General features: G+C 33.9%; 1 long non-coding RNA gene and 1 pseudogene across 1 annotated transcript; both read left to right on the top strand.

The window, feature by feature from the left end:
- Positions 1-38,224: 38,224 nt before the first annotated feature.
- Positions 38,225-45,457, top strand: LOC127863569 (EF-hand domain-containing protein 1-like; annotated as a pseudogene).
- Positions 45,458-45,729: 272 nt separating this feature from the next.
- On the top strand, positions 45,730-49,078 carry LOC127863567 (uncharacterized). Its single transcript, XR_008041094.1, has 3 exons — positions 45,730-46,007; positions 46,330-46,437; positions 48,479-49,078. It is a non-coding gene; the product is annotated as an uncharacterized LOC127863567 (long non-coding RNA).
- Positions 49,079-72,089: the final 23,011 nt, after the last annotated feature.

Here is a 72,089-nt window from a genome sequence, read left to right as displayed (position 1 = left end):
TTTGAATCAAGAAATCAAGAGACAATAAGTGCCGAATCATTCGTGTTATCGATTTTGTAAGAAACTGTGTATACAGCAGTTGAGTTGACATCCAAAAAACATGATGGAAAGTCTGTGACTTAACAAACCTGTCAAAAGTATAAAAAGGCATGTCATTGGTTAGAAATTGTCGACATTTTTTAAAGTTTATATCATGGACAGTTTAAAGGATTAAAGATATTAGGAAACATCAGTTTATTAAAATTTATGATGATAGTTTACAGTTCTATTGAATCAATACAAGTGTGCAGCGTCAACGGAAGTAAATCAGCAATTATTTTAAAGTATGCATTTTTATTACTCATTTCACTCTATATGAAGAATGAAATCACCCTATTTTTCAAAATCAATGGTTGAAAACCCTTTTTCCCAAATAATTATCTGGGGCACTGAGTTCTCGAGGACTTTTCTCAATTTCAATGTAAATTATTTTTCACCGAGGCCAATTAGCTTGTTCAAAGCTAACAACAGGTAAAATGTGAGTTGTGTCTGAATTACAGGTTGTTTAATTTTTCATAATTGAAATGTTTACAATTTACTATTTATTGAATAACTTGGCAGTGGATAATTAAGTTCTGGGATGTTATTTTCAGCTCTGAACTGTGAAAAAATTGCATAATAATAACATTGGTGGCACTATAATGAGTTACATTTCATCTGTCCTTCCATTTAAATGTCCCTAAAGCAGACTTCCCAAACTTTGCAGAAAGAGTTTAGGCATTGTTTTACACACTCATTTTAACCATGGCATGCTATTGTACAACATGTCTTGACGGAAATAATTTCGATAAAAAATATTTGCAGGAAATAATTTTTCCATTGCGAATCGTTTGTATCTTTTTATCTTTATTCTGAAATGCCCCTCTTAAGAATAATGTCATGTATAGCTGGTTTAGAATTAAGGATGATGATATGTCCTAACAGCATTTTGTCATGTCATTTACTGTACTTCTTAACCTACATGTATTTGAATATTCAGTCCCCATATAACTACACCCATATGTTGTGGACATTTTCATACAAGAATACAAACAGGAATATGTATTGGAGTTTGCTGTATAAATTGACAGTCAATCGGAGGGTAACAGGTTTATTTTTAACCAGATGTGAGGAACTAAACGCAATTTGCAGGGAAAAAAATATATCCCTTAATACCACTTAAGTATATTTGCATCAAAGGAGCTCTGGTGTCGTGAGGTTGAAGAAACTAGTGTTGAATCTAAAACATTAAGCATCATGAACTCAAAAGTGAGAAGCCAAGTCAGACACCGCTAAATGTAAAAAAATCTGTCAAATGTTTGGTCTGACAGGCTAGGAAATTCTGTCAGACTGAAGGATAATTTTTGAATTCTACTTATTAGCATACCTGATAATAGCATATTTATGTTATTAGCATATAGAATGTCAAAGCACAGATTAATTCTTATATTTTAATGTATTTTTCTTCTATTAATAGCATAATTTTTAACCCCAATATTCAGAATTCACTTAAAGTCTTTATAGCATATAGAACATTCTCAGAATGCCAAGAAAATATGCTTTAAATCTGCTAAAAAATGCTCAAATGCAAATGCAAATACCTTAGAATACAATTCCATTTGATAAATAGTTATCTTAAACATCAATCATATACAATGTTGCATTTACATTTCACTTTGACGATCAATTATTAACAGATTTGACTTATTGTATGCCCCCAGTTGCTATATTTATGCTAAAATGTGTGTTCCTGTTAATAGCATATTCCTGTTATTAGCATAATTTTTGCTGACATGGTATGCTAAGAACAGGAATCCACTGTAGCAACATATTAATCAGGTATTATGGTTTGAATCCGTGAACTATTATTTTTAATGGTGAAAGAAAATCTCCATTGCGCGTTTTCAAAAATTCCTAATCAAGCTTGGTAAAAGTACACACAGAATAGCAAATTTATTACAGCGCCAAGTTCCGGGTAAAAATGATTGATATTTTTTATATTCCGTAAAGACAAATGCCGCATCATATCCTATGGGTGATTTAAAAAATAATGAAGCCTAAATAAAACACGCATTTATTTTCATACCATTAAGCATGTTTGAGTTCTTTTTCTATCTTACAGAAGTGTTTCCATGTGATTAACTTAAATGTGTAAATTCTTCTCAATAACTTGCTTCATTAACAAAATATATTGAACAATATCCTTAAAATTGCCCCAAGTGTACTGGTTTTGCGTGACATTTTTTGTAAAAGGCAATTTTCAATTTTATACTTCAATAAAACTTTCAGAAATATAAGGTATTGCCAGATTTGTTTGTTTTGGATTAAGCTTTAACACCTTGTTTCGGAGGCATTTTTTCTGTATTATATATGACTAAGTTACACAAAGTTAAAGCAGGTTTTCATCCGGGGATTCGAGAAAATATCATAACACATTCTATTTAAAAGGTAGATTCTAATTAGTTTGTATTATACATCAGCGGCTCGACTAGAGCCAATCAAAAGACTTGCTGGAGTCTTCAAGCCTCATTCGGTTAATTTAACTCAGCGTTGATTGCTACACTTTTGACTCATACACAAGATGGTTTGTGCTTATCGTGATTCGGGTATGCGGTAATGGATACAGTTCAGCAATGCGTCTGAGTGGACGCACATATTTCAAAACGATGCGTCTATTTCGATATTAATTTGTGCGTCATAGACGCGAGACGCACATGTAGATTATACCCTGGAATAACTAAATCAACAAAAGGTTACCAGACAACAACTTTTGAATGACCCACGTACATTTGTTCAAAACACATTAAATTAAAAATTAATATTTATTATAATGTGATACATTGTAATGGTTTAATTATACTCTTAGCATTGAAGTGCAATTTTATGCCTGGGACTTCCAAAATTTAATGCTTACATATGGCTAACATGAGAAGGCTGAACTCCAAGGTCAAAGTCGCACTTACAGGTCAATAGTCAAATATGGCTATTAACAGGTTGTGTTTGACATAAGCGTAGTTTTGCGACAAAAGTGGAATGTGGGGGCAACTGTGCCTTATGAACCCGTTTTTTTTTTATAGGTCTATCATATTTTTCTTTTACTAAGTTCATGCCTTCTATCAGGTAAATTTGTGTCCGTGAACTCATATAAGCTCTTAAGGGCCATCATGGCCCGCTTGTTATGTTAAATAGCTACTTTATTTCAAAAATCTGTAAAATTGATAATTTTTAAATGTGTGAAAACAACACATACTTCAATTGGTATTAGTCTAATTAAGTCTACAACAAACATTTGACATTTTGCAATACATGTATAGCAAAACCATAATTTGTATTTAATGAAATTTTATATAATACAGTTTAGAAAATGTCAATATGTGTGTCACACAAATAATAGAACATACATTATGCCACAGTGGATGATTGGTGTTTGAGACGCAGTTCGTAGTTCGGAAGACGCGCAAAAGCAACTCACAAAGTGTTGATTATTTTAGTGTTTATTTTCATAAAGTACTCAATTAACAGCAATAATAACAATTATCTTTAGATAACTCAGTTCTGACACACAGTATTAATTGTTTAGTTAAATTAATGTTTGTTTAGAAGCAATGTTTTCTTGTTACGTTTAATGCAATTTATATATGTATCACAGAATAACACAAAGTCAAGTAAACAAGGACTTGACACATTTTTATCCCCCGCCAAAGGCGGAGGGATATAGTTTTGGTGTTGTCCGTCAGTCTGTCAGTCTGTCATCTGTTAGTCCGTCCATCACAAACTTTTCAGGTCTATATCTCAGAAACTATAATTATAAGAATTTGCATCATGAAACTTAATGAATTTATAGATATCAATGAGGAGAAGTGCCGTGTAGAAGAACCATAACACCTACACTTTCTTAAATAAGGGTTATTGCTCTTTGTTGTTTTTGTATGATGTAACTTTTCAGGGCTATATCTCAGACACGATACAAGATTTCAACATGAAACTTCATGGGCGTATAGATATTAATAAGGAGAAGCTCCATGCACAAGAACCATAACCCTTTACTTTCTTAAATGAGAGTTATTGCCATTTGTTGTTTTTGTATGATGTAACTTTTCAGGGCTATATCTCAGATATGATACAAGTTTTCAACATGAAACTTCATGGGCGTATAGATATTAATAAGGAGAAGCTCCATGCACAAGAACCATACCCCTACACTTTTTTAAATAAGAGATATTGCCCTTTGTTTTTTTGTATGATGTAACTACAAAAAAGTAAGAAAAGGCACAACCCTACAAATAAGCTTTAATTAAGTTATTCACCCATCAATAAACAAAATTTATTTGGTGGGGGATATCAATTAAACGAATTTTCTTGTTGTTTATATTATAAAAGTGAGGACTTCATATAAAATTTATTTATCAAAATGAAGACTTGCCCTAAATTAGTTGTTTGCAAATAAGAACTTTCCCCAAAAATCTTTATATAATTTAAAGTTAAGACTTAAGACACACAATTCATTTGATGAAAATAAAGACTTGTCCTACAATTTTTTTTTGTGGAAAATAATAATTTTCTCAAATAAATGTGAGAACTTGATACACAATTCATTTGATCAAAATAATACTTTTCCTTCAATTACAATGTAGTTTTTTTTTGTTAAATAAGATTTTTCTCAAAAACATTCTAATCAATCAAAATGAGGACTTTACACAGAACTTATTTTATTATAAAAGTGAGGACTTGACACACAGATTGATTTATCATAAAAGTGAGGACTTAATGCACACTTCATTTTATCAAAATGATGATTTCCCCTTTAATTAGTTTTTTCAAAATAAGATCTTTTAAAAAAAAAAGTATTTGCAATCAAAATGAGAACTTTACACAAAACTTATTTTATTATAAAAGTAAGGACTTGACACACATATTGATTTATCATAAAAGTGAGGACTTAATGCACACTTCTTTTTATCAAAATGATGACTTGCCCTTCAATTAGGTTTTTTGAAAATAAGAACTTTCTCAAAAAAATTATTTGCAATCAAAATGAGGACTTTACACAAAACTTATTTTATTATAAAAGTGAGGACTTGACATACAATTGATTTATCATAAAAGTGAGGACTTGATACACACTTCATTTTATCAAAATGATGACTCCAGTTTTTTAAAATAAGAACTTTCTCAAAAAAATTCTTATCAATCAAAATGAGGACTTTACACAAAACTTATTTTATTATAAAAGTGAGGACTTGACATACAATTGATTTATCATAAAAGTGAGGACTTGATACACAATGCATTTTATCAAAATGATGACTTGCCCTTCAATTAGGGTTTTTGAAAATAAGAATTAACCTCCAAAAACTCTTTATTTCATCAAAATGAGTTCTTAACATACAATTCTTGGCAAGCATGTCTTATGAATCATTTCCTGAATACAATAATTAGATGGACACTGGACAGTTATGTAGATTGATGTTGTGATTAAGCTTTCGATTTTGTGATGCAGGAGATGATGCCAATGATTCACCATTAGAAGATATGACGGTAACAGTGGTCCAGAACTTGGCTCAACCAGAGTTCCACCAACATTGCAACATGCACACAACCAGCAAAACATACCAAGGTACTTGGGAGAGAAAATATTTGGTGCTCATATTCAACCATTCTTGTAAAACTTCAACGCGGACAAGTTTATGGAAGTTGTGACAAAGGATTGCTTTCTTTCTTGTGAAACAGCTGGTAAGGCTGGTGATGCCCCAGATGCACTAGAAGACATTAATTTTTAGCTTGTCTATTGTATATGAAATATATATAGTGGAGCTATCCTACTCAACCCGGGATCGGCTTCCCGTAAGCGTAAGCGTGCAAATGTTAAAGTTTGCGTACTACCCCAAATATTTCCTATGTCCCTTGACAAATTTCTTAAATATTTTGCATACTTCTTTACCAACATGACCCCAACTTACAAACAAGAGCAGACAACTGTATCAATCATTTTATAAGAATAATGGCCTTTTTTCCACTTAGAATATGCATATTATTAATTTCAGTACACTCCACGCGTTTTCCCCAATTTCCCTCCATACTCCGCGGGTTTCGACCTGGAGGGAGATTAAGAAAATCCCGCTATACGCGGCGTTTGCATGATTTTGGACGCGGCGGTTAACGATCGGCAAAACTGATAAACCGACGCGGCGGCCCTCGGCGTTGGCAACGCGGGGGAAACTCCGCGTTTTACGAGATAACGATCAATTTAATTTTGTTTGACTTCCTGATTTTCAAATAAAATTACATTTATTACAAGTACATACATGTACATGTAGTATAATATTTACAATTAAAAAAAACAACCAAGATAGATCGATCCCGACGTGGTTGTAGAAGTAGTTGTGGTTGTATAGAAAACTCGTTGATTTACGACACACAAAACGTCGTCTTTTAACTAATACTTACCAATTAATATAAACACAGTTTGCAACATTGTTTTTATTTTGATAATTTAATCCAAAGTTTTCATGCTAGCAGGTGATTTTCTATAATGAACATGTATACAAATGACCAAGGACCCTAAAAATCTCGCAAATCTGTGTGAATTGACAGTTTGACGTAATCAAAGAAAAGCCGCTTCCTGTCTAAAGGCATAACTTAAGTAAACACGTTCAACGAATGCATAAGGAATGGTTTTAATTGTCGGAACAAAGTCTATTCTCTGCTCGCTAATGCATTGATTTTCTCTTTGTTTGTAGGTTATTCCATTGATTGCTAAAAGGTGGTAACTATTGAGTTGATAATTGCATTTAATATTCACAGTTGTATTCTTGTTGCGTCGACATTTTAAACAATGTTTACCAGTAATTATGGACCAAATCGGCAGAGTGACATTCACACATGTTAATCCCTTTTGTCAAAACACCAAATACAGCAGTCTACACAATAGGTCAGTAGACAAGCTTTGCGTGTTTTCATAACGTCAAACACTTAAAATCCAGTTCCGCCCAGATGTCTTCTGTAATCAGTTTACAGTACAATTAGTGTTAAAATAATTACTCTACTAAAATACCGTAACGATAAAGATTCGGCGTGTTCGATTTGAAATTATTTCAGAGGAAATATCAACTTATTCGCGATATAATTTCGTTAATAAATACCAAAGAAACTTTTAACCGAAATCAACAATGTTCTCTGCGCTACAAAGTTTGTATCAAAAAATCAATACACGCACGCTTTGCAGGAGTATACATTGTACCTTGACCTTGTACATTGCAGCATAATTTTCGCGTGCTTTTGTCGGGAAATATACATGACTGTATATTGGAAGCATTTGTAAACGTCGTGTTAACAATTAAAAATCGTAGTGTGTTTCGGATTACTAATTATTATTCTCATTTGGAAATTTTACGGAACATTTATTCTTGTGTCGTATGTGTTATGATTTAAATATTAATTTGTCAAATGTATTATATTAGACTAATTCATATTGTAGACGTACCTGTGAATTAAAAAACATAATTTTTATACGTATTAATTTTCTATACAATTATCTTTTTATACATGTACTACAGTATTTAAACAATTTATTATAACAATGTTTTTATTTTTTGGCATGCCCAGTAGCACACTGCTAACGCGGCGTTGCGCGGCGATCACTGATAAGAACGGAAGGTGTCTGCATTTACCGACTAGCCTAAAGTAATACACGCCGCGGGAATTAGCGAACGCGGCGTAACGCCGAGCGTTTTATCGAGTTCACCTCGCTCTTCCAACGCCGCCTGAACACTCGCTAGCAGAAAAACCCCGCGGAGGGAGCGCGTTTTTTGGGGAAAACGCGTGGAGTGTACTGTAACTCTATGTAAAAGTTTGCGAACCACCCCAAATATTTCCTATGTCCCTTGACATATTGCTTTAATATTGTGCATACTTCTTTACCAACATGACTCAAATTTGACCCTGCCTTGGGGGTCAAAAAATTGAAAATTTGCTTATTATATAAGGCCTATTTTGTGAAAACTTTTAAAATCTTTACATCCATAACCATTGGGCCTAGGGCTACCAAATTTGGTATGTAGTGACATCTAATAGTCCTCTACCAAGTTTGTTCAAATTATGCCCCTGGGGTCAAATTTGACCCTGCCCTGGGGGTGTCAAAAATCGAAAATTTGCTTACATAAGGCCTATTTTGTGCAAACTTTAAAAATCTTCTTGTCCTAACCGTATGGCATAGGGCTACCAAATTTGGTATGTAATGACATCTTATGGTCCTCTACCAAGTTTGTTCAAATTAAGCCACTGGGATCAAATTTGACCGTTCCCCAGGGGTCACAAAATTGAACATATGCTTATATTGGGCCCATTTTGTGCAAACTATAAAAATCTTCTTGTCCATAACCATTGGACCTATTTCTACTAAATGACATATAATAGTTCTCTACCTAGTTTGTTCAAATTATGCCCCTGGGAACAAATTTGACCTTGCTCCAGGGGTCACAAAAATGAACATATGCTTAAATAAGGCCTATTGTGTGCAAACTATAAAAATCTTCTTGTTCTTAATTATAGAGCCTAGGGCTACTAAATTTGGTATGTAGTGATATCTAATAGTCCTCTACCAAATTTGTTCAAATTATTTCCCTTGGCTCAAATTTGACCCGGCCCCGGGGGTCACAAAACTGAACATATGACGTTTACCAGTGGAGATTACTGCGGCCGTTTGGCTGTGACCAACAACAACATCAACATCTTGTAAACATGAGATAAAACCCTGTAATTTAGTGCCATTTTAGGTCAGATGGTGACTGCTTACAAAGGCATTGAAGTAAGAACATATGTGTTATGAATGTTTTTCTTACAAACTGAAAAAAGTTGGGTTTTATTTAAATATGTTGAAAGTGACCATATATCTGGATGAAAATATTTTGGATGACATGTTAATTTCATGTCTTTTTTTGTAGTGTTAAAACCAGTTTAATAATATATTATTGATTTTAAAAACACAACTTCCATGAACATAATTATTTCAAGAAAAGTCAATATATGATACTGCAAGGTAAACTCAAACTTTGTATCCAAGAGAAGGTGTTGAAATTAATGAAGTGCAATGTTCTTAACTTTCGTATATGCTGCTTTTTAATAACTAATAATTCATTGTTCCATTTGTGAATCGTGACTCATGAATTGTGGATATGATTGTCAATTGCTCAACAATCCATATATATTTCTGACCATTTTATAATTTTCTTAATATAAGTTATGAATTGATCTTAGAAGTCAAATGTATTACTTAATTAAAAACATTTATAAATATAAAGAAATAATCTTTAGATTATCATAATATTCTCAGGCCTGTTGGTCTAAGGGATGTGTGGGTTGATGAGCAATTTTTCCTTTTATCACAATTATTTCTACCCTACCTGATCATTTCCTTCATATTCCATTTTAATTTAATTGACATCTGCAACCTCTTTCAAATTGGGAAAGTCCAAAATGTGTCGTTTGGTAAAGGTTTAAGGCATTTTCATTCCTATGGGTCTTGTGAATCTGTTTCAAATCAAATGCGTAGATTTGATCGTCGGCGTCTAAAAATATGTGAAATAGAAAGAGCGACAATATCTTTTGGAGAGATAAATGTACCTACGTTATAAGCAAAGGACCTGTGCAACAATTCCCGGGCTTTTAAGTCTGTTTAGTTAACACGCTAGTAACTTTTTCCATTTATAAAAATGCTCACCCTTCCAACTTTAAACCCCCAGTGGGACGAGGGATAGAAAGAGAAAGTCACATGCTTGAGTACATTTCAACCCATGCGTATTGCACGTTTGTTTTCGCAAAGAAAAAACAGTGGAGCGATACAGGGCTATCATGGCCCTCTTGTTTTGAATATACAGTTATTATATATGACTTATTACTTATTAAAGATCTTTGCTAAAAGAATATACAAACAAGACTTAATATCTCGGCTATCAAAACTGATTTATATAGTTATCATTATAGTATTCAGATATTACATACTGATATCCATACACAAATTCTGGCATTCATTTATTAGCTCATCTATTTTTTGAAAAAAAATTATGAGCTATTGTCATCACCTTGGCGTCTGCGTCGGCGTCGGCGTCCGGTTAAGTTTTGCGTTTAGGTCCACTTTTCTCAGAAAGTATCAATGCTATTGCATTCAAACTTGGTACACTTACTTACTATCATGAGGGGACTGGGCAGGCAAAGTTAGATAACTCTGGCGTGCATTTTGACTGAATTATGTGCCCTTTTTATACTTAGAAAATAGAAAATTTTGGTTAAGTTTTGCGTTTAGGTCCACTTTTTTCAGAAAGTATCAATGCTATTGCATTCAAACTTGGTACACTTACTTACTATCATGAGGGGACTGGGCAGGCAAAGTTAGATAACTCTGGCGTGCATTTTGACAGAATTATGTGCCCTTTTTATACTTAGAAAATTGAAAATTTTGGTTAAGTTTTGTGTTAAGGTCCATTTTATTCCTTAAGTATCAAAGCTATTGCTTTCATACTTGCAACACTTACTAACTACCGTAAGGGGACTGTGCAGGCAAAGTTATGTAACTCTGACTGGCATTTGGACGGAATTATGGGCCCTTTATACTTAGAAAATTGAAAGTTTGGTTAAGTTTTGTGTTTTGGTCCACTTTACCCCTAAAGTATCATAGATATTGCTTTCATACTTGGAACACTCGCAAAGTATCATAAGGGTACAGTAAAAGGACAAGTTGCATAACTCTGGATGTCATTTTTACGGAATTATGGCCCTTTTTTGACTTAGTAACTTTGAATATATGGTTAAATTTTGTGTTTCGATCCACTTTACTTCTTAAGTATCAAGGCTATTGCTTTCAAACTTCAAATACTTTCATGCTATCATGAGGTTACTGTACCTGGCAAGTTGAATTTTACCTTGACCTTTGAATGACCTTGACTCTCAAGGTCAAATTATTAAATTTCTCTAAAATTGCCATAACTTCTTTATTTATGATTAGATTTGATTGATACTTTGACAAAACTACTCTTACCTGACATACCACAATAGACTCCACCCAAACCATCGCCCGTGCCCCCCCCCCCAACCCCCCCCCCCTATTTTTTTTTTTATTTTTTTTATTTTTTTTTTTTTAAGATAATCTCACAAATGACCACCACACCCTCACACTATACCCCCCCCCCCCACCCCACCCCCTCCCCAATTTTTTTTTTAAACGGTTAAAAAACAAAACTATTTATTTTGATTATTTTATGTTTGAAATACCGTCCAACCATCGCACCCAAGAATCCCCCCCCCACCCCCCCCTCCCCCCACCCGAATCCCCCCCCTTATTTTTTTATTTTTTTAAAGATCATCTCACAAATTACCACCACACCCTCACACTATACCCCCCCCACCTCACCCCCCCCCCCAATTTTTTTTTATGAAACGGTTAAAAAACACAAATATTTATTTTTATTATTTTATGTTTGAAATACCGTCCAACCATCGCACCCAAGAATCCCCCCACCCACCCCCCCCCCACCCCCGATTTTTTTTTCCTTTTTTTCGCATTTTTGGAAGAAAATGTAATAAATGTCCACACCCCCACACAATGCACCGCTCTTCACTCCACCCCTCCCTCCTTTGTGATTGAAAATGAGAGTCCCTTCACCTTTAAAAAAGAAAATAGATGAGCGGTCTGCACCCGCAAGGCGGTGCTCTTGTTTTCCTTGTCTTGACACTTTCTTCCAACAAATAACCACTTACTGTTAGATCAGCAATATTCGGACAGGTAAACTCTATCTAAAACCATGGTAAAGTCTAACCCCATTATTGCAGTTTATGGTTTATGTATAAATATGTGAAGTACATGTATGATTATAAAATTAAGAAATTTAGAAGCACAAGATAATGTATCACTTGTGACCAACCAATAGCTTTACAATAATTTTGCAAAACAGAAATGTACATGGAGTATAAAATTTAACTTAGATTTATTGGAATGTGAAATACATTTTTAAAAGCTGAATAACAGATCTATTAACATATTTCTCTCTGACAATACTAATGGCACAAACTTGACATTGCTTATTTGATGACTTGAATTGATAACACTCTTAAATAATTATAATGGACATGCTATGCCTTAAAAATGTTCTTTGGTCCAATTATGACATTTAAAAATTATTCAGTACCCATGCTTCAATAGCTCGTATAATCAGATTACCCTACCCATTGAATACCTGAACATTGTAATATATTTATTAGATATAATCGCTCCGCAAATTTCTTTGTGTGAGTGTAGTGTCAGGCAATTTGAAAAAGATCTACAATAAATTGAATTTCTTTCATATCATACCTTCCAAATCACTCGAAGCCTTTGACTAGTAATGGCTGCAATATGAGAACCATAGCTGAAACTTTCAATTTAAAATCCACTGGTGATCAGCAATTTAACGAACTTGTTCGAACATTTGGCCATTATTGAGGAGGGCATATTTTAGTCACACCTTACCTCTAATTCTGAGTTCTTGTGTGTGTATGTGTGTGAGTATTCTGTATGAAATTAGTATCATCTCTGTAATTTGTGCATTCCTAGAAGGATTTCAATGTCATTTCATATTTATGCCCCCCTTCGAAGAAGAGGAGGTATATTTCTTTGCACATATCGGTCGGTCTGTCGGTCCGTCGGTCCGTCCACCAGGTGGTTTCCGGATGATAACTCAAGAATGCTTAGGCCTAGGATCATGAAACTTCATAGGTAGATTGATCATGACTCGCAGATGACCCCTATTGATTTTGAGGTCACTCGGTCAAAGGTCAAGGTCACGGTGACCCGAAATAGTAAAATGGTTTCCGGATGATAACTCAAGAAGGCTTATGCCTAGGATCATGAAACTTGATAGGTACATTGATCATGACTGGCAGATGACCCCTATTGATTTTGAGGTCACTAGGTCAAAGGTCAAGGTCACAGTGACTCGAAATAGTAAAGTGGTTTCCCAATGATCACTCAAGAAAGCTTATGGCTAGGATCATGAAACTTCATAGGTACATTGATCATGACTCGCAGATGACCCCTATTGATTTTCAGGTCACTAGGTCAAAGGTCAAGGTCAAAGTGACAAAAAACATTTTTATTACAACTGAGAGCCCATATTTTATATTTGCCTGAGATCTGAGAAAAATATTGTGGGTCGCCGCGACTGTCAAGAAAAATATCAAGTATCGCTTCGTGTTTCTAGTTTCGCCCTTGATGAAAGAAGTGCAAGATTATTTATGGCACTATCAGGATTCCGTATGTTTTAGTATTTGCTCCTTGTTGTCCTGGGTATTGAACCCTCAGGGCAGGCAAGTCTAGTGGTTATGTTTTAGTATTTGCTTCTTTTTGTCCTGGGTTTTGAACCCCCAGTGCAATTTTTGTTTGTACAGTACAGGCAACGTGTACTTTGACAAACGCCACTCGTCGCGGTGTTCATTTTACGGTGTTCGCTTACCAAACGACCCCCGCGATGGGTGTTCAGATCAAATATTCGCGGGGGCCGTTTTCAATAAGGTGGACACCGCGAATCACCGCGGACCCATTATATCTACCGCGGTGTTCATCGTGTTCGCTAAAAAAAAATAATTAAATATAAACGTAAATTATTGATCCCTTTCATTTAAAGCGGGTATATACGTTGTTGTCAAATATTTATGAATTTATATAAAATGTGTAATAAACTTATTATATATATATTTAAATATAAATTAAAATAAAAGTTAAGAAGAACGTGTCGAAAAATGCGAAATAAGCCAGATATTTAATTCTGAAATTTAAAACGGCTGTACAGCCGAATTCGCTAGCATGTAAACCATACATGTACGATGTGAATCTAAACTTAGTTTAACGGTTTATTTGAATTCCTGCAACGATATCTATTCATACGACACACGAACACTAACTCCGATCCTAATGCAAAGACGAATGCTTCGGTTATTGTAGGAAAATATGTACGTCACAATCGACTCGGGGCGCTAATTTGTCTTTGCTGCATTTTATGAAATTCGGCTTTAATGTGTAATTTTTCTTGCCTATTTTGTGTTATTGTAACATATTTTATCAATGTATTACAATTAAACACATATAAAAAATCGTATATACCCGCTTTAAGCGATAATGAATACAAGTAAATATAGTCTATTTTTATGTACATGCTGGTCGAAGGATATTTTAAGTATTTAACGTAATATTATGCGCATCTAACAATATATGCAATGTTTATAGGTGTCTATCGCAACCGTCGGTTATTTTTTGGTGTTGTCACTTTACATAAACTTATATCTATGAATGCATCATCAACATTCTAAAACGATATCCCGGAAAAATAAAAAAATCATTTGAATATCAATTGTACTTTCGTTATGATTAGGGGTACGATGTAAACCTAAATTTCATTTTAGTGCAGATTCATTCATACGACACAAAGACACAAATTTGTTTTACGGATCATTTCAGCTTAGAGGACTGAACTGTCATGAAAAATATTGAATATTATATTTTTTTATTAACCACTGGAAGCAAGACGAGTTGTAGATAGTTTAAAGTGATGGGCATTTTGTTACTGTTGAATTGAGCTGAAAAGAAACGGGTGAAAACAATAAGTTATAATGAATGTGGTATCTGAAATTATCTACAACTCATCTTGTTACCGGTTGTTTATAAAAAATTTATATTATTTTCGATATGTTACATGACTCACCCATCCCTCTAACCTGAAATGATCCGTAAAACCAAATTGTGTCATTGTGTGGTATGAAAGAATCTGCATGAAAACTACATTTAGACTCGCATCGTACATCGATTCATTTCTGTCGTAAGTTGTCAAAACGAAAGTACGGTTGATATTCAAATGGATTATTTTTCTTTTCAGGATATTGTTTAATTATGTTGATGCTGCATTAACAAATACAAGTGTTTATCGAGCGAAAACACGAAAAACAAACAACGGTTACGATACACACCTACATTGTATATTGCAAATACTGTTAGTTGCCCATAATATCACTTTAAGTACGCATACATTTGCACATACATGTAGTTTATTATGTTCGCAGACAGGTATTACATGTATCAATGGCCGCGCGGCATTGCGGTGATCACGGGTGTTCCAGTGAATGATAGCGTGCAATCGCGGCGATTTTGGGTGGACACCGCAGACACGCGTTTTTGTCAAAGTACACGTTGCCTGTACTGTATGCCCCCATTAGGGTGGAATATGGCAGTTTTTCTGTTCATCCAATTGTCTGTGAAGTGAACTATTTCTAAATTTGTTGAGTGCTTGATTTAAAATATGTAATTACCACTAAATGTAGATGTAAAATGACACAATTTTCAATCGAAGTTATGTAAATGTTCCTGAATTATTTGCACATGCACTAAACCATGGCAGATTTGCAAAGCCTCTGACAAAGCAATAGATGGTTTACGTGGGTAATGTCTTTGACATATCTTTCTTTTCTTTTTTATTTGAGACATCTTCAGAAACAACGATAATTATTTGTAAAAATGGTTGAGTGTATGAGTGCACATTTGTGTGTCTGTTACTGTATGTATGTGTGTGTTCGGGTTTGTACAGACAGTAACTACATCATTCAGCACATCATTCAGCATGCAATTTTAAAATTAATAATTACAAAAGACCATCATTAGGAGGCGGTGTTTAACATGTAACACCTGTCTACCTTACTTAAAGGTCAAGGGCACACTTACAGGTCGAAGGTAAAATTTGTCCAAACTGTTACTTTGTCATTAATGGAGCAATAACTTACAACAAATGTTCACCAGTTTGTGTTAAGACCCATGTTCCCGGCTCAAAGTCAGACTAAAAGGTCAATGGTCAATCCAAACTGATACTTCAATAGTAATTATGCACTTCTTAAATAACTTGCCAAATGTGTTTAACAGTTACATGTAGAAACCTCTTTCATGTTCCCTTAAAGGTTAAGGTAACACTTAGATGTCAGTTGTCATATTTGAGCATTATACAGCTTGGCGAAACTTAAAAATGGTCATGCATAAGGCATGTCTCCCTAATAATAATTACAGCGTATTATTATTATTTTCAGGTTTGCAAAAATGATATATTTTGATGTCAGATAGATCATGTGTTATTGCTAATTTAAACAAATTCATTTCAACATGCAATTTCAGCTAAGTAACCAGTTTATGTGATTTGCATAATAATAGCGTGTTCATGTCAACTTGTCAGTGTTATAGTTTATTGTACGTGTATTTCATATTCCTTTTTATTCACTTGTTTGAGAAATGGCTGAAATAAGGAAACATCAGACTTAATCCAAAGCATAAAGTTGTCCACCAAAAATGGACTGAATACAATTTTACATTTATGCTAACTTAATGGCAGTAATAAAAAGCTTGATGGGACAGTCAAGGTCACAAAGATGGCTTGGGACAGCTCTGGTTTGTTTACACCCCTTTTCAGTGTTTACATCCTGTATGCCAAGTAATAATTACTTTACCTTATTAGTGCACATAGCTTTTTAAAGGGGTTTATGGAAAGGGGTTTTATCCTCTGTATAACACTTGCTTTTTTCTTAATATTTTGTTATGTATTTCATTTTCATTTTATGTGATTCAATTGAAAGATGGAATTAACAAATTCCAAAGCAGGGTATTTATCATACAAAGAAACATGATATTCCCGTGGTAACTAAATTTACATTTATAATGATATAAAAATTTAACATTTCGTAACCATATCAGCTATAATCTCTTTTCAGTCGAATAAAACTTTACTGCCATGTCATGTGGTGAATTAAAAAATAATATTTTTTTGGTGTTAATATGATACCATTAACAACTCTGTCATAATTTTGATATCACATACCACATCAATTATGTTAATTCGTTTAGGATAGGTGGATTTATTTCAGTTGGATAGCATATATTCAGGTGTTCAGCAGCCTGGTAGGCGCCTTGTATATCATTAAAAGCGGGTAGCATCTTAAAATGTCACATTCAAATGAAATATCACTTTTCACATAGTTTATAGTCACAATGAAACATGTTTGTCTATATTTGTGTATTTGGTATTGCAGGGTATGTTTGTATCACCTGTAGTGATAGCTCTATTCTGTTTACCCTCTGTATACAAAAAACGATCTTGATGAGAAAAGACAGAAACAAACATGTACCAGTATTATTTCTGTAATGCCTTTCTATAATGGACAAAGAAATCTTGATATAATACTCTTAATTTTCTTTTTTGTTTGTATTCAGTGTACTTATTGCAAATTCTAAACCAGGAAATATGAATAAAAGTATGTTTTCATATAACCTTGAAACCTGTGTTGAAAAAAGAGAATGTTTTTTTTTAATTTAGGACAATTTTTTGGTCTGTGTAGCCCTTATTTCACTAAAATGGACATGTTTTATTTTCAATAATCAGATTTTTCTTGTGATCAGATGGCATCGAAGAGTCGAAAAATTGTTAATAGGTCAAACTAAGGATATCTGAGCTGAGATTCAATTTGTTAACTTATAATATGATTTGAAAAAATCTCAACAAGATGCTATGCAAACTATGTGTAATTTACTGATATTTTAGTCATAAAGCACAGTGTATTAGAATTTATCATACCACCACATTGATATCTGCCTGATAAAACGTTGCATGATATATTTTTAGCTCACTTGAGACTAGAAGCACATGAGGACGCTCCAACCCAACCCTCAAACCATAATCTGGGACAAGACTATACGCACATGAGGACGCTCCAACCCAACCCTCAAACCATAATCTGGGACAAGACTAGACGCACATGAGGACGCTCCAACCCAACCCTCAAACCATAATCTGGGACAAGACTATACTCACATGAGGACGCTCCAACCCGACCCTCAAACCATAATCTGGGACAAGACTAGACACACATGAGGACGCTCCAACCCAACCCTCAAACCATAATCTGGGACAAGACTATACGCACATGAGGACGCTCCAACCCAACCCTCAAACCATAATCTGGGACAAGACTATACGCACATGCTCTGGGACAAGACTATAATTATGCACATGCTCAAAGCCCAGTTTTCCCAAAACGCGACTCAAATTTTAATGCTTCTCTTACTACATAGAAACCATACAGTGTGAACTTCATTTCAATTTGTAACCCTGATATAGTGATCAGTTATCTCAGCAGTCTCAAACATCTCACTTTTCATTATTCCCCTCAAAATCAGCATTCATATTGGCCGTAAAGAATGTCATAGTGGTATAAAATTGCATAAGCTAAAATTCACCAATCCATACAACTCCATCATCAGACATTCAGTTGCAACCATCCGTTATATATATGAAATTTATGCAACTTTTATTTATTCAACGTTTTCAAATAAATGAAATTCTTAACATATCATATCTTATTATCCATTCATTTGTAGCCGACCGTCAAATATATATCATACATCAAAACATGATACAAAATATATCAAATTTAAAACGCATTTCTACCGAACAAATGTTAAAACATATTCTAGGTCAATCACATTAAATTAAATATATACCCTACAAACACATAACTTTTGTTTATTATAATTTCTCAAATATCAAACATATTTTTTATAGGTCAATGACACAAAATTTTAACCCATTTATGCCTAGCGTCCTGAAAAAAAGGACTTTGCAAACAGCGTAGACCCAGATGAGACGCCGCATGATGCGGCATCTCATCTGGGTCTGCGCTGTTTGCTTTAAGGAATTTCTGTAAGAAATATTCTAAATATAGAAATAAATATACTAGACATCCCTAATTTTGGAAATAAATTGATCCAATCTAGAAGGATGGGAGAGTCCACTTGGCATAAATGGGTTAATGACTATTTGATTGAGAACATTACATCAACAAATAGCCTTCATCAGCTAACCAAACTGATGCGCTACCCTGTCTAATTGGGGATTAGCATGTGAGAGCATCATATGTCAGCGCTAATTAGATAATTAATCTATTTCCAACCGTAATTAATTTATGTATGAAAGGTCTTGTATTAGCAAGGTGTCCCATCAAGCAAATGACACACTTAAGATCAACCCTTTGCATGCTGGGAAATTTGTCGTCTGCTAAAATGTTGTCTGCTTAATTTATTCAATTAGCATTTTCTTCGATTTAAAAAAAAAAAATACTATCAAAATAGCAAACAGTTTGGATCCTGGTGAGACGCCACGTTTTGTGGCGTCTCATCTGGATCCAAACTGTTTGCAAAGGCCTTCAAAATTTGGTTCCAGCACTGAAAGAGTCAAACAAACCATCAACCACTTTTTCAAAGGTGTATCATGACCCAGCAGAGGTTTGTATAACCCAGCTATGCAGGTTTATGACAATAATACAATGACCCTGTCACAATTTCCATTGAAGTATTGCATTATTGACTCTATCATTACTTTGTATAATGATTGGCTTATGATAGTATAGGTATTGATGTTTGTGTTAATTTGTATGGTATGCCAGTAGTGTAAATGTTGTAGTTTACATTAATCCTTTGCCAGTTTGTTTTCTGTTTTCTTTGGTTGGATTCTTATTGAATGACACTTAATTGTGTGTATTCTTTTACTTGATTTCTCATTATTTGGCAAGATTGTATTTCTTATTCTGTGACTGGATTCTTTATTCTTTGACTTGATTTCTCATACAATTTAGCAATTTTGACTGTATTCTGTATTTCATATTCTGTGACTCCTAGCTGGTTTTATTAATCTTTGACTTGATTTCTTATTAAGTGGATTCATGGATTGGATTCCCTATTCTTTCAATGGAATCTAAAATCCGTCCTTTTTGTCTGAATTCCCATATTATTTGACTGGATTATGTATTATTATATGTTTTTTTACTGTCTTACTGAATTTCTTGTTTATGCTATATACTTTATTAATGTACATAGCCGGATTCCTCATTTGTTTTCTTAAATCTGTAAGCTTAGTAGTCTTTGGCTTCATTTCTTATCCTTTGGGTTAATTCTTAGATCATTTTGCTAATTTTATTCTTTGGATTAATTACAATTTGTTTGTCTGGATTCTGTGTTGGCTTCATTTATCTATCACCTTCCATTCTTTGACTTGATAGGTTTCTATGTCTTTACTGCACTCTTGGGATGTATTGATATGGCTTGGTTATGTCATCAGCAAACTTAAGATTTGTTTGAACTGGGGTAACATAAACATTTAGTGCCTGTTGATGTTAAAGAAGGATGTCTAATGCTTTATCCTGGCAACTATCAACCAACCACATGCTGTTTTTTCAATCGCTTACTTTCATTTTATGAAAGTCCAATGTTTACTTCATGCATTTACTTCATGTGTGTTGTAAAGTACATTTTTAAAGTAAATTTCTTTTAGGATGGAGATAAATTATTTTATCCCCTCCCACTCAGAAGCAAAGTGAAAATGGCTGTGTGCAAACAGCATAAACCAGAACAGCTTGCGAGTAACTCGAGTCACTTGCGGACTGTTCAGGTTTTTATGCTGTTTGCTGCTCATCAGTATCTAAGGGATGGAAATGAAGCCTTTAAAATATGAATTCAAAGGTAAAAAATGGCCATAAATGAGCTTGTCCGGGTCATAACTATGTTGTTCATTGTGAGATTTTAAAATCATTTGGCACATTTGTTCACCATTATTGGACAGTGTGTCGCGCGAAAGAATTACGTCGATATCTGCAACGTCAAGTTCACACTGTGAGTTCAAAGGTCAAAAATGGCCATAAATGATCTTGTCCGGGCCATTACTATGTCATTTATTGTGAGATTTTAAAAAAACCTGGTACATTTGTTCACAGTGATTGGACGATGTGTCATGCGAAAGAATTATGTCGATAACTCCAAGGTCTAGGTCACACTTGGAGTTCACAAGTAAAAAAATGGCCATAAATTTGGACGGCATGTCATGCGAAAGAATTCAAGATTTCAAAAGTCGAAATGGCCATAAATGATAATGGCATTATAATTCTAAAAAATCGCCATAAATTTAATTCTCTTGTTTTGTAAAGACAGCATGCAAAATAGTCTGTGTCAATGCGGCACGTGGGGGTATACATCACGTCTATGACAAAGCAATAGTTTGCTTAGTAAAGATCTTCATTAACTTTTATTCAACAAAATAATGGGAGAATGTAGAATATAATCATCGTACCTTTCTGTTGGTGCATTGGTTTTTAGAGCCTTGCATTTTCCTTTAATTTATAAAGGTCATGATATTTCAAACTGTGTTATAGAGTCCCACTTTTGTCAAATAACCCTGAAAATTAGGTTAAACAAGAAGATTACTCATATTTTAATTTATTAATGTGTCATATAATGAAATACAGCATTCTCTTTGCTCCATTATATTATTTTGTATAAAAAGTAGTTTTTTTGTGTCTTAATGTGATTGTATATTTAGGATGCATAAAACATGAATACTTTTCACTGTCAAACTATCGTTCTTGCAATTTTATTTTCAGAAATAGTATTTTTTGTGAACACTTAATCTAGTGAATATAATGCTTTTCTTATTGCAAACAAATGTTGTTGTTTTTTACGTTATGTATGAATGACTTTTACTTTATTTCCAGACTGCCGAATGTTTGGTCAGGAGAAAGCATCCCACAATGTTGCGACAGGCACATGTTTCAGTTTATCGAGACTAGTCGTGAAACACAGACTTCTGATTCATGGAGTGCGGCAAACATATCTGTGCGACTCGTTCACTCCACTGTAAAGACCCGCACGGCATTAAAATGGATATCATCCGACGTTTGCAAACGATGGCTGCATGAGGTCTGCGTCTCACAACCTACATCCCAAGATAGCTTTGTGTGTGATGTTTGTATTGCACAATATAGTTGATGTATTGAAACCAGGCTTTAAAAATAAATCAAGGTCAACTACAATTTAAAATTAAAACTAGAAATGGCGCGGCAGAGGCCGACGAGTATCCCCACGCCGCATGTTTGACCCAGGGGCGCCCTAGGTTTGGTAATGGGGCCATGCATAGTCGAGGCTTTGTTGATTCTGGTGGCGGTGAAAATGTTAAAATCGAAGTCCTTAATACAAGAGTAAAATTCACTTGGATTTAGGTCCTCATCCTGCTCTCCTAAAAAATCTAATACTGAATCAACTTCACTGACGTCCATTATGTACATATCATCCTCATTGGAATGAGATGGCTGAACTTGCTCTGTTATAGCCAATCTTCATGCTTCTGCTTTGGAAAAGTTATGTTTTGAGGTTAAATGGTTGACTAAATAGTAGCGTCTCAGAAATTTTATATCGCAATCTTGTACACAACAATGAAAATGTTAAATTTCATGTCTGTCATTGATGTGCCTGTTCAAGAGTCCTTTTTGCTTTAAATTGTTTGTCACATTTTACACACTTGAACATTTTGAAAGATTTTCATTATGAGTCTAAAAGTGTGATTGAACAAATTGAAAGTTTCAGCCCTTTTATAGATTCTTGAGGCGCTATTCCATGAGTTTCTCATGCTTTTTATGCTTGACTGCATTCTATCTCTTCTCTAAAATACAGGTGTCCCTTTGCACCAATATTTTATAATCCCTTGTATAAACATTAGATGGATGAGCTAAACCATTTCACAGATGAATAAACACAAATAATTGACTACTAAATACATCTCTGCGCCACTACTGTGTAACTCTATATATGTTTTCAATACACAAGCTTCATTGTTGAATAATTCCTTTGTCCGATGAAAATGCTTGCACTTCTTCTGATTGGGTAGATAACCACTTAATAGATTTCGAAATTTAAACGCGGACCTTAAGGTCAAGGTCACAGGGGTCAAAACTTTTTAATGCGCATGGAAAGGTCTTGTCCAGATACACATGCATACCAAATATGAAAGCAATATCTGAAGGTACACAGTAGGTATGAGCCTTTTTCGAATCGTGTTTGCAGATTTCGAAACCTAAACGCTGGCCTAAAGTTCAAGGTCAAGGTCACAGGGGTCAAAAATTGTATGGGCATGGTAAGGTGTTGTTCAGATACACATGCATAGCAAATATTATACCAATATCTGAAGGGACACAGTAGTTATGAGCCTTTTTCGAATCGCGGTCGCAGATTCAGAAACCTGAACGCTGACCTCAAGTTCAAGGTCAAGGTAGCATGTACAAAATTGTATGCGCATGAAAAGATGTTGTCTAGATACACATACATACCAAATATGACAGCAATATCTGAAGGGACACAGTAGTTATGAGCCTTTTTCGAATTGCGGTCACAGATTTCAAAACCTTAAAACTGGCCCAAAGTTCAAAGTCAAGGTCACAGGGATAAAAATTTTCATGCGCATGGAAAGGTGTTGTCCAGATACACATGCATACCAAATATAAAAGCAATATCTGAAGGGAAACAGTAGTTATGAGCCTTTTTCTAAATCGCGGTCGCAGATTTCGAAACCTGAAAACTGACCCCAAGTTCAAGGTCATAGGGGTAAAAAATTGTGTGCGCATGGATAGGTGTTGTCTAGATATACATACATACCAAATATGAAACCAATATCTGAAGGGACACAGTAGTTATGAGCCTTTTTCGAATTGCGGTCACAGATTTCGAAACCTTAAAACTGACCCAAAGTTGAAGGTCAAGGGTAAAAAATTGTATGCGAATGGATAGATGGTGTCTAGATACACATGCATACCAAATATGAAAGCAATATCTGAAGGGACACAGTAGTTATGAGCCTTTTTCGAATCGGGGTCGCAGGAAAATCACTGACCCAGCCCCACCCTGACCCCAATAACTTTTGGCCAAGGGGTCAGATCAAAATTCCGTCGCTGTCACCGTCATATATATGCTCATAGCTACCATGTGTGTAAGTTTCAAGGTTCTAGTGCTAATAGTGTAGGAGATAATAGTGTCCAGGACGGACAGATAGACAGACAGCGGAGCTAAACACAATATCCCCACGCTTTAAAAAAAACATGGGGATAAAAAAAAAGGGTAAAGATGAGTACTAAAATTTTGTGTGTACATGGTTTACCTGCATAAATAGTTTGAAATTGCATATATATTTAAATTTTAGAACAACAAAGTAAATGTTGAAAATGGTTCATGATAGTTCTTTGTATATTGTTAAATCACTCATTTTAGGGCAATTATAATTTTTTGTTTAAAAAGGCAATCTTACTCAACATCTGCGGATTTAAGGTGATACATGTATTGATACTGATTTTAAGTTGATGCCATGTTTTATACAGATAACTTGAATGTACCGATCGTTTTCAATTCATTGCTTTGTAACTGAAATAATGAATTTTTTACCACCTTCCTGTTACTTTTAATTTAGTGTTTTGTGGAAAATGAGATTTTCATGTTAAAGAGTATGCATTATTCAAGATAGATTAAAGCAAAGACAACTGTTGATACCTGCACATGGATATTTCATTCCTTATGTGTGTAATTTCCTATCCTTGACATGCATAAGTAATCATGTAAGAAACAATTTGTTTGCAGCTGGTTGTTACTGCATGTGTATTTTCTATTCAAAATGATGGTTTTAATAACATGTGATTCAATGAGAAATGCATTTCTCAACTGAAACATTTCTTAATTTATATATAAATCATATTTACTTTATCCTGTGCTCATGCATACATGTTGCTTATTGTTGATGTCTTAATAAACCAAGAGTATATTATCAATATGTGTTGTTGCTCGAAAATATGTTTTTGTAGCAGGAAGTGCTTTGGGCTCGATTAATCTGAGAACTCAACAAAATATTAATAAAATCCTTCTGTGCCTTTTAGTTCTGAAAACAGAAGTAGCCAGTTGGTATTACACATCTCCTAAACAAGTACAGCACAATGAAACTTAAGGTCCTAAAATCATAAATTTTATAAAATCTTTATATCCACACAAAAAAATTGATGATTGTGGTGCTCAGATTGCAAAACCACCTGTTTGGCAAAAATAATGCAGATGGTTAGATTATGATAAGTGCAAGAAAAAAAGAATAACTGGAGATAATAATTGATATGATAATCATTGCTTGACAGAATCACAATTGACCTAGATATTTATTTATGTAGTGATGTATTTTTCAATGAGTGCCTTAAGATTCCAAAAACATATTGACTTAAAATAAATAATCGCGATGGCGGAAATGACTTATCATTTCATGTTCATGAACCGGTTTTAAAATACTTTGTAGACTTATCTGCTAGGCGGTGAGGACTTTTAGACCACCTGATAAACTTCAACTATATTTGCCCTAGTTCAGTAATCGACTAAAGATATGCTAACATAATACTGATGACTGATGAGTCTGTTGTGTCTTATATTCTCAATGCTACTTAAAATATTAAGTCCATTTCAAAGTTTAGACTAATAATAAGCAAATTCGTTAAATTAATATCCCCCGCCAAATAAATTTTGATTATTGATGGGTGCAGAACTAACAGAAAAGTTTATTTGAATGGTTGTACCCTTATCCCACTTATTTAAAAGTTACAGCATAAAAAAACAAAAACAATTGGCAATAACTCTTATTTAAGACAGTGTAGGGTTATAGATTTTGTGCATGACACCTCTCCTTATATCTTAACATCCAGTTAATTTCATCTTAAAATTGTGTATAGTATCTGTGATATAGTCCTGAAAAGTAACGTCAGACTGTTCATGTCACTTATTCTCATTGACAATTATACACCCATGAAATTTCATGTTGAAATCTTGTATTAATAGTTTCTGGGATATAGCCCTGAAAAGTTATATCATACAAAAACAACAAAGGGCAATAACTCTTATTTAAGAAAGTGAAGGGTTATGGTTCTTATGCATGGTTCTATAAATGAGATATAGCCCTGAAAAGTTACATCATAAAAAAAACAATAACAAGAAAGGGTAATAACCGTTATGTAAGAAAGTATACGGTTATGGTTCTTGTGCATTGATAATTATACACCCATGAAGTTTCATGTTAAAATCTTGTATAGTATCTGAGATATAGCACTAGTTACATCATACAAAAACAACAAAGTGCAATAACTCTTATTTCAGAAAGCGACGGGTTATGGTTCTTGTGCATGGCACCTCTCTTCAGCTATATTTATACACCCATAAAGTTTCATGTTGAAAACTTATATTGAGTTTCTGAGATAAAGCCCTGAAAAGTTTGTGAGTGACTGCACTGACAGACACACCGACGGTACGTTTAAGTATATTTAGCGTACCGGGGGTACATTAAAGTATACTTAAGAGTACACGGGGTACTTTAAAGCATTACCCGAGCCAAACCGACAATTACCAATCAAGCTTATTGACAAATACATAAATGATGATAGTGGTAATTATGATTGTGTGAAATATAATAAATAGTTTTCCTGAATTGAGTGTACATGTGAATTAGCTAAAATAATGATAAAAACACTGATTGGGATTATACATTTCTGGAATATATATATATAGTCTGAAAATATTTTCTTAAATCAATGTTATATCTTTGTATTAAAACACTGAAACACTCATGACTGTAAATTAGGCATTACCATATTTCTTTACAACGTTATGCATGTACATCATCGATATATATAACATTTAAAACGAAAATCGTTTTAAAATTCAAATTTTTGCATGGTGTTAGAACTACTGTTTTGATATCTTTGTTGTGAACAACGTGTTTAGGTTCAACGTCCGAAAAAAAGATGTCCGAAAATAACTGCAAGCTGTTAAAACGCGAAATTAAGTTGAATTGAAACAACATTGCGTTAAATATTATTTTTCATCAATCTGACATTTTTTACGGAGACTGATCGGAGAAATCTCACGGGGTACTATGAAAATCGTCAGATTTCCGATTTATGTGACAGATCTCACGATCAAACAATATTCACGCTACACCGGTCTATTTCGTTTCCGTAGAGATAGCTTATGTCGTTTGAAAGCTTAAAGTTGATTGGCTGACGGGTTCAATGGCTTATTCTAAAAATAAATGCTTCTCGAGCAGCATATTGCTGCTCGAACAGGGATTTTGCTGCTCGAGCAGCATTTAAATGCTGCTCGACCAGTAAATTGCTGCTCGAGCAGCAATATGCTGCTCGAGCAGCATTAAATGCTGCTCGAGCAGCATTAAATGCTGCTCGAGCAGCATTTTTTTCTGCTCGAGCAGAAGTTAAAGTTTCGACCCCTTTGGTGCGCCATACTTTTGTCCTAGGGGTTAATGTCACAGAGGGCTAATGTCCTACACTCCACATTTTTTTCATCACACAATACTTCATGCTGAAAGTATTTCAAGACATTTTACACTAGAATAATAAGTCATGCTGCTTGTTTTCAAAAAATAACTTCCTATCTGTGGTTCTCAAATAGATGGTGCCTCAACAAATCAAAAGTCTATCAACACCCCTTAGTTAGGCTTAGATGGAGGACTGTTAGGGTCTGGCTATTCTCTTATCTGATTCCATGCTGTGTCTAAGCCAAAAATTACATTATTTGAGAAATACTGATAAGGCAGTCATTTCAACACCAAAATATTTATTGAATAATACACAGCACCCTTAACATATTATATTTAATTGTAAATATTTAAATATAACATGCTGAATGGTTTTAGCAAATAATATTAATAGTATAAATATTATTTTAATTGCCTTTTAAAATGTATGTTTATGGTCAATGTGGTAGACATTAATTGTATTAGGGTATACATATCAGTATAAGATACTTCAAATACTTATTTATGTTGAGGAAATATAATTGATACTATCAAGCCCACATAATACTTTTGACACTTTCAATATTTTTAATTAGTTACCCACAGACTGATTTAGGTGGAAATTTTTAGAAATGTTTGACATTAAAATGTAAGCAATAGGGAATGCATTGAAATTGTATGATAAAGTATGTAAACATTAAACAAGTTAATATGGACAACCAGTAATTATTCAAACTGCACCTTATATTATTACAGGTCACTGAGATATATAGAGGATATTTGTTGGATTCGGTGGATTATCGATTTAAATTCACAAGTGATCATAGAAAATAATATTTTCACGAGTGGCGCAGCCACAAGTGAAAATATATATTTTATATGATCACGAGTGAATTAAAATCGATAATCCACCGAACCCAACACATTTTCTTTTTATTTTATGCTTTTTTTCACAGTTTATATACATTGTTAAACAGTTTAAATAAGGAATTTCGCTTGGAAAATGACGTCATTTCGTCAAAAAATGACGTCATTTAACATAAACAGTGAAAATTATCGATAATTTTCACTGATAATTTTCATTGTTGGAAACAGTGAAATTATCAGTTTTAATTCACTGATATTTCCCTATAAACCACCGGAAAGCAGAAAATAAATGTCTATGTTTATTCATTTGATGTAAATAAATTGTTAGAGCCTGCAACAATTTTGTTTCTTGTTCATTTTGTGTACAACATTTGCTAAACGGTTGTTAAAGACGCACTTTTTAAGAAGTGTGTTAAACATGTGTCTTTTTAGATACATCCATTTAAAACAGATCATATGATAAAAACGCACTTATGAAATAAAAGACTAACTTATGCTTAAAAAAGACGCACATCAAAATAGAAAAACGCACTTTTGTGAGAAAAAACCCACATCTGTAAACCTTAAAAAACACTTCTTAGATAAAAGACGCACTTCCTAAATAAAAGACGCACTTCTTAAATAAAAAACACACATTTTGCTCACATCTACACTCAAAAGCGCACTTACAGATAAAGAAAACACACACAAAATGCACTTCTTAAATAAAAGACGCACTTCTTTGAATAAAAAACACACATTTTGCTCACATCTACACTCAAAAGCGCACATACAGATGAAGAAAACGCAAAAAAAAAAGCACTTTTTCACTAAAATAACGCACTTGAAAAGAAAAAACGCACAAATAGCGCACTTAAATGCACTTTTGAACACTGAAAACGCTGATATTAACAAAAAACACACAATTAACGCACTTTTAAGTGCGCTAAATGTGTGTTTTGGTAAAAAGTGCGTTTTTATTTGACAAGGGATAGCCGAATTTCGGCTATAAAATCGAGCCAAAAAAAACCTGTACATATATTGGTGAATGACTATAAATTACTGCATCGAGGAATATTTTAAAGTTCAAATGTTTTAAATGCATCTTACAATAGAGGAAAATAACTATATCAGTCTGAAATTCACAATTTTGACGCAATTGTCGCTTTGTCACGTGGCCAGTTTTCATTTGGATACTTTAGGATCGACCTTGACATTTTATGCTGAAATGGTAAACATTACTTTCGTTTTCTGAAGTCTATTATTTGTGATTAACAACTTACGTCTGGTGGATTATAAGACTGATTTCAGTGTGAATCAGGTAGTTTTAAATAATAATTACGTTGAGTTTGTATTTACACTACAATTTGTTTACAAAACAAGCCAGAATAATCTAAAATACCGCGAAATGTCATTCTGAATTTAAAAACACTTGAGCGCATGGTATGTTACTAAAAATAGAAATAAGGTCATATGACCGTGAAATCTCCGGAGATTCGCATTTCAAGAAAGTCTTTCACATCGCTGTTTGATAAATTTTCTCTATATGTAAGAGCAGAATTGATAAATTTAAAATGTTTAAGAGGAATTGTGTGACAGAATATATCAGTTAAATGTGAAAATGTCAATCTGTCCGATCAAGTGGTTGATTTTGGGACAATAACTGCATTTTAAAAGCTGTTTTGGACCGGTCTTTGTTAACTGTCAACTTTTTGGGAATTTCTGGTTGACTTTCGTAATGGGGTTGGACCATAACTATAAATACGCGCATTATTGATAAGCATTATTTCAATATGAACTACTGTCAGAAAAAGATGTATGGGAACCTTTTTATACCCTAATTTAAAGCAATTATTAGTCCCCTACCGGTTTCACCGGAGGGGACTTATGGTTTGCGCTCCGTCTGTCTGTCAGTCCGTCAGTCACACTTTTCTGGATCCTGCGATAACTTTAAAAGTTCTTAATATTTTTTTTATGAATCTTGGAACATGTATAGACTTACATGTTATTCGGCCCCATAATATGTTTGCTATGGCAACAAATAGACTCAAAATACTGCTGAAAATAGTGTTTTTTTCTGGATCCTGCGATAAGTTCTTCATATTTTTTCATTAAACTTGAAATATGGATAGATGCCAACAGGGACTACCTTAGGCCTTAAAAATAGGGAGAAGTGACTTCTCATCATCATTATCATCATCCCTATGACTGCTTTTGTAACAAAACACAGTCTTAATGCATGGAACATCTAGTACATGTATATCTATTACTTTTTATCGGAATACTTTACATGTCCGAAATATGTTCACTTAAGAATGCCTTACCTGTTTACTTTAATAATCAAAATTTTCCTTGTTGCTATCTGGTTTAACAAACCTAATCAAATGTTTGTTAAATCCAGTTAATGCTTTCTCCATTATTGAATCACCATTACTTGTAATGTGAATCGCCAGCTTTGAATTGAACGCGGGTCTAATGTTACAATTCGTCCGCCATTTGCAATGTTGATGGTCATGACATAGCAATTTAATTCTACTCGCATGATTTATATCTAATGGAGGAAATGTGTTTTCTCAATATTTATGTGTAGTATTATCACTTATAGTATAAAAAATGAACTGTGATTCCAGTTTATTTAAGATGGGTGTTACTCGTAATTTTCGGTGGATTAACAAACTGACAAAACTCGCTGGACTTTATAGAGGATCTACGCAATTTATAGACCTTTGATCAAGTTTGTTTTTCTTGAATTATTTTGCCGACTTTCTTTAACCGTGCTGTCTGCCAAAAAATTGCAATTATCGGATGGTTAATTAATTATCACGTAATCAGTAGACAACTTGCGGCACGCGCGAAGAGGCACGAGTGTGTTGTTATAGCAACCAATATTAAGGGGACTGCTTTGTCACAGTCAATTAACGATCCGTGCGGGAGGTAAATTGTGTCACCGTTAGATAAACAACAAACAATAAACTTGCTTATCGCCTGCGGGCGGTAGCACGCTTTAGCATAAATTATCAGGCGGCTTGATTTTTGCTTTTCCGGTCTTGTTTACTCAAAAATTCGGGCGACTTTATCTTCCCTTTTCTGGGCTCGTAGGGCGAAATCACGGGCGTAAGAGCGAAATTATCGCTCATAGTCGCCCGTAGGGTAGTCCCTGTGGCAATATGGACATTATGCACTTCATTTCATTTTGTTCTTACGTCAAAAATTCTGGTTGCTATGGCAACAAATAGACTAAATATACTGCTGAAATTGTTTTTTTTCTGGATCATGGGATAACGTTAAAAGTTCTTAATATTTTTCATGAAACTTGGAACATGGATAGATGACAATATGGACATTATGCACGTTATTTAATTTTGTTCCTACATCAAAAATTCTGGTGGCTATGGCAACATATTAAAAAAAAAATCTGACATTCTTGGAATTTCTGACAATGGTGGCCAGGTTTTTTTTGGCCCGATTTTATAGCCGAAATTTGGCTATGTTCCCAATCCCAAAAAGTATACTTTTTTCCCAACATGTGGCAACAAATTCCCAATTTCACAAAAAAAAAAATATTTTTTTTTTTTTTAGAAAGAAGTCTGATGCGTATTTTATCTCAATTTCAATTCAATTACATCTAACAAAGTATTATATGATTATGTTCTTTTAATTTGAATGGTTATAAAGAGTTATATCAAATTTAGTATTTCCCTAACAGGGGTGGCGAAATCTCAAAAAACTATACAGTACACTCCACGCGTTTTCCCCAAAAAACGCGCTCCCTCCGCGGGTTTTTTTCTGCTAGCGAGTGTTCACGCGGCGTTGGAAGAGCGAGGTGAACTCGATAAAACGCTCGGCGTTACGCCGCGTTCGCTAATTCCCGCGGCGTGTATTACTTTAGGCTAGTCGGTAAATGCAGACACTTTCCGTTCTTATCAGTGATCGCCGCGCAACGTTGCGTTAGCAGTGTGCTACTGGGCATGCCAAAAAATAAAAACATTGTTATAATAAATTGTTTAAATACTGTGGTACATGTATAAAAAAGATAATTGTATAGAAAATTAATACGTATAAAAATTATGTTTTTTTAATTCACAGGTACGTCTACAATATGAATTAGTCTAATATAATACATTTGACAAATTAATATTTAAAACATAACACATATGACACAAGAATAATGTTCCGTAAAATTTCCAAATGAGAATAATAATTAGTAATCCGAAACACACTATGATTTTTAATTGTTAACACGACGTTTACAAATGCTTCCAATATACAGTCATCATGTATATATTTCCAGACAAAAGCGCGCGAAAACTATGCTGCAATGTACAAGGTCAAGGTACAATGTATACTCCTGCAAAGCGTGCGTGTATTGATTTTTTTTATACAAACTTTGTAGCGCAGAGAACATTGAATTTTGTGTATTTCGGTTAAAAGTTTCTTCGGTATTTATTAACGAAATTATATCGCGAAAAAGTTTATATTTCCTCTAAAATAATTTCAAATCGAACATGCCGAATCTTTATCGTTACGGTATTTTAGTAGAGTAATTATTTTAACACTAATTGTACTGTAAACTGAATAAAGAAGACATCTGGGCGGAACTGGATTTTAAGTGTTTGACGTTATGAAAACACGCAAAGCTTGTCTACTGACCAATTGTGTAGACTGCTGTCTGCGGTGTTTTGACAAAAAGGATTAACATGTGTGAATGTCACTCTGCCGATTTGGTCCATAATTACTGGTAAACATTGTTTAGAATGTCGACGCAACAAGAATACAACTGTGAATATTAAATGCAATTATCAAGTCAATAGTTACCACCTTTTAGCAATCAATGGAATAACCTACAAACAAAGAGAAAATCAATGCATTAGCGAGCAGAGAATTTACTTTGTTCCGACAATTAAAACCATTCCTAATGCATTCGTTGAACGTGTTCACTTGAGTAAGTTATGCCTTTAGACAGGAAGCGGCTTTTCTTTGATTATGTCAAACTGTCAATTCACACAGATTTGAGAGATTTTTAGGGTCCTTGGTCATTTGTATACATGTTCAGTATAGAAAATCACCTGCTAACATGAAAACTTTGGATTAAATTATCAAAATAAAAACCAGGGCTCGACATTAACTTTTGGAGCCACTTGTCCGGTCGGTCAAGTAGACCAAAATTTCACTTGTCCTGACCAAAAAGCAACTTGTCCTGACCATTATATATTAATCTGCTCAGTACTTTGCAAAATAATGAAATAATACAAAATGCTCAAATCATAAAGACTGTAATCATTCAAAATACATGTTAACATAATTGTAGGCAATTTCAATACAAAAAGAACTGACTAGAATGACGGTAAACTGGAGATTATTGATTTTTAAACATACAAAGCCATAATACCTGACAAAAACTTGTGTTATGTAAAATCATTCTATACATAGAGATGACGTCACAGCGTTAATTGTCTGTAGGATCGGTGTGTACCGGTGTCGTAAAATGCATATTCTTTACAAGGGAGAATATTCTTGTTATCTTGGCAAAGGAAAATGTTACGGGTTGCTTCCCTTGTAAACAGTACGGTGTAGTATAGCACGGAACTATCAGAATACCTTGTGCTTTGTCGTTTAAACGTTAACATAATATAATTGAAAAAGTATTGTGGTAACTCCACAGAAATAACTGATTTAAATGCATTTTTTTAAGTAATTAAATTATAACGACCGCTTGTCCCGTCGGACTAGCAAATTCTATATTCACTTGTCCGGACTAAAAATTTGGTTGTCCCGGACAGTCGGACTACCGTTAATGTCGAGCCCTGAAAACAATGTTGCAAACTGTGTTTATATTAATTGGTAAGTATTAGTTAAAAGACGACGTTTTGTGTGTCGTAAATCAACGAGTTTTCTATACAACAACAACTACTTCTACAACCACGTCGGGATCGATCTATCTTGGTTGTTTTTTTAATTGTAAATATTATACTACATGTACATCTATGTACTTGTAATAAATGTAATTTTATTTGAAAATCAGGAACTCAAACAAAATTAAATTGATCGTTATCTCGTAAAACGCGGAGTTTCCCCCGCGTTGCCAACGCCGAGGGCCGCCGCGTCGGCTTATCAGTTTTGCCGATCGTTAACCCCCGCGTCTAAAATCATGCAAACGCCGCGTATAGCGGGATTTTCTTAATCTCCCTCCAGGTCGAAACCCGCGGAGTATGGAGGGAAATTGGGGAAAACGCGTGGAGTGTACTGTACTTGTCCACGGACAACCATTTAGGAAATTTAACTTGTCCGTTGCTGAACTACACTTGTCCCTTAATGTTTTTATAAATTATAAACGCATTTATTGATTTATGTAAAACAATGTGGAATATACCAAAATGAGTATGATTTGCTAGTTTTGTTTATAATTGTATTTCAATAGTACATTCATTATAGCAGTATATTATAAACCATATAAAGACTTTCTAAAACTTTTAATCTTGCAAGCTACTGTTATTAAAACATGTGTTGAACATAAGTACATGTACATCGTAATCTTAACAAATTAAACTAGTCCAATATGTTGACCTGATCAGACTGAGGCTCTGCGCCGCTACTGGTAGCAATTCGATTATCATCAACTGGTAACCATTGAAAATCTGTGAGCCAAGTTTCTTGAAAAGTTCTGGTGCGTTTACTTAGATCATATTTTTTATCATAATCTTTCTTAGTTTTTTTGGGAGGTGGACTGCTCAAAGCTTTGGGTTTCTGCTCCGTTGTTGAAGATAACAAAAATAAAATATGTTCCATTTTTACCATTAAAGTCGTCTTAAATAACAAGGTAGACCGTGTTTTGATTATCTTACTTTGATACTTTTTATTTCCGTCTGATTGAAAAAATAAAGAAACCAGTCTGTACACTGTCTAACAGTCGGGCTTAATGTTTAAAATGCGGCATGCTCCTGGTCTCTTATAGAATAAGGGAGATCACTGCGCATGAGAGTGCCCATATTTTAGCTTGATTGCTCCGCAAATAGCACTGACAATAATCGCATGTCAACATCCGGTTTAGTAAAACTTAATTACGGCTTTAATACAATGTATTTTTTTGTATACCTGGACCCGACTTTTAAAAAACTTTTTGTCCACGGACAACTTAATTGAAAAAAATTAGTTGCCCAGACAAGCAAATGTACGACTCGGGCAACTCGGACATTTGATTTCGCCACCTCTGCCTAATCAGTGGACTTTTCATGTGGAAAAAAGGCTAATGAATGTATTTTCCCAATTTCATGAAAATGCCGATAAAATTCCCAATTCCAAAACCACGGATATCTTCCCAAAAAGTGGAAAAAAGAACCTGGTGGCGCTGGTGAGGGACTTTTATTGCACGGCAATAGTCTTGTTAATTAATGTAATTTTTTTGCTTGAACCAGAAGTTCACAAGTTTACTGTCTGTGATATTGGGACGAAACACATCAGACATTTGATCCATATTTTTCTAAATCCTGAAATATGAACTAGTTAATACACAAATTTACCAAAGGTTTTCCAAAATGTATCAATTATAAATGTTAAATCATGAATTTAATCAGTGTCTTGTGTGTCTTTAAGGGTACTTTTTGGTCAATATGATAATATAGCCAATGTTTGCACTAATGGTTTTATTTTCCATATGTATACACTGATTAAATTGAACACTAATCATAGCTTTGTAAATCCGAACTTCTGTAACTTCCATGTCTCACAGGTCTGAAAATTTAAGAGTATAATTAATAATTTTAGAGTATTTAATGTACTATTCTCTTTTAAAAGACTAAATAATTAAAGAGTCTTCAATGTCAAAATTAAGATATTACAAAGTGTGCTGTCTATCCAAGTTTGAAATGCTGAGGAGTATCTTTTCAGTATCAATGATGAGAAAGCAAACAGAGAAAGTGTTATTCTCAAACTACTTTGATCTAGTCAGTTCGTCACTTTTAATAAACAGCAAAGCACAACACACACCTACCAGTAATTGCTTATGCTCTATACATGTAATATTGAAGGACAACACGAAAAAAGACAAAATAATGTGATAATTTTGCTTCTGTTAAAAGAATAATTGTAACAGGACAAGTTGATTTGGTTTTGTTTATAAATTTGTACCTGAAAACTTACATAGAATCCTTGTTCCACACATAAGTATGCCTGGAGGAGCCGTCTTCTTCATGACATCGGTTTCAAGGACTGAATGTTTCACAGCATTTAATGTCCACAACTTCTTGTTCCTTTTGAAGAACTTGACCCATGGCCATTCATCAACCTTTAAAGACAAATAAAAGTAGAGCTTTAAAAAAAAGAGACTTCTGTCAAGGCACTAACTGTCTACAACACCCTCCAGCTAAGAAATCACCACATTCATGAACATGGTCTAGGAAACAACATAATGTGTTAAAATGATGTATTATATTTTCAGTTTTTTGGTGAAAATGTCATTACTACATTTAAGCAATACCACAATTTACTAGTTTTAAATTGAACTAAAGATTTAGGGTACAGCGAGTATCCATAGTAAACATGGAAAATTGAAATAAATGAAGTCCTATTTCTATCACAGTAACAGATCAATATGATACATAATAAGACCATAATTATTTACTAATTAATATTTAAACGAATACATGTCTGAATGTCTGCAATTATTTGAAAAAGTTAAAATCAGTGCCTAGATAGCTGTCAAGACATAACGGGCTTTTTACATAATGAAGGAATATGTCCAAATATTCTAAACCCATGATTGTTACTTTGTATTTTAAGTGCAACAACATTAAAGATGACAATCTGATGATAACAAGCCACCAACGAAGTCTGCATTACTGTCTTCATTTTAAATTTGATTCGGAAGTTACGTTTGACGCTTGTTTGTATTACAATGTTGTCAAACATAACATCTGTGACGCATAAATTCTGTCAAACAGTAACGGGCGTTTCTTAGTTTGAGAAATTTACCATTGTTTACACAATATAATCGTTCTCGGCATTAATAATTTAATAAAAATAAGATGATATATGCAGCATTATATCTGATGACTTCGCAAGTTAGTAAGTAACAAAAATTAGCTTAAGTGACGGACGTTACCATTGTTAGTGACGGACGTTACCGTTGGAAAAAGGTTTGACAGACACTCCACTAACTTCGTTTTCTTCCATCTTAAAGCGTGTACCCAGCAATCGATGACGTATTTGGCAAACGGTGTTGGTATAAAACATTAAACAGCATAATAATAGCACAGGCACTGCTAGTATGGTTACATTACACTAAATCATTGTGTATCCCTCCGTGGTCCATTCGAAAGTAGTGCCTATTTCTAAAGAGTTCCTTTTCTCTTCTTGAATATAAGCCATTTAACAATGTGAGACATGTCTTTTGTGGTTATTTGTAATATCCTGTATGTGTCTGGAGTACTTTGATGCCTTGGATTGGAAGCTAACTTAAAAGATGAACTTTTGAGGGTGTGTTTTCTATTGTATGGGGCTTTTGTCGAAATAAGGATTCCGAAACACGTTTTTCTACGGGGGTTCATTACGACAGCGATTTACTTTCTTAGAAGTTGCGAGACAGTATGTTTTTGATTGCAATTATTGTAAGAGAACAATTCCATCTCGGAAAAATTGATACGTCGAAAAGGCAAGAAAAATGCTGTGAAAGTTGTCAGTTTTATAATGGGACCCTATGGGATTCGGAATTAGTGTAATATAACCTTATGTTCACGGTAGAGCGAAAGTAGCGGAGGTTACGTTATTGACCGACAGCGGACGTCAAGAAAATTGTTCAATTTTAAAATGAAAAGACGTTTCTTTCCCAAATTAGTATTATAAATCAACAGTAAAGAATTGTTTAAGAGCAATGTGAATTTGAACGAATCACTTTATCATTGTTTTACCCTAAAAAAACTTGACGAAATTTTCTTTTATTTTGACCGACTGCATAACAGCCGCAACCAACAATTTGATCTCCAGTTTTTTAACTTAATAGTGCTTAATTCTGAAACCATATTTTTTGGTAATGCTTGTTTGATCAAAATCGGTGAATCTGCATATTTGTTCACATGATTGGAACATGTATGTTTTCAGAAAACAAAATCATGTAGTGAAGCATAAATACAAATTATATAATACAAAATTACTGTTGCAGGTCTTGTGCTAAAATGTCTTCAAACAGACCGTTCATGAGTCGAACGACGAGTATTTCAGAGTCCGTCCTGAGGATATTTTCTACTACCTTGAACAAGGTGCCTGAACCACGTGACTTTTTCGGCTATGTGTGGGACAATCGGATGTAAACAAAACGTCGCTTCAGGTAACGTTTTTGATAATTTCTTCATTATTTCAAAACCATTTTCAAAAAAACAAAGACGAGTGCCCGGTCATTGCCAAAAGACACAACTTTGGTAGTTTTGCGCTAAATTAATTAAGTAATTTTTCCAAAAAGTGCAACCGCGTGCTTGAAAACACACGAAGTAAAATGCTATGTGTGGTATATTTTTTATTCGATCAACAAAAACGTTGATTACAATGTTGTAAAGGGGTTTAAAAATAGGGCAGACATTGTAATTCTTCATAGAGAAGCTACATACATTGTATGTTTGCGCAAAAACATCTGATTCGGAGTGTGTGTATGAAAATGTAATGATGCTATGTGTTACAGATCTTTCGACTAATCCTTTTCAAGTCTGAAAAACAATAGAAGTAAAGCACAATTTAAAGCATGTGCCTCAAGGTATGGTATTTACTAATATAATTTAGCGTCGCACTGCGAAAATTTGGTTTAATGCATAAAGTTTCGTCCAAGATTAGCCTCTGCAGTCCTGTAGGGCTAATCAGGGATAACAGTTTCCGTGTTTATGGTATTATCGTTGAAACTCTCTTGAGTCCTTTGCCTAGATAGAAACAGTATTTGGTGTAGGTTTTGGGAACTCTTGTGTCTTTATTCTTATCAATGAAAGACTTCATATCCAAGCTTGCTCGAAATAATTTATCTATTGCAATACTTTTCAGACAAGCTAAACCACTGCTAAAAAAGGACTACAGTGTTATAACCAACATTATGCATGTGTATGCCGGTATACACATAAAAGCTTTAAAGCTACCAGTGTTTTACCATTTGAGCCAAGGTCCTGGAAAACCGGGTAAAGTTTCATCCCAGATTAGCCTGTGCAGTACACACAGGTTAATCAGGGACAACACTTTCCACTTTAAGATTTTATGTTCTTTTTTTCAGGGAGACCTCTTCTTATCAAAATCCAGTCCAGACAGAAAGTGTTGTCCCTGATTTGGCTGTGCAAACTGCACAGGGTAATCTGAGACCACACTTTATGCACATGTATTTTGCCCAGGTTTACCCGCATGGGGCTCATTTTTTTGGCCGTACTTTTCAGGCAAGCTTATCAAGCGACAGCGGCTGCCCAAGAATGACCAGGGTGACCACTGGCGCTGGAAGGACCTTAACAACGGGGTCAATGTCACCTTCTACGGAAAGGTGTTCCATATCGTAAGCATGGACAAATTCACTAGCGTAAGTAAATTAGTTTCTTTGTCTGTATGATAAGTTATCTTAAAGTAAGTGTAACTATATCTTAAATTTTATTTAGCGTTCTCCCTAAATTAACCAGCGTAAGTGTAACTAAGTCTTGTATGTTAACCAACCTTTCTCCCTGAAATCACCAGTGTAAGTTACTTAGTCTGCATGTTAATGAATCTTTCTCCCTGAAATCTTCAACTTAAGTCACTATGTCTGTATGTTAATTTATCTTTCTTCCAAATTTACCAGCGAAAATTATTAAGTCTTCATGTGTATTAGTCTTTTGGTTTGGCTGCACGCAATATTCATTAAAAAAGCCACTTTTATTATTGAAGTTAAAACGGGTTGAAATTATTTATCATTTTATCTTTGAATGTGTTTTTTCTCATTTAGTCTTTGAATTACAATTTCAGTTTTTATTGTTTTCGGTATCTTCAATCAAGATACAAACTACCTACAAATAGCATGTAACATTCACATTATTAGTTATTAATTCTTTACTTCATTTGATTAGTGGTTTTAGAAAAAGTATTGCAAGATATATTTTATATAAGTGTATTTTTTTCACATTGAATTATATATTGTTTTGCCTTTACTTATACGTATGATCATATTTTTTACTTCTACAAATTGACTTCTATATTTCACTGCATATCAATAAATGATTAATAGCTTAATTTGTATGACCTCATATAAATATATTTATATATATATATATATCATCTTTTATCATCAGAATTTCCTGGATAGCGAAGGTATAATCGTAAACCCGAGTGAAGGTCTGCCGACTGATCCCTACATAGAGAGTCGCAAGAATGCGGCGGCTCTGAGTACCTTCACCACGCCGTTATCCTTCGACAAACAGAAACAATTCCTCGAGCTCGACAGAAAAGTGCTCCGCTTTTTTGCGTTTGGGATGACCGAGAAAACATGTTCGGAGAGATGCGTCCGTTTGTTATACATGTATGAATATTAAGGAGGCATGAATTTAGGTATATTTGATATTTTATGCGTTGGAATGACCGAGATAACATGTTCGGAGAGATGGGTCTGTTTGTTATACATGTATATTTAAGAGGGACCAATTAAGGTGTTATCTAATATATCGCGGCTTTTTTGTGTGTGTGAATATTCTTTAAGTTTATACCATGCAGGTGTTATGGTGAGATCATTTTTCCGCAGTGTCACTGTGAACAGTGGACAAAAGTGGTCATGTTTAAAAAACATATAATTTGTATAAATTAATGTACCAGGGCTTTTTTGTACATATTTTATAAGTTGATACCATGGGGTGATATTTCATGGATTCAGGTGTTATGATTTGTCGCAGTGAAGAGGGGGGCAAATATGGCCATGTTCACTTAACAAAACTTTTTTGTTGCTAATAATATCACATTTGCGTTCACGTCTCCTCATTTTCCTTGTTTTGGGTTCTTTTCCAGTATTTCCTTGTGGAAGACACTCTGGAGGTACGAGAGGTGCACACGGCCAATGACGGTCGTGATCCGTTCCCCGTGTTGGTTGGTAGACACAAGGTTCCCAAGGACAGGTATGTACATATGGGGAAAACAATTAAGTCCCGTTCTGGGAAAAAGGGGCTTAAAGCATCTGTGGACTACACATGCTGATCTGGGATGACACTTTCAGCACTTGCATTATAAGCCCAGTTTTCTATAAGTCCTCACAGCGTTATCAGGGACGACACTTTTCCCATATACAGAATTTTCATTTAAAAGAGTCATACTGTAAAGATAAAAATATAATAAAAGCGGAAATCGTTGTACCAGATTAGCTTGTGGGGATTGCAAAGGCTTATCAGGAAATATGCTATGTTTTGTTTAAAGGAAGTATCTTTTTAACAAAAAAACTGTTTTAGCAAAATTGTCATCCCTGATATGTGTATGCGCATTTATTAAGCCCAGTTTTCCCAGAGCAAGATTCATATGTAATTTACTATATGCAGGTACAATGTAGACACCTCCTTCCCGGCGGTCGTGAAGTACTAAAGATTTCCGCGTGGGTGACACCGTCATGGTCTATGGTTGTCGCTTCCTCATCTACGACTGCGACAATTTCACGAAGAGTTTTTACTACCACACATTTGGGGTCACAGAGTTCCAGACTGTGGATGTGAAACAGAAGCTGAAAGATCTGCCCAAGATGGTAATTGACCTCCCCCAGCCCAGTGTTTTTTCTTTTAAATTCCCTATCTAAAACTGTATATAGTTTTTCCAAATTATTGACTTAAATTCTCAATTGAAGTTGTCAATAACAAATAATTAATTATTTATTTTCCCTAACCAGCTCTGTAAGTTGAACCTAAGTCCAAAACAAACCAACACCATTATCCCAATTATATTCAAAACATTGGGACTTTTTCCAAGCCAAAGGGCGCCAGCCCGATTTCAATAATGGAAAAAAATCAACACTTGAAGCTTTCAATAAAAATTTCTGATAAGACAATCAAATACTGCTTTATGGCCTTTATTTTGTCAGACAAAGAAATAAGCAACAGACAACAGAATAAGCACAATGTAAGAAAGATAACCAAGAGGGCAGAGAGATAATTGTCTGTTGGTTAATGAAACTCGTGACAAAATATGCATAACCTTTAAAACAAGATTGGCTTGAAGTTACACTTATATGATAATGATACTTGATTTACCTTATTATGTGGTTTCATTGACCACACTACTTGGATTTATTAATCTTATAAGGAGAATTGATTGATTACTTGCGATGAGATTTAAATGACATAATTCAATTGATCTTACCATGTATTTGATTCATCATACATCAAAATTTCAGTGACCGTACAACAAGATTGGTTTCATTTTATGATTTGATTAGCTGTATCACATGATTTGATTGTCTCTATGATGAGATATGATTTACATAATTAGATTTGATTGTTCTCACTTCACTTTCTGCCTAAACTGGACGTTTGCGAAGAAGAGACTTCCTTTAAACGAAAAATACTATACAAGCCCAAAGTTTGGTCCCTGTGGGGACTGCTTATCTGGAACGACTAATAACGCACATGCATTAATTCCAGTTTTCCAAGAACGAGAATCAATTTTAAAGGTGTTGTAGAAAGCTCAATATTGGAAAGTAAGTCTTGCACTATAAACGAAACACTAAGGTTGTTTTTTTAAAGGATTCCGTCTGACCTGTGGACAAGGGTCGCAGGTTCATCATTTCATATCGACTAGCTGACGACATGATGACAATCTACGAGCCCCCCGTCAGGAATTCCGGAATCATTGGTGGGAAATTCCTGGAACGTACCCGTGTTGCGAAACCCAACTGCCCACCTGACCAGCCCATTTTCTACGGGCCCTAGGTTTTCTACATTGGGGCGGTGATTGAAGTTTTCCGCCATCGGTTTGTGATTACCAATGCTGACGAATACGTCTTCAAGTTCATGGAAGAGCACAAGGACCAGTTCCCAAGTAAGTTTTTGTTTAGTTTAAGCCTTTTTATTTTAGCTTGATTCCATCGAACCCCTAGGGCTTATTTAAGGGCTCTTGAGTCTGTTTCTTGAGTAGAACCAGTATGAGGTGTCTTTGAGGGAGATCTAAAGAATGCTACCACTGTGGAGATCAAACCTGTGACCTCCCAGTTGCTGGGCGGACACCATGGGCGGTATTCTGAAACTTTCTTAGACAAAATATTTACTAAGAATTCACGTTTTTTTTAAGTTTTTTGCTATAACTGTAATATTTTCTTAGTTTTTGTCTAAGAAACGTTCTAATATCTTAGAATTTTCTAAGAGTTGCCGAATTTTACTAAGAAAGTTAGAAACCTCTACACCTGTATAAAACTTATAGAATTTTCTTAGAGAAATTTTTTATCGGCCATTTTGTGTTGATTTATAAAATCAAGGCTCAAATTTCACGTCAAACCATCACAGGTAAGTTAAATTTAACATCGTTAAACAATGTTTACATTGTAAATGACGTTAAAGCAACTAATATGTAAATATTTAACGTAACATAAATATCCATCTCTCGTTTACAAGTTTACACACGCATTTAAAATGTGTGAACAAATTCACCACAATATATGTTTACAGTTAATATCATCCTACAATTTATTACTTTGTCGAAACCTTCACTTTCCTGTTACGAAACTGTATAGTGACGAAACCTCCTTAGAGACATTTCCGTCACAACAAATATGGCGGACTTGTCCGTTTGTTTACATCTTGGAAAATTTTAAATGAACGTTTCCAATGTAAATAGAAACAGAACGATTCAAAAGCACATCATCTCTTGTGCTTTCAAGTTAAATGCTCATAATTTTATCAAACTGTATGGATTTATAAATTGGTAACAATTCTTAAATTGGAGAAAGTGTAAGTTTTCACATGTCAATTTACTACCATTTTCACTTTTAAAGTTTTATACTGAATTTCTTAAAAAATGTGATGTTATTGTTGTGGTTTCCATTTTTAGTTATTGTCATCCTAGCGTTGTTTATATTGTTTGTTTAACTGTTCATATTAAATTTGTAATTGGATGGCTATGCCATTATACTCATTACCTATGAAATGAACATGTGTTTAAGATGTGAACATCTAATAGACATATAAGCACTCATACTTGACCCGACAAATGAAACCCCACCTAATGAGGAAATTAGCAACCGTTGCATCCCACTATCATGTGTTTATGATTATTTTTTCCCCAAATGTAAACGCTGATGTAAATTAAAATTTATTATTACTCTATTGTGTCACGTTCTAAGAAAACTGATATAATGCATTTGCCTAAAGAGTCGTCCCAGATTAGCCTGTGCAATTCGCACAGGCTAATCCGGGACGACAGTTTCCGCCTAAACTGGATTTTCGCTAAGAAGAGACATCATTTAATGAAAAATTCCATAAAGCGGAAATTGTCGTCCCTGATAAGCCTGTGCGGACTGCACAGGCTAATCTGGGATGACAATTTACTCACAAGCATTATGCCCAGTTTTCTCAGAACACTACACATTATTTCTAATATTATTATTTGTGTATTTGTTTTACAAGTAAGATGATATGGATATAAACCTTTTTTATTTATTGACTTGTAGATATGAATTAAAGGCTCGACACGTATGAAAACCTCACAAACATAGAGGTTGTTCAACGATATCGTCTAGATAAGAATGGGATTGATCGGCTGAACGAGGAATACGTTGATCGCCTATCGCCAAGAACACTTGGCCAAAGAAATGTCTCTGCTTTAGAGACAATACTTGTCACCCTACGCTATTTTGCGTCAGGTGACTTTCACATTAATGACGGAGACATACATAAATTGTCACAGCCATCCGTGTCAAGAGCTGTGTCACAATTCACAGAGATGCTGGCTAACAGGGAAACAATGTCAAGACACATTTCATTCCCAATCAACATGCATGATGTAACGAGGGTGAAGGCGGACTTCCAAGGCATAGCAAACTTTCCCAATGTTGTTGGCGTGGTTGATGGCAGGCAAGTCCAAATTCAAGCTCCGCATGTCAATGAGGAAGCTTATGTAAATAGAATGGGATATCATTCCATCAATACCCAGGTAAAAAATAGCAATTCATGAATTGTATACATTTATTTTTACATATAGAAGTCTAACTGCCTACATTCATACATAGTTCTCCAATTTTCAATATGCACTCATGTGTCTATATACAGGATTTAATTGAAAATCTTTGAATCCAGTGTTTAACTTATTTAATAAAATGATGCATTTGACAGTGACATAATCAAACTTTTATTATGTTATATAGTCTTTAACTGCACTGTGCTATATGTGAATTACTCTCAAAACTCTAAGATTGTACAAAGCTGTTTTATTGTTAACTGATTTCCAGACTTTAGTGGAGACTATATAACTTTATGGTATTTGGACGAGATGTAACTCTGTAGTTCATGTTACAGTCTCTGTTATTTGAACTCAGGGGTTACCTCCCTTTCATTTCACTCTAAGTGTATGATGATTCTTTGTTATATAATTTTCTATTTTCTTATAACTGGATAATTCCAATTGGCAGCATTTTATTATTATGATTATGTTTTAATTGTATGTTGTGATTGTATATATGCTGATGAGACTGTAATAAACTAATAATAATAATACGTAGAATCACTGGCAAAAAATGGATGTTCAAGACACACAAACAACCACAACTGTTTAATTTTAGGTGATATTCAATGGTCAAGACAGACTAAGCGACTTAGTTGCGCGGTGGCCAGGGTCAACGCATGACAGCCGGATTTTGAGGGAGAGTGGGGTATTTCAATTGTTTGAGCGTGGGCATGTGGCTGGTGAGAACAAGTACCTGCTTGGGGACAGTGGCTATCCCTGCAAGCAGTGGTTGCTCACTCCCTATTTAAACCCAGCCAATGCCCTACAGGTGAACTACAACAGGTACAAAACAAGGTGTTTTTAATTAAACAGTAAGATGATTCATATTCATTGTTCACAATATTTATTAGAAACACGAAAACATATTTCAAATATATTGTGAAATAAAACAATAACAGGTTATGGTGGGTGATTTTGTATGTATGTTTAAAACTTAATCCATTGCAATAAATAAGATTTTTATGTAATGAGGTGTTATAATTCAAGCAATAATAAATTAAGTATTTATATAGTGCATTAATATCACACAATGATTGTAATTTAAAAAGTATAATCAGAAAAATAATTTTGCTGGATTTTATTAAATGTATGTTTGATATCACAGAGCTCACAAAATAACAAGATCAAAAGTCGAAAGAGGAATAGGCCAACTGAAAAGAAGATGGGGAGTGCTGCATGGCGAAATTCGTTTGAAACCTGAAAAGGCGTGCCAGTAAGTAATTAGTTTATTGCAAAAAAAACCACAACAACATTGAAAAATGTAAACAAATGATATAGTTAAAAGTAAACAAATGATAAAGTTAAAACAAACATTATTTAGTTATGTATACCTAAATCATCATTACCAATACCATAAATATAGCATGGTTCACTATGCAGTGTTATCTATGAGGTGTGATCCTTTGGTTATTACAAATTAACAATGATAAACATGATGATTTAACATAAAAATTGAAATAAAATGACAACATAGTCATAATACACTGTTATATGTAGTGTTAATTAATGTCATTTTTAGCTCATCTATTTTTTGAAAAAAAATTATGAGCTATTGTCATCACCTTGGCGTCGGCGTCTGCGTCGGCGTCTGCGTCGGCGTCCGGTTAAGTTTTGCGTTTAGGTCCACTTTTCTCAGAAAGTATCAATGCTATTGCATTCAAACTTAGTACACTTACTTACTATCATGAGGGGACTGGACAGGCAAAGTTAGATAACTCTGGCGTGCATTTTGACTGAATTATGTGCCCTTTTTATACTTAGAAAATTGACAATTTTGGTTAAGTTTTGCGTTTAGGTCCACTTTTTTCAGAAAGTATCAATGCTATTGCATTCAAACTTGGTACACTTACTTACTATCATGAGGGGACTGGGCAGGCAAAGTTAGATAACTCTGGCATGCATTTTGACAGAATTATGTGCCCTTTTTATACTTAGAAAATTGAAAATTTTGGTTAAGTTTTGTGTTTAGGTCCATTTTATTCCTTAAGTATCAAAGCTATTGCTTTTATACTTGAAACACTTACTAACTATCATAATGGGACTGTGCAGGCAAAGTAATGTAACTCTGACTGGCATTTTGACAGAATTATGTGCCCTTTTTATACTTAGAAAATTGAAAATTTGGTTATGTTTTGTGTTTAGGTCCACTTTATTCCTACAGTATCAAAGCTATTGCTTTCATACTTGCAACCATTATTAACTATCGTAAGGGGACTGTGCAGGCAAAGTTATGTAACTCTGACTGGCATTTGGACGGAATTATGGGCCCTTTATACTTAGAAAATTGAAAGTTTGGTTAAGTTTTGTGTTTTGGTCCACTTTACCCCTAAAGTATTATAGATATTGCTTTCATACTTGGAACACTCGCAAACTATCATAAGGGTACAGTAAAAGGACAAGTTGCATAACTCTGGATGTCATTTTTACGGAATTATGGCCCTTTTTTGACTTAGTAACTTTGAATATATGGTTAAATTTTGTGTTTCGATCCACTTTACTTCTTAAGTATCAAGGCTATTGCTTTCAAACTTCAAATACTTTCATGCTATCATGAGGTTACTGTACCTGGCAAGTTGAATTTTACCTTGACCTTCGAATGACCTTGACTCTCAAGGTCAAATTATTAAATTTTGCTAAAATTGCCATAACTTCTTTGTTTATGATTAGATTTGATTGATACTTTGACAAAACTACTCTTACCTGACATACCATAATAGACTCCACCCAAACCATCGCCCGTGCCCCCCCCCCTCCCCCCCCATTTTTTTTTTACGGTTTAAAAACTAAACTATTTATTTTGATTATTTTATGTTTGAAATACCGTCCAACCATCGCACCCAAGAAACACCCCCCCACCCCCCCTCCCCCCACCCGAATCCCCCCCCCCTAATTTTTTTTTTTTTTTTAAGATCATCTCACAAATTACCACCACACCCTCACACTATACCCCCCCCCACCTCACCCCCCCCCAATTTATGTTTTTTGAAACGGTTACAAAACACAAATATTTATTTTTATAATTTTATGTTTGAAATACCGTCCAACCATCGCACCCAAGAATCCCCCACCCCCTGATTTTTTGTCCTTTTTTTCGCATTTTTTGAAGATAATGTAATAAATGTCCACACCCCCACACAATGCACCCCTCTTCTATCCACCCCTCCCTCCTTTGTGATTGAAAATGAGAGTCCCTTCACCTTTAAAAAGAAAATAGATGAGCGGTCTGCACCCGCAAGGCGGTGCTCTTGTTACAGAGTTATCATGGCATGTGGAGTGTTGCATAACATATGCAAAGACATGAACATTCCAATGATTGGGGATGATATACCAGACAACATGCAGCAGGAAGTACCTTACCATGGCATACAGAATGGGCTTCGATATAGGGATTTTGTATCGCAAACATATTTTAACTAAGGCATGGACATAGACAAAACTAGTCTTAAAAATGTGTGTTCATTTACATTTGCTAAAGACAAAACAAGTCTATAAAATGTGTGTTCATTTACATCTGATAAAGACAAAACAAGTCTTAAAAATGGGTGTCCATTTACATCTGATAAAGACAAAACAAGTCTTAAAAATGTGTGTACATTTACACCTGATAAAGACAAAACAAGTCTTTAAAATGTGTGTTAATTTAAAGTGCTGTGTCTCCGAACACAAGTGACACACGGATTTTTAAACTTTAAATGGGAGGAGAAGCTGATATTAGCCGAACCTAGCGACAATGAGTCGGGTGGCGTCCGATGATACCCCTGCCACAGAGCAGCTAATACAAGTTATATCTCGGGGGACTAGGTGCCTGAGCTACTTTCAGCGATACAGGGATATTGAAGCACTAACATATTTTAACTAAGGTATGGGAAAACAAATTAAATTAATGACTTAACAATTTCAATATGGACATAAGAGTGAATATCAATATACACATTAGAGTGAACAACCCATGTACATTGTTTACAAACATCTAAATGTATAAGATTTCTTTGATGTTAATTATCATTGCAGTTAACAGTAAAAAATAGCATAAACTTGTTACCAATTTTTGGTAATACAATATAACTATCGAACTGTAAAAGTATGTATCTTTCAACAAAAAAGAACAATAACTATGAATGTATAAATGAAGACCATTTTATCGTACTTCTAAATTATTAAACTGAATTAAACTTGTCAGTAATACTGACACAACTGTACAAAATATACAAATGAAAGTCCATACATTTGTTTAAAAATGTGATTTTTAGAAGAGTCTATATACAGAGCTCCAGATAAGGTTTTGTGAAATTCTTAAATTACTACCAGATTTTCAAAAATAATTCTTAACTCTGAAATTTTATTCTTAACGTTACTACTAAGTTTTGGAAAATAATTCTTATTTTTTCTAAATGATCTAAAAATAAATAAAAATGGTTATTTTCATGCAAAATAAATTAAAATAAACATACTAGAGTTGCGACACCTTAAGGGTTTCGCGTGATGGAATGAGTGGAGAGATGAAATCAAATTGAAAATCGATTATTTCTAAAAAAAAATGGTACAAAAAAATATGTGGGTAGGAAAAAAAACAAATTTGGGTACGAAAACAAATTTGAGTACGATAAAAAGGGTACAAACAAAATAAGGGAACCAAAAAACTATTTTGGTACGAAAAAAATGGGTACAAATAAAAAATAAGGTACGAAAAAATTTGTGTACGAAAAAAAAATGAGTACGAACAAATGGGTACGAAGAAATTTGGGTACAAGCAAATTTGTGTACGAAAAAATTGGGTACAAAAAAATGTGGGTACGAAAAAAAAATTGGTTATGAAAAAAAATTAGGGTACGAAAAACTATTTGGGTACGAAAAAAAAGGTTCAAATAAAAATTTGGGTACAAAAAAAATTGGGAACAAAACGAATTTGGGTACGAAAAAAATTTGAGTACGAACAAATGGGTTTAAAGAAATTTGGGTTCGAACAAATTTGTGTAAAAAAAAATTGGGTACGAAAAAAAATTTGGTTATGAAAACCTATAGGGAACGAAAAAATTAGGGTACAAAAAACTATTTGGGTACGAAAAAAGAAGGGTACATATATAAATTTGGGTACAAAAAAAATTGGGTACGAAACAAATTTGTGCACCGACGGACAGACGAAGCGGCGACTATATGCTCCCCCTAAAAAATTTGGGGGGGAGCATAATAAACAAGTTATGGCAATTTAAAGGTGGTACGCAAACTTAATAATAGATTTATCAATTATATGCTTATTCTAAGTGAAAAAAAAGGCCATAATTGTTACAAAATGCTTGATACAGTTATCTGCTCTTGTTTATACATTGGGGTCATGTTGGTTAATAAGCAAAATACATGGTGTATGAACGCAATATGTCAAGTGACATAAAAAATATTTGAGGTCAAATGCAAACTTTAACATAGATTTATCAATAATATGCATATTATTCTAAGTGAAAAAGGGCCTAATTCTGTTAAAATGCTTGATACAGTAAATGAGTTGTCTGCTCTTGTTTATAGATTGGGGTTATGTCGGTAATGAAGTATGCAAAATATAAAAGCAATATGTCAATGGACATAGGAAATATATTTGAGGTGGTACGCAAACATTCCAATGCGCACGCCGACGCCGGGTTGAGTAGGATAGCTCGACTATATATATTTCATATATTACAGTCAAGCTAAAATGTAAATATACCATAAACAACAGGCTAACCTCAATCACAACTTTAATGCAATGCTTATAACAATAGAGATACAATGATATGCCAGGGATTGAAACTAACTGTTTACTATTGTGGGCAACCATCTTTAGTATTTTGGTTGCCCAGATAAAGAATAACGAGCCCAGAAATATGAACATGTGAATATTATACATTCTTTTAATAAAATAATAGATAATTAAATACATTTGCTGACAACACATGTTCAATGCATGATGTTTTATTATGAGCCTGAATTGAATCATGTCCTATTCCTAAATAATGAATGTTATTTAACTAGTATTGATCCATGGTGATCAATTGTTTTTCAATTTTTATTGCAGTGAATTGTTTTAAGCTTTAAAAAAAAGAAGTTTACCAACTTTTGAAATTGAGTTGCCCAGGCCAAAATCTACTTGCCCCGGGTTCACGGTAAACCACTTATTTCCATCCCTGTATGCTCTTCATTTTCTGTTCTTCCATCCCATTCTCAAAATTAAATTTAAAGCCGATATTTTTTAATAACATTAGTATGAATTACTAACCATTATCACCCAAAAAACAATTTTACAAAGCTGTAATCCCGTCGTAGAGATTTAGTTTACTATTATCAGTGTTCTCTTTAAATACCGGCTGCTAGCGATCTTGCCGGTTACATTAACTCTTGATGCCGGCTACTTTTCCCAAATATATCAAGTAAATGTCACAAATGCTTTGGTTTTACTGCATAGTTGCCGGCCATATAACTGGCTACTCAAATTTTTCTGGAAAACACTGAACTATGCATGACAAACACACAAAAATTAAATACATCTTAGATTCATTGTAAAAAATAAATTGACACTTCCAGCTTGTCGTCACTAAAATCCAAAGATTCAAATAATTTTCCACGAGATACGTCAACAATTGCGTAATCAAATGAATGAAAAATAAAAGTAAAGAAAGCCGGATTTTACATAAATTTCAGGTTGAAACACAACAAGGTAAAGGTAGTCGGTGAGATATAATAATAATACAGTTAGTAAGGCTCGTACCCTGGGTACGGTAAATATACTAAAACATACCCGGGAATTTTAACACTAAATCGGTTGTTGTCGGCTATTTTGTAAAAATTAATTATGTTTACATTTATGTCAATTTTCTGTTAAATGGCATTTATACAATGTATTATCAAAACTCATTTTTACAATCATTAATGTGATTCAATTTAAAATCTTAAATTGTTTAAAGTCGCGTCATTGTATGACGTTGTCAAGTATATTTTCCGCGATGTCGCAAGTTCACTTTTTACCGTCATAGATTTTTTTAAAGAAACATTTTTTGGTTTGCGAGGTCCGTTAAATGGGGAACACCATATTTGGTATTTATATTATGTTTTAACAAATAATTCATGCTGTGTAATAAATATTGTATAAGATATTTCGATATTTATTGAAAATGTTTCAAATTGTTATTTATGAAACCTTTTATTCTAATGAGTGTATGCTATCATATTATACTTCGAATAGCAGATCTGTTGTACTATAATCGTATTATTCATTCTTTATTGTTAATTTCATTTATTGTAGAGAATCGTCAATGTTACATCTAGTCGCCAATCCTTGTCGTTAGTGTTAGTTTTCAATGCTTGTTATCATTGCCGTCAATGTTAGTCGTCAATCCTTATCGTAATTATACATGAAGGAAATAAAAGCAGAAACAGAGACGTATTCTTGATTACTTGATTATTCCTACGGCGTCCTCTCAACACTCATACTAAAAAGCATGTTGATGCAGATTTTTTTTAAAGAGAAGTTTCTTTAAGGTAAACAATATTGTTTTACTTTAATCGCTAGCATGTTAAACGACATCGGATTTTTGGCAGATATACAATTCGGATACAATCTAATATTTGCGGGTATGTTTAAGTTTCTTTACCGTACCCGGGCTACATGTAAGTAAAGTTAAGAGTACCCGGGGTACATGTACCGGTAAGTAGTACCCGAGCCGAGAATGTCAATTGAAGGTGTTAGAGATGCATTGAACCATAAGATTAAAAAGGGTAATTAACCACGGGCTTATTAAAATTAAAACGATGACATTACATTGTGCCAGCTGTTTATTGTTGTATACTGTAAGCTTGAAATATTTTAAATAATGTAAACAACTTACCTTGTATAAAGTTGGCACATTGTTGTCAGGTGTAGAAACTATTATACTTATTTCTGTTAAGTTGCACTGGCTGAACCAAACGAATTATGTAGTCGTTTCTAAATAATCACGAAACAATCTACTAATGCATATATGCTTGCCAGTTGCTGAGTTTGTGCATTTCCATTCATTATACTATCGGCCTTGGCAAACAGCGTAGACTCAGATTAGACGCCGCATGATGTCTGCTATTTGGTACGCAGAAGATTTGCATATCCACGGGTGTTTTATGTCAAATGTTATGGTTTTCAATAGATCGTATACTTATCTACAAAACAGCGAATTAGCGTTCACTTGACATCATTTTTAATTATGTTATTTTGTTAATACTTTCTCACGTTCTTTTCGCCTTTGGTCGACGCCGTCTGCTATTTCAAACGATGAAGATTTCCATATCCACTGGCGTTTTTTTATGTCAAATGTTGGTGTTTTCCAATGGATCGTATACTTATCTACAAAACAGATAAGTAGCGTTCACTTTACATCGTTTGTGATGATGTTATTTTGTAAATACTTTTAAAGCGTTCTTTCTGTCGAAGTCGGCCATTTTGACGTGTGTGAACAAATACCGACATTCCCGCAATTACCAAAATCCCCAGGAATCCCCGAGATCCCACGAAATCCCCATTAATATTGATTATTTATCGACAAACTGCGTATTTTAATATAGATTGTTGCTTAATACACTGAAATCACTAATGAAACATTGTTTTTATCAAAGTTTGATTTCGGGGATTTCGGTAGGGTTTCGGTATATCCACATACCGCATTTTGTAATTCCGGTTATGTAAAACTTGCGAAACTTTTTCGTGATTTAATCAAAAACTAGATTTTTCACAGGTAAAACGCCTACGCCAACAGGTAGATCGCATTCTTGTCCATATACATGTCAAATTTCAGCAAAAGTAACCGACCAGTTTTCAAGACTCCCAAATCGCGACTATATGCACCAACTTAATGAAACTTAGCCCCCTTTATCATTCGTTCGAATGAACGTCATCAATGATGACGTCCAATACATCACTCATTCCATACTAGAGTTGCGACACCTTAAGGGTTTCGCGGGATGGAATGAGTGGGGAGATGAAATAAAATTGAAAACCCATTTCTTTTTGTGCATTTAATGATGGTAACCAAAGTTCTCGCAAAAAAATTAATAAACATATCACATGATAGTAACCATAATACTCGCAGACGTGTTTATTTTTTCGAGGCCGTTCGATTAGCTACCTAAAAAAGTAGAACTTCAATTCCCATGACTATAATATTAAAAACATAAAAAGAGCAAACAACTGCAGTGTGTCGGACATCCCCATCTTAAACACTATCGACAAGCATTAAGCCTTTTTCTTTGTCTACAAAATTATGTGTATTTTATTGAAACATCATTATAGCTTTGCGTTCAAGATAGTGTTGAATTAATTTTGGAATGCAATCAGCGCTTTGATTTTATATTACGAAATGTACTACGCAGTACATTGTGTGACGTCATTTCGGTGACGAAACACAATGGTTTTATTTACACTCTCTGGAATTTGAGGACATGTCGTTGTGTTTTTTTATCTGTAAACTATTTGTTTAAAGCATCGAACGAATGCAAAACGTATTTCGGATTGTGTGTTTATCATGCATAAATGTAAACATAGATAGAAATACAATACAATTGTGTGGTTTGAACTAAGTTTCGATAAAGACATGGATAAATAAAGGTGAAAGTGCATATCGTTTCAAATTGTTTGTTATAAACTTTGGATTAAAGTAGTCAACTTATTGTTACAAACATTGGATTAACGATGTCATTTAGGTAAGCGTGACTTTTATACTAAATTAAGTTTTTTTATAACTCTTGTTAAAGCTGAAATTGAGTCATCAAATTTCGCTACAAAACGGTGTCAGTTGCAATAGATATTTTAATGTGCTATGTGAAATTATAATTATGTTTGATTATTTTGTTTATTTGTTACGCACTTTATGCTGCTAATGATGTGTTGCTCACGGCAAGCCTCGCCGTGTAAACCTTCTTCAACTCGTCGGACAAATTAAAGTACACGTGATACTTACATGTATTTTATTTTTTCTGTGTATTTGATGATGGTAACCAAAGATATCACAGAGATTTTAATATACATGAAACTATTTCAATTAATGCTATTTTGAGAAGTCCGTCACCACTCTATCGTTTGTTATTGTTTATATCATACTATTTTGCTCCACTATATGAACATTTCTCAAAACCGGCTTTCCGTACTTTTATTTTGCATGCAACTGATTGCGCAATTTATGACGTATGTTGTGTGACGTAATTTATTTGTCAAAACAAACAATTTTGAGTTAAATTCTCTGGATGTTTTTAACAGTTATTTATTTGTTTAAAGCATCGAATGAATGCAAAAACGTATTTCGGATTGTGTGTTTATCATACATAACTGTAATTGTTATATTATATTGGATTACTGTCGTCATTAAGGTAAGCGTGTTGTTTATACTAAATTGATTTGCTGCTCACGTTTATTTATTGATTCAATAATTAAACCCTAAATTAATAATGTATTTGTCTCATGATTATCATGTATATTAAAGATATTATCGGATAAATAGAATACCATGTTAATACCAGTGTGTACTTACATTTATCTGACACGTCTCGGAAAGCTTCGCCGTGTAAACCTTTCTTCAACTCTTCGCACAAAATAACATAAATTTATGTCATGAATATCTAAACAACCACACTCGATCTGCACAAAAGACATGCATGTGTACTTCGTATTGATATTCAAACACAATTATTACGTCGTTGTTTATAGATTTAACGCCTAACTGTATATATATTGAATTAATAACGCGTAACTTAGTTTCTTAACAAGATGGAAGCTAGCCTAAGCGCTTTTCATGACGTTACGTCACAATGTTTATCTACGCGCGTTGTGTTTCGCAGAAAAAATATTTAAACACAAAATACTCGAAAACTAGATTTTTCCCAGGTATAACGCCTACGCCAACAAGTAGATCGCATTCTGGTCCATATACATGTCAAATTTTAGCAAACGTGTTCGGCCAGTTTTCAAGAAACTCAAATCGCAGTGATTTGCCTCAGCTTAACGAAACTTAGCCCCCTTTATCATTCGTTCGATTGAACGTCATCAATGATGACGTCCAATACATCACTCATTCCATACTAGCAACTTTACTAGAGTTGCGACACCTTAAGGGTTTCGCGGGATGGAATGAGTGGGAACTAAAAAAATGTGGGTTCGAAAATTTTGGGTAAGAAAATGTGGGAACACAAATTTTGGGTACTAAACAAATGTGGGTACGAACATTTTGGTTACGAAAAAAAAATGTGGGTACGAAAATTGTGGGTACAATGGGTCAATGTTAAGGTTTTAGCATGGCGGACGCTGGACGGCGAAAAGACACGATACGACACGATGAGCTGCCTATGACAATACCTCAGGTATTCTCCGAAAACAGCCGAGCGCATATGCATAAGTCAGTGAGTAATACTCAACAAGACTATTGTCAAGCAAATTTGTCCCCTAACGGCTCAACCATTGTCAGAATTTATTTTATTTTATTATTTATTGCCATTGAAACCAGAATTTTTGACGTAGGAACAAAATGAAATCACGTGCATAATGTCCTTACTGCCATCTATCCATGTTTCAAGTTTCATGAAAAAATATTAAGAACTTTTAAAGTTATCGCAGGATTCAGAAAAGTGTGACAGACTGACTGACTGACTGACTGACGGACACACAGAGCGCAAACCATAAATCCCCTCCGGTGAAACCGGTAGTGGACTAATAAAAGCTAGGCACGGCATATAAAATCAGAACCACTGGGTCGAATCTGCTGAAACTTGGCCACATTATAGATTATAGTCCAAACAAGCTACAGAATGAGCGTTTTTGGACCTGGCAGCGTTAAACATTAACCAATAATGGACAGCACAAAATGGGTCATTTTGTACAAAAAATGTAAACTTTGAGTGGCATTTAATGACCTTTAGACATCAGAAAGTTGCAAATTTTTAATATTCTGCACACTTCACTTGTTTTTTTTTACAAATTTAGAAGCATTTATGCTTGGGATGTATATAAACCATGTTATTCAGTGTCAAATTTGGCAAAAAATCACAATACAATCCCAAAAATGGCTAAGCAGCAATGCCCCTTTAACATTATTCCTTATATTTAATTGTATTGTTTAAAAAGATAACTGTGTATATTTAATCATAATGGCTCTGTATATCACACATGATAGGGCACTGCTGGGGCTTGAACCCAGAACTCATCTCACATTGTAAGATGCGTTTTTCAATTAAACTACAATGACTGTATCTTGTGAAGTGGAGCCAACATACACCCACATACCGGTAAGTGAAAAAATCATTCTGTCCATATATTTGTACTGGGCGTTAGTGAAAGTGAAAGTCTTTTTCCAGGTTTTCCCTGATTTCCAGGTTGGCTGGAAACCATGTTTAACTATGATAAAATGTTCTTTAGATGCCATGTGTATTAATATATAGGTCTATTTTTCTGAGATATTAATGAAAATGCCTTTGGGTATGTGGCGAATATTTAAAAAATCTGCAACTTGATATATGGTGCTAACACGGTAAAATTGTATGAGCCCAAATTATAATAGATGAATGCGTATTATGCTTCTCTGCTTATACTATGACGACATGTTCATACAATGTCATTTTTATTATTATACATGTATATGCCAAATTTAATGAAAAAGACTTGAAAATGTGTGTCGCAAGATACCAAGTACGAAAAAAATCAGCATTTTTATGTAGCGTCATCACACGGTAAAATTATTTGTGCCCAAAATAATAATAGATGAATGCATATAAGGCTTCAATGTTGCTTATACTATGACTACTGGTTCATACGATGCCATTTTTATAAATATCTATGCCAAATTTAATGAAATAGACATGAAAATGTGTGTCGCCAGGTACCAAGTAAGAAAAAAATCAGCATTTTTATCTAGGGTCTTTACACGGTTAAATTATTTGTGCACAAATAATAATAGATGAATGCATATTAGGCTTCAATGTTGCTTATACTATGACTACTGGTTCATACAATGCCATTTTTATAAATATCTATGCCAAATTTAATGAAATAGACTTGAAAATGTGTGTCGCCAGGTACCAAATAAGAAAAAAATCAGCATTTTTATATAGGGTCTTCACACAGTAAAATTATTTGTGCCCAAGTAATAATAGATGAATGCATATTAGGCGTCAATGTTGCTTATACTATGACTACTGGTTCATACGATGCCAATTTTATTAATATCTATGCCAAATTTAATGAAATAGACTTGAAAATGTGTGTAGCCAGGTACCAAGTAAGAAAAAAATCAGCATTTTTATGTAGGGTCTTCACACAGTAAAATTATTTGTGCCCAAATAAGAATAGATGAATGCATATTAGGCTTCAATGTTGCTTATACTATGACTAATGGTTCATACGATACCATTTTTATAAATATCTATGCCAAATTTAATGAAATAGACTTGAAAATGTGATTCGCCAGTTACCAAGAAAGAAAAAAATCCGCATTTTTATGTAGGGTCTTCACACGGTAAAATTATTTGTTCCCAAATAATAATAGATGAATGCATATTAGGCTTCAATGTTGCTTATACTATGACGATATGTTCATACAATGCCATTTTTAAAAATATCTATGCCAAATTTAATGAAATAGAATTAAAATGTGTGTCGCCAGGTACCAAGTAAGAAAAAAATCAGCATTTTTATGTAGGGTCTTCACATGGTGAAATTATTTGTGCCAAAAATAATAACAGATGAATGCATATTAGGCTTCAATGTTGCTTATACTATGACTACTGGTTCATACAATGCCATTTTTACAAATATCTATGCCAAATTTAATGAAATAGACTTGAAAATGTGTGTCGCCAGGTACCAAGTAAGAAGAAATCAGCATTTTTATGTAGGGTCTTCACACGGTAAAATTATTTGTGCCCAAATAATAATAGATGAATGCATATTAGGCTTCAATGTTGCTTATACTATGACTACTGGTTCATACGATGCCAGTTTTATAAATATCTATGCCAAATTTAATGAAATAGACTTGAAAATGTGTGTCGCCAGGTACCAAATAAGAAAAAAATCAGCATTTTTATGTAGGATCTTCACACGGTAAAATTGTTTGTGCCCAAATAATAATACATGTAGATGAATGCATAGTAGGCTTCAATGTTGCTTATACTATGACTACTGGTTCATACGATGCCATTTTTTAAAATATCTATGCCAAATTTAATGAAAAAGACTTGAAAATGTGTGTCGCCAGGTACCAAGTAAGAAAAAAATCAGCATTTTTATGTAGGGTCTTCACACAGTAAAATTATTTGTGCCCAATTAATAATAGATGAATGCATATTAGGCTTCAATGTTGCTTATACTATGACTACTGGTTCATACGATGCCAATTTTATAAATATCTATGCCAAATTTAATGAAATAGACTTGAAAATGTGTGTCGCCAGGTACCAAGTAAGAAAAAAATCAGCATTTTTATGTAGGGTCTTCACACAGTAAAATTATTTGTGCCCAAATAATAATAGATAAATGCATATTAGGCTTCAATGCAGGGTTGGCATATTGACCGGTCAATTGAGTATTGACCGGGCCGGCGGTCAATACCTGGTTAAAACCGGTCAATACTGGTCATTACTGGTCGATTGAAAATTGTAGCATTTAAACATTACAAAGGAGCCATTTTATATAAAATCAATAATTATTCTGTAATTGATAAACTTTTTTCTGAGTTATTTATTTTTAAAAAAATCTTTAAAGCTGTAAAAAGTTACTTCTTAATTATTTATGGAAACAGCCTCAAATACATAAGGACTAAGGCAATATCTTTATCTCAGTGTATCACATCTGTTACTAATTAGCCGGATTTTACATAAATTCCAGGTTGATAAACACAACAAGGTAAAGGTACCTTGTAGTCGGTGAGATATAATAATAATACAGTTAGTAAGGCTCGTACCCTGGGTACGGTAAATATACTAAAACGTACGCGGAAATTTTAACACTAAATCGGTTGTTGTCGGCTATTTTGTAAAAATTAATTATGTTTACATTTATGTAAATTTTCTGTTAAATGGCATTTATATTATCAAAACTCATTGTTAAAATCAATAATGTGATTTAATTTTAAATCTTAAATTGTTTAAAGTCGCGTCATTGTATGACGTCGTCAAGTATAATATTTTCCGCGACATCGCACGTTCACTTTTTACCGTCATAGATTTTTTAAAAGAAACATTATTTGGTTACCAAGGTCCGTTAAATGGGGAACACCTTATTCGGTATTTATATTATGTTTTAACAATTAATTAATGCTGTGTAATAAATATTGTTTAAGATATTTCTATATTTATTGAAAATGTTTCAAAATGTTATTTGTGAAACATCTTATTCTAATGAGTGTATGCTATTATATTATACTTTGAAAAGCATATCTGTTGTACTATAATCTTATTATTCATTTATTACTGTTAATTTCATTTATTGTAGAGAATCGTCAATGTTACATCTAGTCGCCAATGCTTGTTGTCAGTGTTAGTCTTAAATGCTTGTGATCATTGTCGTCGATGTTAGTCGTCAATCCTTATCGTCATTATACATGAAGGAAATAAAAGCAGAAACAGAGACGTATTCTTGATTACTTGCTTATTCCTACGGCGTCCTCTCAACACTCATACTAAAAAGCATGTTGATGCAGATTTTTTAAAAGAGAAGTTTGTTTAAGGTAAACAATATTGTTTTACGTTAATCGGTAGCATGTTTAACGACATCGGATTTTTGGCGGATATACAACTCGGATACAATCTAATATTTGCGGGTTTGTTTAAGTTTATTTACCGTACTCAGGGTACATGTAAGTAAAATTAAGAGTACCCGGGGTACATGTACCGGTAAGTAGTACCCGAGCCGAGAATGACCAATCGAGCCTTAGTAAGTGAGTGATGGTGTATGGGATAACATGCACTGAGGGTGTATATTTTTCACGAACAAGTCAATTGAAGGTGTTAGAGATGCATTGATCCATAAGATTTAAAAGGGTAATTAACCACGGGCTTATTAAAATTAAAATGATGACATTACATTGTACCGGCTGTTTATTGTTGTATACTGTAAGCTTGCAATATTTTAAATAATGTAAACAACTTACCTTGTATTAAGTTGGCACATTGTTGTCAGGTGTAGAAACTTTTTATACTTATTTCTGTTTAGTTGCACTGGCTGAACCAAAAGAATTATGTAGTCGTTTCTAAATAATCACGAAACAACCTACTAATGCATATATGCTTGCCAGTTACTGAGTTTGTGCATTTCCATTCATTATCGGCCTTGGCAAACAGCGTAGAATCAGAGACGCCGTGTGATGTCTGCTATTTCGTTACACTGAAGATTTTCATATCCGCGGGTGTTTTTATGTCAAATGTTATGGTTTTTCAATAGATCGTATACTTATCTACAAAACAGCGAATGAGCATTCACTTTACATCATTTCTGATGATCTTATTTTGTAAATAATTTCTGAGCGTTAGTTCCTACGTTGCTATGTCGTCAGCCATTTTGACGGTTGTTTTGTTTACTTTCGGTTTCCACTACAAACGAAATTAATTGATTTGCTGCTTGCGTTTTTTTATTGATTAAATAATAAATTATTAAACCCTAATAATGTAATTGTCTGAATATCATTTATATTCAAGATATTATCGGATAAATAGAATACCATTCTAATACCAGTGTGTACTTACATTTATCTCGGAAAGCCTAGCCGTGTAAACCTTCAACTCGTCGCACACAGTACGTTGAATAACACATAGATTTATGTCATGTTCATTAAAAAACCACAATGTGCACAAAAGACATGCATGTGTACTACCGATTGATATTCAAACACAATTATTACGCCTTTGTTTATCGATTAAACGCCTAACTGAATTAATAACGCGTATCGTCAGTTTCTTTGTTTCGTAGCAAGATGGAAGCTAGCCTAAGCGCTTTTCATGACGTCACGCGCGCGTGCCCTTTCCCATAAAAATATTTAAACGCAAAATACTCGAAAACTAGTTTTTTCCTAGGTATAACGCCTACGCCAACAGGTAGATCGCATTCTTGTCCATATACATGTCAAATTTCAGCAAAAGTAACCGACTAGTTTTCAAGCGCCACAAATCGCGACTATATGCACCAACTTAATGAAACTTAGCCCCCTTTATCATTCGTTCGAATGAACGTCATTAATGATGACGTCCAATACATCACTCATTCCATACCAGAGTTGCGACACCTTAAGGGTTTCGCGGGATGGAATGAGTGGGGAGATCAAATCAAATTGAAAACCGATTATTTCGACCAAAAAATTGGGTACGAAAAACATTTGGGTACGAAAAAAATAAATGGGTAAGAATATACAAATGTGGGTACGAAAACGTTTGGATACGAAAAAAAATTGGGTACGAAAAAAATGGGAACCAAAAAATAATTGGGTATGAAAAAATTTGGGTACGAAAAATTTGGGTAGTAAAAAAATGGGAACGAAAAAAATTTGGGTACGAAAAAAATTGGGTACGAAAAATTTTGGGTTAAAAAAAAAGAGTGGGTACGAAAAAGAGTGGGTACGAAAAAGTTTGGGTACAAAAAAAAGGGTATGAAAAAAAATTTGGGTACGAAAACATGTGGGTACGAAAAAAAATTGGGTACGAAAAAAATTTTGGTACGAAATAAATGGGTAGGAAAAAAAAATTGGGTACGAAAAAAATGGGTACGAAAAAAAAATTTGGTAGGAAAAAAATGGGTACAAAAACAATTTGGGTACGAAAAACATTTGATTACGAAAAATATTTGGGTACGAAAAAAATGTGTGGGTACAATGGGTTCATGTTAAGGTTTTAGCATGGCGGACGCCGGATGGCGAAAAGACACTTCATGACACAATGAGCTTGCTATGACAAAACCTCAGGTTTTGTTCGAAAACAGCCAAGCTCATATGCATAAATCAGTGAGTAATAGTACTTATACTCAATAAAAGCTAGGCACAGCGTATAAAATCAGAACCACTGGGCTGAATCTGCTGAAACTTGGTCGCATTATACATTATGGTCCAAACATGCTACAGAATGAGCGCTTCTGGACCTGACAGCGTAAAACATTAACCGATAATGGACAGCACAAAATGGGTTATTTTGTACAAAAAAAAAGTAAACTTTAAGTGGCATTTGATGACTTTTAGACATCAGAAAGTTGCAAATGTTTAATATTCTGCACACTTCGACTTTTTTTTTTTTTTTTTTACAAATTTAGAAGCATTTATCCTTGGGGTGTATATAAACCCTGTTATTCAATGTCAAAAATAGCTAAGCAGCAATTCCCCTTTAACATTATTCCTTATATTTAATTGTATTGTTTAAAAATATAACTGTGTATATTTAATCATAATGGCTCCGTATTTCACACTTGATAGGCCACTGCTGGGGCTTGAACCCAGAACTCATCTCACATTGTAAGATGCATTTTTCAATTAAACTACAATGACTGTATCGTGTGAAGTGGAGCCAACATACACCCACATAAGTGAAAAAATCATTACGTCGATATATTTGTCCTGGGCGTTTCCCGACATGTCGCATAACTGTTTACAACAAAAGATGTATACATAGATAAATATACATACATGTAAATGGGAAAAAATGAACCATCTATTTTTAATTTTTGCTTCATGTATACACATTTCCTAGCCATGATTTATAATTATATCATGTTGAAATCATTTTTAGACAGAATATTACTGAAACTGCAATAAACAATAAGATGGATAGATATAATGTTTACTTTTATCTAGTACAATGAACAAATGTTCTTCCGATGCCATTTTCACTAAGGTATAGGTATTGAATCCTGATATATATACGACTAAAAATGAACATCTAAACAGCAGTATTTTACATGAAGAGTACTCACAAAACCACAACAATAATACTCAAGGATGGGCTATCCGAAATCCGAAAAATATGTACACTACAATAACAAGACGTTAATACAAAATATGCACGTTAACATTATTCAAGATATGAAAGCAATATATCAAGGGATATAGGAAATATTTGGGGTGGTACGCACACTTTAACAAAGAGTCAGTGTGCGAATTTCACATTTGAAACCACTAGCCCGTTCGGGCTACCAGATGGAATTTTTCACTAGCCCGAACCAAAGTTTACTAGCCCGAACTGTTTATCACAAGTTTTTAAAATAAGTATATATTTTTGCGGTTCTGGGTAGATTTTATTGCAGGTAGGGTGTAATTGATGAGGATTGCAACTAACAGTTGATCCCAATTAACGGGAAATGTTATTATAATATTTCATTTTCAATGACACAATACGATTATAATATTTATGTATGACGATATTCGTCAATCAATACCTTACATGCAGTCAAGATGCAAAGGTTTATATCCAGTCTGTAAATAATTTTAGATGTCAATTGTCCCAAATTTGAAATCCGAAACATTTAGCCGAAAGTCTTAGGCCGTATGATAAAGCGAATAGAGGGCAGTGTCTCCTCCCCCTAGCTTACTGTTTTTTTTATAGTCTTTCTAGGTCCAATTCTGGTGAGTACAATGTGAAAAATTATCAACCAGACCATCCGTAACATCGCATGTGTATTCATCATTCTAGATATTTTTTTATCAAGAATGTCGAAAATAAATTAAAATCGACAGATAATACCGTATCCGGAAACAACTGTCCAAAAACAATCAATGTAAGTCCTTGCACGTGAAATAAAATATGCATAACGTTTGACTGCCAAAACTGAAAACCAGTAAAAAGTAACCAAGCAACTACGCTATCAATATATAATTTGGTTGACATATTCTATTAAAATATGATATTGCAATGCGTTAATTCGTCAATAGATCATTACAAATCCAAGATGGCGGACATTTAAAACATTTGTAGACTTGTATGGTTTTCTGAAAGTACAGCAAATTGAACAACCTTGGTAGAACCGCATTTTATTTGCACGGTATCAAAAAAAAATTGTCATTCAAACTCTCGTCATGTCAACATAATCGGAAGGGTGAGGAAACGCGATACGAAGCTAAATAAACCCTCTAAGGTATGGTTCAAACGATGGATGAAAATAATATTTTTGAGCATTTTTAATTTCAAAAGTTCGAAAAATCAATAGCCCAATCGGGCTAGTACCCATTGAAATTCAGTAGCCCGAAACAAGATCAACTAGCTCCGGGCTAGTGCGAATTTCGAACATTGTAGAGTTATCAATAATATGCATATTCTACATGGAAAAAGTGTCATAATTCTTATAAAATGCAAGTGATACAGTTGTCTGCTCTTGTATTTAGGTTGGGGTCATGTTGGTTAAGAAATATGCAAAATATGGAAGCAATATGTCAAGGGACATAGGAAATATTTGGGGTGGTACGCAAACTATAACATTTGCACGCTAACGCCAATGCCGGGGTGAGTAGGATAGCTCCACTTTATATATTTCATATATAATAGTCGAGCTAAAAAGTAAATATACTATATTATTAACAACAAGCTTACCTCAATCACAACTTTAATGCAATGCTTATAACAATAAAGTTACAATGATATTTCATTGATTAAAACTAACTTATTACTATTGGTTGCCTGCACTGGCAACCATCTTTAGTATTTTGGTTGCCCAGATAAAGAATAACGAGCCCAGAAATATGTACATGTGTACATTATACTTTCTTTTAATAAAATAATAGATAATTAAATAAATTTGCTGACATTGCACTACTCAATGTTTGATGTTTTATTATGAGCCTGAATTTAATTATTTCCTATTCCTAAATAATGAATGTTATTTAACTAGTATTGATCCATGGTAGTCAATTGTTATTCAATTTTTATTGCACTGAATTGTTTTAAGCTTTAAAAAAAAAACAAGTTGCCCGGCCGGACTATCAACTTTGGAAATTGAGTTGCCCAGGCCAAAACTACTTGTCCTGGGCTCACGGGAAACCACTAATTTTCATCCCTGTATACCCTTTCATTTTCTGTTCTTCCATCCTATTCTCAAAATGAATTTTAAACCACAATACTTTATAATAACATTTGTATTGAATGCTAACCATATTATGACCCAAAAAACAATTTTACAAACCCGTAATCCAGTCGCAGCGAGTTTTTTTATTGAGTTTACCATTATCAGTGTTCTCTGTAAGACCGGCAGCGGGCCATTTCGCCGGTAACATTTACTCTAGACGCCAACTACTTTCCCCATGTATATCAAGTAAAATGTCACAAATGCTTTAGTTTTACTGCATTGTTGCTGGCCATATAACTGGCTACTCAATTTTTTTTGGAAAACACTGAATTATGCATGACAAACACACAAAACTTAAAATCTTAGATTTGTTTTTAAAATAAATTGACACTTACAGCTTGTCGCCATTAAAATCCCAAGATTCAAATAATGTTCCACAAGATACGTCAACAATTGCTTAATCAAATGAATGAAAAATAAAAGTAAAGAAAGCCGGATTTTACATAAATTCCAGGTTGATAAACACAACAAGGTAAAGGTACCTTGTAGTCGGTGAGATATAATAATAATACAGTTAGTAAGGCTCGTATCCTGGGTACGGTAAATATACTAAAATGTACCCGGGAATTTTAACACTTAATCGGTTGTTGTCGGCTATTTTGTACAAATATTAATATATGGTCACATTTATGTCAATTTTCTGTTCAATGGCATTTATATTATCAAAACTCATTGTTAAATCATTAATGTGATTTAATTTTAAATCTTAAATTGTTAAAAGTCGCATCATTGTATGACGTCGTCAAGTATAATATTTTCCGCGACGTTGCACATTAACTTTTTACCGCCATAGATTTTTTTAAAGAAACATTATTTGGTTTGCGAGGTCAGGGGTCAGATCAAAATTCCAAATAGTGCAGGGTCGCACATAATGCTCATAGCTACCATGTGTTTAAGTTTCATGGTTCTAGTGCTTATGGTGTAAGAGATAGTGGCTAGGACAGACGGACAGACTGATGGTGGAGATAACCACAATGAACCTGTTAACAGCCAACTAACGCTGCAAACAAAGCACAAGCTTTATGTGTCAGGATGTGGCACTATCTATACAAACTGCATAAGAAATAACAAGACGCTTAGGGTTTGAGGGACACCAAACCTGATTATGAGTCTTCCACACCTTAAGCATCTTAACCCTTTGCATGCTGGGAAATTTGTCGTCTGCTAAAATGTCGTCTGCTGAATTTCTAAAATTAGCATTTTCTTCGATTTTTTATCAAAGAATACTATCAGAATAGCAAACAGTTTGGATCCTGATGAGACGCCACGTTGTGTGGCGTCTCATCTGGATCCAAACTGTTTTCAAAGGCCTTTAAAATTCGGTTCCCGCACTGAAAGGGTTAAATATACTTATTTGCTTGTGTACATGTACCTGATAATAAATTATTATTATTACCTGTTTTGGCATCAACAAGCTTTATCAATTGGCCCTCAAATTTTGCACATAAACGCTACACGATCAACCAATATGCCTTTTCATTTCAAGTTGGAAAGCAATTTAGCCCTTATTCGGCCATAATAGGGTGGAGGATCGATTTAAAATACAACTATTCCAGATACAAAAATATTAATTCATTTATTTAATGCACTTATTTTCTTCTCTTTTGCTACGAAATGACCAGTCATATTTTGCACTAGCAGATGATATTTCTTTTTTTACATATGAAAGGTAAAAAGAAATTCAAGCAGCATTTTATAATATAAATTTAAAAATGCACTAAATCATGCACTTAAAAACAATATTATTGTGATTCTTTTATTTATAATCATATTAATAATGCCTCATTTTTCTCCATTTTATGGTTTACTATCTATTTTTCCCAATTTTATGGTTAATCTTGCTTATTTTCTGAATTCAAAAGGCACTGGCTTAAAAAAACTGTCTATGCATGTAACTGTATATTGAAATCTCATTATGAGTGATTATAAATGCATGATAAAATTCTAACATGTTATGTTATAGATAAATCTATATTGTTGGTAATTTTTCCTAAACATTATTAGCCACCGTTGTGGTCAAACATATTTTTTGTTTTATAAATGACGTTGTTTCACAGATTACTGTAACAGAGCTACAGATTAGGTGCGCATTTGTGTAAATACCCAATGTAAAATTGCCGATTACGCATAGAAAAATAAAAATAAAACCATGCGTTCCGAAACCCAATTGAAATTGTCGATTAGGCATATCATATTTTTCCTTTGCATATTGAGTAAATCTGTCCCGGAAATACCCTCGTCCGAAATACCCGGATTCTTTCCGCTTTGTCCAAGCGCTTTCAGTATACGTGTTATTGTTGTGAAAATGTAGATGTTAATGTTATACTTGTTATGTACAAACTGACTTAAAATAAAATTTGTATTTGTATACCATGTGCTCAAGTGTTTTCAAATTCAGAATGACATTTCCCGGTATTTTAGAATATTCTGGCTTGTGTTGTTAACAAATTGTAGTGTAAATACAAACTCAAAGTAAATATTTAAAACTACCCGATTCACACTGAAATCAGTTTTATAATTCACCAGACGTATGTTGTTAATCACAAATAATAGATTTCAGAAAACAAAGGTAATGTTTACAATATCAGCAAAAGATGTCAAGGATGATCCAATATGTATCCAAATGAAAACTAGTCTTGGACAAAGCGACAATGGCTTCAAAATGGTGAATTTCAGACTGATGAGAGTTATTTTCATCTATTGTTAGATGCATTTGAAACATTTAAACCTTAAAATATTCCTCGATGCAGTAATTTATATTCATTCACCAATATATGTAGAAATGTATCCAAGAAAATGAGTATTCTTTGATTTATAGCGTGACATAAATATGTTACGACTCTGGTTGACTTTCGATACAGAGTTGGCTTCAGAGTACAGGTATGTCAATACCATATAAATTGTACGCTGAAGTTTCTTTAGCTAATATTTTTCTCATGTTGACAGACCATTGACATTGCTGGGGTTTGTTGATTTAAAGACTTATTATCATCACGGGCAGAACAACATTATAGACATTAAACAGCGCGTCATTAAGTAGACAACAGCTGCACAACTGTATGGTAAAAGGTAAATATGTATCTTAATAATTATGTTGACAACTAGCTTACGTAGCAACGTCCGAAAATATGAAATATCCGACATGTATTTCAATATTTAAATTCAAGATATAATGACGACTGAACTGTTTTACTTTAAGGAAAAAACGGTAAAACTATGTTGAAAATGAAACACAACAAACTAAATACTTATCTGTTACGGCTTAACGACTAATTATCCCAATATAACACTGTCATTGAATCGCACATTTCAATTATAATTATTCCCCTTGAAAGTTAATGCATATTGATATAACGAATTCATCAAACGTTATCAAACATTAGTAATTTGAATTGCATCGGATTCGCACAATATTATGTGGATGTAAATCCGATCCGGTTGTTGTTTATGTGTCAAGCTCATTTTGTCAGTGACTGAGTGAGATATAATAAATTTCTTCCGTAGTAAAATCTACTGTAAAGTACACAATGATACTTACGTAATTCTGTCGTATCCGTCTGAATAAACATCCGCTGCACAAAATATAGACATTTGTATTAATGATAATTAAACACAATCATATTTTCTGTGTTTATTGAATTAATAACACTGAGTTTCTTTGTCGCGTTACAAGATGGCGGATGTCTAACGCTGTTTGTGAAGTGACGTCACAATGTTTATTTGAGCGCGTGCCCTTTCCCATAAAAATATTTAAACGCAAAATACTCGAAAACTAGTTTTTTCCTAGGTATAACGCCTACGCCAACAGGTAGATCGCATTCTTGTCCATATACATGTCAAATTTCAGCAAAAGTAACCGACTAGTTTTCAAGCGCCACAAATCGCGACTATATGCACCAACTTAATGAAACTTAGCCCCCTTTATCATTCGTTCGAATGAACGTCATCAATGATGACGTCCAATACATCACTCATTCCATATTTATGCGAGTTCAACAGTGTCTTTTCAGTAACTAGACTTGCGACACCTTAAGGGTTTCGCGGGATGGAATGAGTGGGGAGATCATATACAATTTTCAGCTTTCCGGAAGCAAGGACCCTCTGGACGTGAACCATCAGCTTTCCAACACTATATGATTCCAGTTCCAAAGCACATATTGCATTAGTTCAATGGGAAGAACATAAAACGTCATATTTACAAATCTCTGAAAAACAAACAGTGCTAAAAAATATTTAAAGTAGTCATTTACTATTTAATTGATTATGTCCTCTGATTGTTGCATTTTTAATTTAAATATGTGTTCCTATATGCATTTATTGTTGTATTGACTTAAAAAACTAAAATGGATGCCAATTCTTAGTTTGCTGTCTAAGTCTACCCTAAAATTATACATGTTTCTTGCATAATTGAATTATCAAAAACTGCATACTTGTAAAGGCATTGTCAGAGTTATTTGGTTAAGTTAGAGACAAAGTAAAGCAAATATATTCATTTTTCTTAAAATGAATCATCCTCTGAAGCCCCCACTGGGATTCAAACCCAGATCTCTTTCCTCTGGGAAGGAAAGTATTCTATCTTGAAATACAAGGGCAAGTAAGAGGAAAATTTGCAATTTTAAACCTATAAACATATAAACTTAATTTTTCACATGAACTTAGAAACAACACAGACATCTCTGAATCTGAAACACATTACAGTTACAATTAAGGTTTTTAGTATTGTGCATTGTACATGAATGTTTAAATATTGTATTTATCCTTGGTACACAGAACTGCCTAAAGATGCGTAAAATACCAGTATTCAAATCTGAAAATATCCCATGTGTTTGTTTCACTCTGTAAGTATCCCTATTTTATTTCAATAAAGAAGTTTTTCCTTCTCCTGAAAATTTAACTAAATGTCAGTTATGCTACTTTTTCATTCAGCAAATGACATGTGTCCGTAATGTCAATTTTGAAAATTTGGTAAAAACAATATTTTTACCAAAAAGGTAGACTTAATATTATTAAACAGTTGATGTATGTCACCTTAATAAAAAAAAAATGGGAAAGAAATAAAATGTTTAAAAATGTCAGTTACATGACTTATAACATTAAGTAGACGATATAGCTTTGATACTTTAGGATACGAGTAGACCTTAACACAAATAGGATAAGAGTAGACCTGAACACAAAATTTACCCAAATTTTCAATTTTCTAACTATAAAAGGGGGCATTATTCCGTTAAAAAAACAGAAAAAAATGGGTACGAAAAAAATGTGTGTACGAAAACAATTGGGTAAGAAAAAATTATGCCAAAAAAATATATGCTAAAATAGCTTGGGGTCTTGACCACCAAAACGGCTTGGATTTTAATTATGCTGAAATAACTCGGGGGTCATGACCACCAAACTGGCTTAGAATTAAATTATGCTGAAATAGCTCAGGATCTTGACCACCAACCTGGCTTGGATTTTTATTATGCTGAAAAAGCTTGGGATCTTTACCACCAAACTGGCTTGGATTTGAATTATGCTCATAGTTCGGGTTCTCGACCACCAAACTGGCTTGCATTTTAATTATGCTGAAATAGCTCAGGATCTTGACCATCAAACTGGCTTTGATTTTAATTATGCCGAAATAGTTCAGGATCTTCACCACCAAACTGGCTTGGATTTTAAATATGCGGAAATAGCTCGAGGTCTCGGCCATGAAACTGGCTAGGATTTTAATTATGCTAAAAAAGCTCGGGTTCTTGACCACCAAACTGGCCTTGATTTTAATAATACCGAAATAGTTCAGGATCTTGACCACTAAA

The sequence above is a fragment of the Dreissena polymorpha genome, unplaced genomic scaffold (assembly GCF_020536995.1).
Source record: "Dreissena polymorpha isolate Duluth1 unplaced genomic scaffold, UMN_Dpol_1.0 chrUn016, whole genome shotgun sequence".
Classification (NCBI taxonomy): Eukaryota; Metazoa; Mollusca; class Bivalvia; order Myida; family Dreissenidae; genus Dreissena; species Dreissena polymorpha.
This window is presented reverse-complemented; position numbering and strand designations above follow the sequence as displayed.